Below are 68,747 nucleotides of genomic sequence, written 5' to 3' on the forward strand. Positions count from 1 at the left end.
CCTGCATAGGACGACCCCACAAATCACACGGTATGTCTGAGGGTGTTGTCCAAATGCTTCTTGAATATTGTCAGGCTTGGCGCCGTGACTACCCGCCGCGGGAGCCTGTTCCAGTGCTCCACCACCCGCGGGGTGAAGAACCTTTTCCTAACATCCAACCTAAACCTCCCCTGGATATCTTCCTGCCGTCCCCTCAGGTCCTATCATCGGTCCTCAGGGAGAAGAGATCAGCGCCTGCCCCTCCTCTTCCCCTCGTGAGGAAGCTGTAGACCGCGATGAGGTCTCCCCTCAGTCTCCTCTTCTCCGGGCTGAACAGACCAAGTGACTTCAGCCGCTCCTCCTATGCCTTCCCCTCTAAACCCTTCACCATCTTCGTGGCCCTCCTCTGGACACTCTCTAGTAGCTTCGTATCCTTTTTGTACCGCGGTGCCCAAAACTGCACACAGTGCTCGAGATGAGGCCGCACCAGTGCAGAGCAGAGCGGGACCATCCCCTCGCCCGGCTGGCGATGCAGTGCTTGATGCACCCCAGGGCACGGCTGGCCCTCCTGGCTGCCAGGGCACGCTGTTGGCTCATGGTCAGCTTGCCATCGACCAGAACCCCCCAGATCCCTCTCCGCAGGGCTGCTCTCCAGCCTCTCGTTCCCCAGGCTGTATGATGACCCCACAGCACCCTGCTCTCCCGTGGGGTCCTTATGTTCTTCGGTAACTTGAGCGAAGCCCTGCGCAAGAAAGTCCCGTATGCTTCGGAGAGCGTTCCTCATACACGAAACCACTATCGAGAGCCTCGCAGCAGCCTCCCCTTTCTGGAAAGGCGATGAACGGGTTTAAGCCCGGGGTCTTGCAGCGTTTACAGTGCTACTTTCACCATCAGAGCAGCAGAGAAATCTTTTGATGGACATTAGTATAAGCCAGCAGCCAAGCCATTAACCGAAGAGTAGGGGAGTTTTTCATCAACCCTATTCAGTAGGAAAGTTAGGAAATGGTAAGGGCGCTCTTAAAATCAGCCAAATAAAAGGCAAGACATCCCTCCATATAGATACTTTCTTGCTAAAACTATTAATAAACATTGCGTCAATCTCTGAAGGTCAAAGCAATCTTTTTCCCTAGTGGAAGCTCTCACGGAGATTTTTGAGCTGCATTTTATGCCTAAATGTGCTTCTTTAATGAGTGCAATTTTACATCTGCTCAGGTAAAACACGTTGTTGTACATTTGCTTTCTTCCATGGTTTTATTACACCTATTTGGCTGATGATGCCCAGCCAAAAGAAATGAAAGAAGCCGGGAAATAAAAATGGAGTTCCTGAAAGTATTTGTCTTCATAATAATAGAAAAAAAAGACCCAAAACCAGGCGTATGAAGCAGCATGCTTCAGTACCTGTTTACTGAGATTTAACGGTTGGACTTGATCTTAAAGGTCTTCTCCAACCTAAACGATTCTATGAGTCTATTTCACTGTACACCTTTTCCTAATATAAAGAAGCACTTAAATTAACACAAAAGAACTTAATTCTTCTGCTAGACAAGCCATGCGTTTCCAACTAGAACACGCAAAGGAAAAACAAGATGGCTGTGAGCAGCCCGAAGGGATGCAAAGGCCGCCTGACGCAGACGGCAGAGCCTCTTAATATCAGTACCCCCTGGCTGGGGCACGGAGCAGGGAGGCGAGAGCACAACGCACAGCCCAGGCCTGCAGGCGGGAGCCGCTGGTGCAAACCTCTCTAAAAAACCCCAGTATGCAGTGGATTAAATCATACGGCGTGGCTCCTATCTCTGCTGGCAACGAGAGGGCAGCGGAGAGAGCGACAGAGGAGAAAAATTCAAATGAGTTTGTCTGTGAAAATAATGAGAATTATGAAATGTTATTGCTGCAAAGTGCCAAGAGAGGCCCGACAAGAGCGCGGCCACCACAGTGGGGCCTGCACAGCACTGAGGGGCAGCCTGCCGTGCCCCAAATGCTCATTATTATTATTATTATTGTTATTATCAGGATCATGATAAAGGCCCCGGGGAGCTCAAGGGACCAGCCCAGGAGGCCAGCGGGGTAGGCCAGACCAGGTGAGACCAGAGGGCCCGGCCTCACCCCAGCACCCTCCGCCATCTTCCCCCGCACCGCCGCCATTTCCCCCCCGCCCCTAGCAACCGCCCCCTTAGCAACGCCGAGCCCCGCCCCTTCCTTATAACCACGCCCAGTCACGCCCCTCCGCTCTCCCTCCCGTGGGGCGGCCGCTGTCACGTGGGCGCGTTGCCTAGCAGCGCCGTAGCCATGGCAGCGCCCGTACACAGGCGGCGGGAGCAGGCCGCGGCGGGAGCAGGCCGCGGCGGGTCGCGCAGGCGGGCAGGGGGACGGGTAAGAGCGGCCGTCGGGGACGGGGGGGACCCGGCACCCCCAGCCGGCCTCGGGGGACCGGCCGGCGGGACAGAGGCCACGATGAGGGGCGCAGAGGCCGCCCGGCCCAGCGCGCTGCCGCCCGAGAGGCCTTGAGGCCTCCTTGCACTGCCCTGAAGCAACGGGGCAGAGTGAGGAGGGGAGAGGAGGGAAAACCCTGACAGAAGAGACCCCCTTTGGGGCCGAGGGCACCCCACGTCCTGCTCCGCTGAGCGCTGGGCTGGCCAGGAAGGCGCTAGTGCTGTTACCGTGTCTAGACCTCAAAGGGAACCCCAAATGTGTGTGTGGGGAGGGCAGGGCGAGGGGGGCTGTGGCGGCCGGCTGACGGAGCTCGGCAAGAGCTGCCACCCTGGGCTGCGCAGGTGGGGTGAGGAGGGGTGTTCCATGGTCCGGGGACGCTGCTAATGGGGCGACAGGTCCCGTCCCCGAAAAGGAGCTTCCTTTGTGTCTCTTTTTACATAAATGTATCGTCTACATTGTGGTGGGCAACAGCCTCTGCAGTTAGGCAGCGTTGCAGCCCAGTGCTGGCGGCAGGGAGAGGTCCCCGCGATGCCTTTTCCCAGGACACTGAACTGTGGGATATCAGGATTCAGAAAGTAATTCCCCAACGATTTTGAACCAGGCTGCAGTCCTCATTCTGCGATTTCTCCCGGGCCTTCCTGGGGGAAAAAGATAATTTAAAAAAAAATACATATTTCAGGCCTATTTCTTCAGTGTCCATGGGAAAACGGACTCGTGGTGTTTGAACCCAAACGCCTGCTGTTGGGGGTGTTCTCAGGCAGAGTTAACATCGTCTGAGTCAACAGACGGGCCCGTGAGGTTGCCTGCGGTTGGCTCCAGCAATGTGTTACTTACAGGGGTTTTCTAGAGAGCTTTGCTGGGTTGTTTGGGTTGGGTTTTTTTGAGTCTTATCATGTTTTATTTAGGACATGTGCTTACTATAAAGGATTCCTGAGATAGAAGGGGCTTTTTTCTGTCAAGAGCAACATCACAAAAATTGGATTTCTGCAGCTCTCTTCTCATACCCTATTCCCTCTGTAGTATTGGTAATTACGTAATGTTAAAAGAACCGTAAGCAGAAGATGTAGGAAGACACAATCTCTGCTCCCAAAACCTACGGTTCTGAGTTAGAGAAATAACCGAGGCCGTGACAGGTGGCAAATGACAGGCTGGGAGAAGGCTAAGAGAGATCTCTAATTCTATCAATTTAATGAGTTCTTTCCTTATCAGCTTCAGCCCTTGTCCAGATCTGCTAAGTGGCTTTTCTTAGAGATCGAATGACTATGAATTAGTGTGTGGCAGCTCCTTTTGTTACACAACTGACCAGATTTTCGACAGTTCAATCTCTAAAGAGCTGAGCTGTTTTCAAAGCCTGGCCGCTAAAGCAAGCATGCAGATGGCAGCTGAGCTCTTCTGAAAATCAAGCCTTGTGCAGGGGCCAGATCGTGGGGCCACGGGGGCCCCCACCCACCCAGGCAAAACCCAGGGCCTCACAGGGTGCCTCCAAGAAGTTTTCACCCTGATACTTCCCCGGGGTGGAAAGCCAGAGGTGGGAGCCAAGACAGCCACGATACTCACTCTGGGAGCCTGTGTTGAGATCGAACTTGTGTGGCCGCATCCACACCGCAGCAGCAGCGATCCAGACTGTCTTGGGAAGTACTTTGCCTAGGAAAGGCGATACAGTGTTTTGGGGGGAATCCATCTTTCCTTCCTTTGCAAAAGGCTTTTCCACCTGGGAGCGCAGTGCACTGAAGCAATCCTTGCTCTCCACTCTTCTGCCCAGGGAATGGGCCTAGCTCAGGGAAGGCATCTGGGGGATAACCTCAGCTCCGGGTCTTCCAGCTCCAGGGCTCTTTGATAACTTTGAGAGTGGTGTAGAACGACGACCTCACTTGTCTCATTTCTACCATCATGCAAACCAATGTTGTTTTACCTTGAACCACATGAATACCAGGGGCTGACCTCCTCTTGAGAAACTGGATAAGCGCTAAACCTCAATGTGCAACCAGTTACAGAACTTTAACCCACACGAAGGCCACTTCCATCAGCAAAGAGAAACCTTGAAACTAAAAAGCCAAACTGCGGGTGGACCTTGTTTATTAGGCAAGAGTACTTTTTTTTTTTCAGCAGATTTGAAATTGAGTTGTGTTTTATAAATTGCAAAGGTAAAGCGTGACTATATTTATTCCTATTTTTCCATAATATGTTCTTAGTGATGCAAAAGCTTTTCCCCTCAAAGTTCTTCAGGTGTTTCTTGCTTTGCTGCAGAAGTCAGGAAATGAAGCCACGTTTTGCATGGAAGACAAAGGCAGACAGCACATTTCACGTGCGTGAGGACAGGTAGGGCAAGGGCTGCTGAAGCACAGGACCTTTTGAGCCACACGGCTGAGTGGGGTTTTTTTCCCCTCTGAGACTCATCCCTCTGGTGCTTAGGTGACACTTAGCAGGAAAATATATTTCAGTTTTGTAGCAGGCGTTAACAACATTGAGGCATTACTGTGTTTGGAGAGTTAAGGCACATGAACAGGCAGCTAGATCTGCACTGGCTCTGATTAAATTAAGGACTGTGGAGTCAATCTCCTGAATTTCTGCTCACAAGGAACAAAGAGCACGGAGGTGAAAGCCTGCATTTTGTTACAGGCTCACCAATATAACGTTTTAATGAACCATTTATGAGCGAGCCTTATGAATAACTATTTTACTCTGAGTTTGGATTTATTTAAGGGCACTGGTAGAAATTTAAGATTTTTCAGCTTCCTGTGGCTACTGACCTGAACTTAACTGCTTAAAAGCTATATAGGTTAGCTGAAAATAATCTGAGCTACATTTCCTATACAGTAAAAGAAGCATGGACGTAGACTCCATGCAGAAATACGCAGGCACCTTCACTGAAAGTATGCCAAATATATATATGTATATACACAAATGCGTACACAAATTCTGTAGGTGCATCCGTATGCATTATTTGTGTGCACAGTTATTTTTAAGAGTATCCGAAACGGTAGCAAATGACTAGCTAGAACTGAAACTGTTTTCATTTGCAGTTACAGTAGACGCACACGCTATCACAGCAATCACACAAGGCTGTGCACACGCGGTCTTCTTAGAAACCGCCTCATGCAACTGCTGTTGAGGCAAAGAGGTATTGTGCTGGCGCCTTTGAACCTGTACACCACATCAAGAGTGAAAGGAAAATAACACGCCGAGGACCTCAATAAACATGGATTATCTTGTTTACTGTAACCGCTTAAAAATGGCAAAGGCAGCCTCGAGTTCTGCAGAAGTCAAGTACTTTGCCCTGTTTCTATAATAAGGCCTTCTCATGCGTTGCCTGCTTCCCACATGATGTGTCGTGAGTCAAACAGGACTTGGAGTAGGTGGGGCCTTCACCAGACAGCTCGGTAAGACTTCAAAAGTTTCAGTTCCTGAACAGGTTTTGTAACAACACCACCCTGAAGCAAGAGATTACGAGAGACAGCTTGGCCGTGTGTAGTCATGAGCCACAGAGGCTTCAAATGGAGCTCCCCGAGTTGTTCGTCGCCACGTGCGCGGCTCCTCTGGCAGCAGAGGCAGAGAAAGCAGAAGCAGCTCGTGGCACGTTACCAGGTAGAAAGACGTACGCTTAGGTATGTCTGACATCCCGCTTGCGGAGTCCAATGTCATCCTTAAAACCACTTCCTCCTTCTCGTCAGCAGCATCCTGTGTGATTTCCTGCGTCGTTTTGTAAGAGCAGTACAAATGAGAGGATTCCTCATTTATAGAAAGCCATCTTCTGTCTTCAGCAGCTTTTCTTTTAAACCTACATACAAAACCCCTCTTTAAAGCATTTTTCTAACAGGTTTTCTTTTTTTCTTTGTTTTTTTTTTCTTCTTTTCTTTTTGCTGGAATTCAAATTGTTTCTTTCTACAATCAAAATCCTTTTCCTGGCTTTTTGCTGGTTTCTTGTTTTGTTTTGGTTGTGTGTGGGTTGTTCTTTTTTTTTTTTAAATACAGTTGTTAACGTGGAAACCCCAAAATTCACTATTTCTGTGCAAAATATATTTTATGAGATACGGCACAGCAAAGTTTTTATTGCATGCACAAGAGCTAATTTTTCACTTAAATCACTTACTGATCTTAATAACTACAAACATCTTGGGCTTTATTTCAAAAAGAAATTAATTTCCTTTCCATCCTCACCCAAAATCCACTGCGAAGAGCAAATGTATTCGGAGCAATTTGCATGCACCATGCACCACTCCTACTATTGTTAGGCTATCACTCCCTCCCACAGGCATGTAGAGCTGCTCGCTCAATGCTTAAGGCCAAACTCTAATACCGCTTTGATGGATCCTAAATTGAGGTAAGTTGGCATCTTCTGGCAGCTCCTGAAACTGAGCTTTGGCAGAAATTTAACCTCCTTTACACTCAATTAGATTCTTTTAGTCTCACTTAAACTGCCACCCACCTTCCATTGTGTGTTATAAACCCTCCAAACACCCTAAACTTTCTTCTTTTGTATTAATATGTAAATTAAATCAATTTACCTTCCTGCTAGTCATGTTCATCTGGGTACAAATCAATCTAAGGAGAAGCCAGCTGAGGCAAAGGCAGACTGCTGAGACTCCACCATACCCCTCTGCTCTGAACTGTTATTCTCCGCGCCTTGTTGGCTTGTCTGCTTAAGAGTCAAACCAATTTACTCAATCTCTTTTGTTATTAAGAACGTTGTCAATGAAATAAACCCAAGGATCTGTGTAGCATAGACAAAGTCGAAGGCTTGTTAGCGCTGTGGGGACCGAACGCATTTGTTGCTCCTGACCAACAACATTTCCTGTGATAAGAATAGTTTCTGGTTACCACAGGCTGTCACATATTTATGCACAAATTCCAGTTTCTGAGAACTAAACGAGTATGCCTCCGGCTGCCCTTCGTGTGAAACTTGACAGGTTTGGTTCACACAGCTCGGTGAAAAACAATCTCGGCTCCCATGGTTCGTCCCTGGGTTTGTACTCATTCTCCCCGGGTCTTTCAGCTCCGGCAGGCACCTTGCCACATTTCAGCCATAATATCTGGGTTTAATCCACCTTTAGTATAATTTTCACCTGCAGCCATTGGCAGGTGCTAACCTTGTGTTGATCTGCAGTTAACTATGTTTTACACCGAGGGCTGAAACCAGGAGCTAGACTTCAGGTTTTATTCTAGAATACTGGTATGACTCCAAGGAACCTGTTTCGGTAGCAACAAGCTAAATTCAACAGTAGTTTCTATTTAACACAGACTGTTTTCAGAAGTTGTTGACCTAACCCTGCCTGTCTGGGCTTCTCTGTCATGACGACATCCTAAATATGAGACCCCTGCGTTTGTGTGGCCAGTCCTTTATTCGAGAGCTGTGGTTTCTCAGTGTCGGCATTCTGGCCAGTGCTGCCCAGCTGCCGTGCGCGCTGCAGGTGCACGTCAGCAGCAGCGAGTGATGAGCGTAAGAACTCTCCGAGTCCCAGTCTCAAGACGGGTGCTGATGTTTGCAGTCTTTAGTCAGCTAATTTCCCTTTGTGGCCTCAGTAAAATGAGGATTGTGCTACTTGGGATCTTTCCAGGCCTCTTACCAGGATCAGTTGGTTAATGTATGTGGGAGGTTAGAAGATATATGATGCTTTCTGAACAACAGATGCGTTGGGATTTCTTGATCGCCCGAGTATTTGATGTCCAGTGGCTTGTACCTTCTCCATTGCTTTCAGCCAGAAGTAATCAGCACACACAAGGCAGTATCAAGCATCTTTGTGCTTTTTAAACTTGGCAAGGTCGTGGCAGCCTTTTGTGGCTTTGACTCATGCCCTCAGCTCACGCTGCAGCTGGGACGGCCACTGGTGACCTCGGCGTTTGGACCGAGATTGAACCACACTTCCAGGAACGCTGCCTGGCCCGGCTTCCCCGCTGATGTGAACTGCGGAGCTGCGCTGACTTACCCTGGCCGTCTAGTTCTTTCCTTAGATTTCAGTTTGGTTTAGCTCACAAACTGCCTTGGAATTGAGGAGGGCCGTGAATCTCTCAAGATACACTTGACAAGCTGACATGGTCTGAGCTACTGAAACAAAACGCAAGCCATGGCATGCTTTCCCTGTGATCCCTGAACATTTACAATCTTCCTGTTTTACCGTGCAGGTGAAATTATTCCCTGTTAAGTTGTGTTTCTGCTGCGGGTATTCTGCTTCCATCCAGAGATGGCTTTTCTCAGAACTTGAAAACGTCATTCTTTAATCAACTGAATTGGACTTTGAATCTCATGAAGCGGCAGGGACTAAGTACGCTGTGTCTGTAATGCCCCATCTGTCTTCTGTGAAGCTGTACAGAGCACAGCCAGAGGACCTTTGGGCTCATCTAAAAATGTTACACTCGAATGAAACCTGAACTAAAAATAGTAATTACTGGAAAACAAAGGGGACAACCTGACCCCACTGTTGGCAGTCTGAGTACAACAGCAGTGATATGGAATTGTCTGCATATTTCTAAACTACACTTGAGAACAGCTTCCAGGAGCTTCCAAGTAGAGATGTACGCACAGCTCTGGCAGATGATTTCTCCTTGCAGGAGAGAGGGCTCCTTGGACTATCCAGGCCCCATCCCAAATACAGACTAGGCTGTTTGGCATATTGCAGCTCAGCTACCTGCAAAAGCTCTCAAGTGGACCAGACCTGACTCTTTTCCCTGACAGCAGAGGATTTGAACAAAACAGTGAAGCTCTGAATAACCCTGATAAAATAAGACCGGGTCATTGTAAGAGAGATGCCCTGTGCGGTGGTAGAAATCCCAGTGTCGGTCAGGGTCCTGTATTATCAGGCAGTGAACACATGTCCTGCAATCAAGGTGGAGAAAACAGGCCTAGTATGAGAAATGACAAAGGCTTGAGTTTGCTAGGGTTAAAGGACGGGTCAGCATCAAAGCCACGAGCAAGCTGCATATCTTCTGAGCCTGAAAGCAATAATTTTATTCACTGGCCATGCTAAAGAAACTATTGGTACCACAAAGTAGTACTAATGTCAGTGAGATCTCTTCTAGCCACTCCCTTGGCCCGATGGCCTTTATGTTTTTTCACGTAAAGTATACCAGGTAACTCAAGAAACCTCTGTCCTCATACATAAATGTAATTCTCCTGTCATCTTCCTTTTTTCCCCCTTTAGGTTACTTTGCAATTCACAGCCGAAATAAAGATGACTTCAAGACAGAGAGATTCACACACACAAAGGACTATTCCCAAACCAAAAGCATCCCCCCATTTACCGCAGCCCGATGGAGGGCAAGGTGTCTGGTGTTCACTGAGTCCGCTGCTGAGAAAATGAAAACCATGCTGGCCTCCCACATTTTCATGATGGATAACAGTTACTTCAAAGAAGCCAAACCTAGCATAGGCAAAGAGGAAAAGAAAGAGGCCAGGGTATGCGGGCTGCTCAGAGCTGCAGAAGCCCGTGGTCGCCTGGAAACCTGAGCCTCTGCTCTCAGGAGCTGGGGTAAGTTCGCCACCAGAGGATCTCTCAGCAGGGATCAGGCTGTAGCAGTGAGAGGCAGGGCTAATGAATGCAGTGTATCAATCAGACTTGTTCAGCCTATCCTGAAATGTCACTTTTCAGATGTTCTCTGTATGATTAGAACCAGGAAGAGCAGAAATAAAAAGTACATTTCTTTTTTTCTCCGTGTGTTCAAGTTTCTCCACTGCTTTTCATGGGGGGCACCCTCTAATCTGTGCTGTGAAATGGCATTAAACTGGGGGAAAACTTTTCAACAATTATCATAGACGTTTGCACGTGGCAAAATTGCCTTGCCTTCCATTAGAGAAGACATGAAATTTGCAACAGAAGTTTGTACCACAATTCTATGGTCCTTTATACCAGGTTTGAGCACTATTGGATCATTCAGCAGGACAAATTCAATCCAGATCATGCCTGGGCACACAATTACGTTTCTGTTGAATTAGCCAGAGTACATAATACAGCGTTTATGCTGGCTTTATGCCGGCAGCAGGAAGAAAGACAATATCTAATCTGGCGTAAGGCCTACCAATACAGACTTAATGTCATAACTTTTTGAACAATTTTGAATGGGATCAGTGCTTTGGGTTGTGTGGTGTAGCGTTTTGTATCCAGGAGCCCTAGAGCCAGATTTCCTGTATCATCAACCTATGACCAGTTTTGCAGTGTTCAAAGTGTCTGTTTCTCCGTAAAATTTTCTGTTGTGCTCACACGAGCCCCTTGTCCCATTTGAGGTTCTTGTTGTAGTCCATTATAGCGCTGTCCTATATGGAGCACATATTCAGGATCTCTCTCCCAACAGCCTTTCACTGTTGCTCCCAAGGTCCTGCAGAATTGCACGTGCATGTAATTGTGCGTAAATTCTGTAACATAAATATCGCAGTTGTTTGTTTGTTCGACTGGACCAACGGATGCACGCTAGCTGTCATGTGCTTGCGCAATTCATATAATGCTGCCCATGCAGCCATGGGAACTGTCCATGCCGTTCTCAATCCATCTTTCTAATGGCATTAGTGGCATCTGATTTCGGAAGGGACCTATGCTTCTGCACGTCTCCATAAGGCAGAACTGGAGTGGGAAAAGCCTGCGCTTGCACTCCATGGAAGGTGCTGTTTTCTAAGAAAACCGACGGAGCGCCAGGCTGTCATTCACCAGGGAACTTGGTCGAATCTACCCTCTCGGCTGTTTTACCTGCTGACACTTCTCATCCAGTCAGTTTTACCAAAGTAATCCTTCTAATTTACAGCTACAGGCTAGAGTTTCTCTGTGTAGTCTTTGCGAGAAAACCCATTCTGGAAAAGTTGCTTATTTTAGAACCCACAGCCTCAAGGAAGATATTTTTCCCTAATCCTAAACTAAATGATATCATACTTGGCTAGCGCTGTAACCATGGTACTGAAGTTATTTATGACTCTGAAATTGCTATAGTTAGCAACACTGGAACAAGGTTTCTTCTATGCTACTGTCCAACTGCCGCCCTCCCCCAGCCCGAGGCTACGCTGGAAATCAAGACAGAGTGTCTCCAGAGGGTCTTTAATTTGCAGTAAACAATGTCAGCCTTTGCTGATTTCCAAAACTTGGCAGCACACAAGTGGATATGCACAAAGATGCATCTTCTAAGCAAAACAAAGCACTTGGCTATGTTTTTATTGATCTTATTTTGTTAGATTTATTTGGTTTTGTTTATTTTAGTTGTTAAAGTAAATGTTAATTTCCGCGAAAGGACCTGGAACTCCCGCGCGCAGAGGCAGGACTGGCAGGAGGAGGGAGAGCTCGGTTGTACGCTACGCGGCAGCTCTAACATCGGGGAATCACCGCGAGGGCAAAGAGGAAAGGTCAGCTTTTATGCCTGGGCCGCTCTGCAAAAGTCACCTCATAGAAACGGATAGCCTGTGTATACAAGATATCTGGGGACCAAACCAAAATTATCCCAGTCTGATCCCTCCGCAAAGATCCCAGAGAAGGCTGGGAAGAATCCAGCAAAGTAGAGAACAGAAAAAAACACAGAAAACCACACAATGCTGAATCCCTCCCGGTCAAAGATCAGGCAGCTCCCTGCTTCCAGGGTGCGGATCGCTGAGAGCAGAGCTGACGGCCGCATCCTGAGGCTCAGCCGGCAGCTGGTGACCCAGGCACCTCGCTGCTCTTCTAGGGGACTCGCGCCAGCAGCAGTAGCTTCTGCGTGCCTTGCACAGCAGATCACCTCTCAGGTCAGGGAATGAAGAGAATCGTAAAACGAGACTGCAATAAAAGCATTGCAAATATAGAAAAACAAAGGGCAAAACGCAAAAAAGAAGAAAGAGGAGAAAGGAGAGACCAGAGAGAGCCAAGAAGAATGAAGAAGTGATGGGATGCTGCGCCGGGATGCAGGGGTACAAGGGCAGCCCATCCGCTGATCCACGACAAAGGGCAGGTTGAGTGAATTTAGACAGCTCGTGCCACAGCGTGGGCAAGCCTGTCTCCATCCTCGGTGCCTGCTTTCGGATAGCAGGCTGGCAGATACAGCATAGCGTTTTTGGTCGCTCGTGCCACTACCATGCTTCCATTTGATGTAACGGTCTGACGTAATGTCAGTTCTGCTTCCTGAATTAACCCTTTTATGCTGCCTTTGAACACCAGTTGACACAGCGGTCTAATTCTGCTCACCCCAAGAATAATGAGGAGCCAAATCGTTACCCCCTGGTTTAGGGCTTTTCAGATACTCTGCCCTTGGGCCCAGTCTGATTTACAACTCAAGCTGATGGAAGAAAGTCTCAAGGCCTTCTCTGAGAGGTAGATAAGGCATTCTGGGAAAATTCACTGGGGGAGAATGCAGCATTTATTTGGAGTTTCAGTTTTATTTTGGTTTACAGTCAAAACTTCTAATTCGCAGAGCCATGATTCTCCCATTGCCTTCATGGGATTTATATCGGACTCACATGACCGGGTTTTGCCATCTCTAACATGATTGCCATCTTTATTTTTTGCTTTTTTTATTTTTTCTCCTTTTGACCACAGGCGAAGGAAATAAATCATCTGATATCCTGCCAGCAAACTGCCATAGGCGCTTTGAGACTGGAGGCGTTTCTCCTGCCCCAAAAGAGCATTAAAAAAAAACCCCGGCTGATAACTTGGACAGGGTTCAGGTATGTTTGTGCACATACCAGCAGTTAAACTGATTTCTTCTACTATCTTATCTGTCCATTTCTGGTTTTAAAGGGGAGGAAGTCTGGCAGGCAAGTTACTCTTGGAATGCACTCAGTAAACCATAGGCAAGAGAAGTGAAGAGCATAAATAGAAATAAGCATAGGTACAGCAGCTGGGAGCCTGACTGCTGGCTTCTATTCCTAGCTTTACCCGTGACTCACTGGGTGACCTCAGAAAGCCGCTTCACCTCTCCATGTTCCAGCTTTCTCCCAGGGAAAACCGCCCATTTCACAGGTCACCCCAGGGAGAGGGACCCGGCGTCTCCCAGCTGGGCGTCTTTGGAGGAAAAGCCTCATCCTCCTCCCTCTGCCGCTCCACCGCGCAGGGTGCGGGCATCGCAGACGTGGCGCCTCTCTCCCCGAGGGGAGCTGGCAACTTTAACCGACTGCATTTTGTGAGGCTTTTTGGGATCCTTCAAGGAAAGGAAAAGCACTATAACAAAATGTTGCTAATTATAGCGTGACAGCGTACAACACATTCCTGCTCTGGACAGAACTCTGCTATCAGCCAACTTAATTATACGTTACCTTTGCCCAGTTCCCTCCTTATTAATTGTGGCCAAAGCACTGAGCAAAGCCAATTTTCTGCTTCCTCTCCCTTTCTCCTTATCCAAGACCAATTCCTTGACAGCGACAGCTAGACCGTGAGACTGCTAACGCTGGGCTGTGCCTGCTCCCCGGCTGGCGCTCCCCCTGCTTCCCCCAGCAGTTGTAAACATGTCTCTCCACTTTATTCCTGCCCGCCTGGAGCGGATTCCTGGGATGCTAATGCCAGATACAGCCCTGGCCTTGGACGGGCAGTCCCGTAGCTGGAGCAGGATGGAGCTGCACTGCTGTGTCGGGAGCCGGCAAACACCCTGGAATGGGCCACTGGGAAAAGAGAGCCTGTTTTTGCAGGAAAGGCTTGTTAGCGGTGCTTGGGAGCCTCCTGCGCCCGTCGCAGGGCTGGGCCTCCACGCGCCCCAACGCCGAGGCTGCAGCCGTGGTGCGGCGCCGGGAGGGTCAAAGCCTTGCTGCCGGCGGCGAGCAGGAAAGCCGCAGTGAAAGCCCCAGAGCCCAGGCGCGCTGTCAGCCCCTCCGCGCGCATCAGGAGCAGCAGCAGCACGAAGGCATCCTGGATCAATTCTCATTTCTGTATAAAAACAGGAAACTGCCCCTCCCTTCGCCAAAACAGAGGAAGAGCTGCATGGGCTGTATCTGTGTCACCGAGAAAGGGGCAGGGGAAGGAGCAAACCGCTCCCTTCATCTTAGCCAGGAGCGTGTCAGAAAGAGGACGCCTCGGTCGATTTGTTCTAGGGAGACTTTTAAGTCTGTCCTCAGCACAGGTCTCGGAAAACAGACAGAGAGATCTCTGCTCCAGGAGGGCTCAGACCTCTCCCAACGCCCATTTCCAGCAGCAGAAGCAGATGGGGGGTTTGCTACCAGCAGCAGGACGGAGGTGCCTCCCCGAGACGCCCTGGGCTGCTGGCATTTCACACGGGGCCTCTGGTTCAAATTCAGTTTGGGCTCGTGGCAGCTGAAGCCCGGTGCTATCTGATGGTTGTTCGGGGACCTGGAGGACATGAATCCTCACCCACAAGTCCGCCAGCCCTCCCCTCCTCCAGCAGCCACAGCAGGGACAGCCGAGATTGATTCAAGACTGAGAAAAAAGAAACCCTTTCCCTTCAGAAGCAGTGCCTCCCACACTGGACCGAGCATTTTAAGGCGGGGGGGGAAGTTCTTATTGTCAACACTTTTAGTTGTGTAATGAAAAACATCTTAAGAGTGCAGGAATGTCAAATAATACCTTCCCTCTATCCCACATCCACTACAGAAAGAAGAGGGGAAAGTGAGAAAACATCTATATTCCTACTTCTTGTCTTTATTGCCCTGAACTGAGGCGAATCTACCACCAACAGAGATAACTTGGGAAGTAGGATCTGAGCCCACGTTTCCTCGGTGCACAGCACCCTGCTCTCCTTTACTCCATCATCTCACACCGCTTTTGTGCTACAGAGGAGTCACATAGAGGCAATACTAGAAGATGAAAGAGGTGAAATATTTATTAGAAGACCCTGAAAATTTGAGGAATTTTTTAGAATAATTCAAGACACCTGAGGGATTGGGACAGGGGACCAGGAATAGCCAGATGTTTCAGCTACCGAGTTAAATGAATTGTTTCCCAACCTGTGTAATGGCTTCAGCTGCAGTAGATGGGCCTTCAGGGCTTGCAGTGTGGACGAGCCAGAGGAACAGGCACGCTGGCCACATCAGTTAGCCCAGGCTCTCACGAACGTAAGTCCTGCGACTTGATTGTGTTTGCACTGGAATTGCACGCACATAAATCAGGCCATAATCAAAGCTTTACCCATTTCAGTATCACCTGGTCAATTAGAAATAGGGATTGTATGGTGTTAAACCAAAAACCGCATACAAAAATTGATGTTCTGCACATAGAAGTTGTTCTCAGGTTAGCATATAAGTGAGAAACCTCAAAGTCATGAGCAGTTTTTCCTGACAATGAGTCCTGGACCTTGCTATGTTAAAACAGAAATATCAGAATGATATTTGTTCACACAGTCATAACCATCGTTTTCTTTATCTGCTGTCTTGCAGCCAGCAGGTCATGTACATTTGTGTTTAGATGGGTCCACAGAGGAATCCAACCTGCAAATAAAGAACTGCAACAGAAGTTGTGGTTTTGTTATTACTGCTCAAGACGGAGATCGTGTGAGAAAAACACTTTCCAGTTCAGATGGAGGAAATGGAAAGCACAAAGATTCATTACTTTGCTATTCAACAGAGCAGATTTCTAATGAACTGCGTCTACCGAACAATTTAGAGACGAAGTGACAAAGAGATGCTTTTCATGCCAGCAGAATAAAAATCAGAGAATGTCGTTCTCGGGCTAGATTACGCAACCGAGAATATCTTTACCTTCCCCTCCTGTGCAAAGTATTTTCATTGTAGACACTTGACCTTGACTTCTCAAACCTTCCCCTCAAGTGCACTCTTCCCATCTCTAACCGTCCACGTCACCTTCCCCCTGCAGCCAAAGAGCGGAGCCTTCCCAGTAGCTCTCCCGCGTACCAGCAGGAGCTCTTCCACCCGCCTGTGGGCTTTTGTACAGAGACCAGACCAAACTCTGCTCTTTTGTACAGGCAGAAGGTCTCCCAAGTGTCTTTCAACTCCTACATTTCAAAAAGTCAGAGATGCTTTTGAACTCTCACAGCAGACATAGGTTGGAACAGACTGGATTTGGTCCAGCTTTTTCCACCGTCCATCTCGTGGCCAAGGAAAGGGCACAGCTGTCCAGATCTTCTCTGCCTGCCTTGATTTCAGCCAAAAGAGTAAAGAGAAGAGCCCAGTCACCTCGGTTTTGTCCTTATTGTCACCACTTTCAACTTCTTTCTGACATACTTCCTAACAACTGTTCAGCCATCTCTCAAACAGCGATCAGAGCTTGAGAGAAAGTCTGTAGATCACTGAGAGGTTCAGATGAAAACTATCGTGGTAAGATGGATTATTCCCACGATAATATTACCAAGGTCGTAGGGATTATTACCAAGGGCCCTGACAGCTTGTACCACTGGCAGCAGAGTTGATAATTTGCGGTGATTCCTTCAAGGAGGGCACCTCTACAATACCAAAGGCAGGCTTTGGGGCTGCAGCGCCTGTACTGCCCTTAGTCCCGTCCTCAAATGCCAGCACTAGCCCTTTTGGCTAAGACTTCTGCTAAGCTCCTTCTCCCTGCCCGCAGCCCCCAGCTTGGCACTAAAAAGCAAACAAACGGCTCTGCGAGCTGCAGAATTTGCAGAGTCTGGCCGTCAGCAGGCTGGCGTCTCTTGGGGGACTGACCTGGGTGCCTGAGAGCGCGCAAACCCTGACTGAAGCTTTTCCCACGGTTTGGGCATCAATCAAATGTCAGATCCGTGCGGATTCTCTAGTGTCTAATAAGGTCTGGCAGCCTGTGTTGGTCTTTCTCACAGTTGCAGCCCTGGCAGGGTCATTCTTTACCCAGCCGTTTGTAATGCAGGAACTGAGCTCTAGACCTCTGTCAGTTTTGGATAAAACTGGCCAAAGGGTTAAAAAGTTTTTAAAAGAGAGGAATCTGGAAGAATATGAGTGCGCTGATATACAATGTGATTGCATAAGCTCTGTTACATTAGGAAATCAAAATAATCGACCCTTTTCCCTCTAAATGTGATAGAATTTATAGTTGTGTTGCTCCTGGTGGTGCAAAAGCCCCTTTTCAACTTTGCTCTACAACCTGCAGAGAGCCACGCTCCAGAACTTCAAGTTGTTGCTTTACCTTCAAGCTTGAGTACAGGCGAGACAATCTTTACACTTCAGGCCCCCGGGGGGAAAAAACGTGACCCCAACCAGAATGACTCTTGAGTCAGCATGTCAGCAGCGACGGGGAGCCCTGGAGAGAGGCGGGTTTGTAGCACAGCTGATGGCTGAGGTAGAGATCAGTATGGGAAACGCGGCTCTGACATTCCCTGGGAAGCTCTGCGGCCTTAAAAGAGCAAAAAAGGCTATAAAGGGTGCCCGGGTGTTTCTCGAAAGGGAATAAATTAGCTGTGATGGGACTGCAGAGCCCAAACCAGGGATTCTGCAAAGACTGAGATGCACAGGGTGGATTTACGGCCCGGAGCAGGGCTGCTCCCCAGGGCAGCTCTGCCTCCTGCCAGCTCTTTGCGCGCACGGCCGGGGCGGTGAGCCTCACCTCGCCGCGTCCTCGGGCTGCCCTCAGCAGACAGGAGATGCATATTCAGAGAGAGGACGAACACGTCCTTTGCAATCTCAGCTCTGACAAGCAGGGCGACAGCCGAGAGCTGCTTCTCCTGTAACTTCCACTTTGGGCTGCAGTAGCTTCCCTCGAGCTCCAGGCCCAGGTGCATCTTTTTTGGTCGCTCCAGTCAAACTACCCTCTGCTGCTTGGAAAGCCTGAAAAGGCCCAGGTAGCTGGTGGGAGAAGGAGGCAAAACATCTCAACAGCCTCCATACATCCCGTTTCGCTACCTGCCAGCCTCTCAAGGAACGCACAAACTGGCAACTCCCTGGGAAGGATCAGCTCGCTCTGCCGCACCAGCGAGGCTGATCCCACCCAGTGCTTTGGAGATGGGTTTGAGCAGCCGCTGACAGGATTTCTCCATCAAATGGTGCTTTGCAGACCCATCGGGAGCCTTGCTGTGTCTCAGTCCTGACACAGGCTGCCTCCTCTCAGGTGTTCATCAAAAGAGGCTTGCTGCTCCCTAGCATCCTGCCTGGAGTTCTTGAGGAGGAAAACAAGCTTGGCAGGTGCTTGCTTTCTGTTTTGCCTCTCCAGGTGGAGGTCACCTCTGCTCACTCAGCACTGTCTTACGGCAACACCAGCAGAAAATCAGAGAAAACGCCCATCGAAGGCCCTGCTCCGTGCTTTCGCTCTCCCTTCGCAAACGCCCATCGGGTACCAAACGGAGGCGGCATCAGCACCTTCCAGGACGGTGCCCCGGCTGCCCAAGCGCCCCCGGGCCGGAGCCGCTCGGCCGCAGGCAGCGCAGTCCCCGCTGCGGCCCCGCCGGTGATCGGGCCCCGCCGACGATCGGGCCCCGCCGGTGATCGGGCCCCGCCGAGCCGCTGCCGGCGGAGTCGGGCGGCCCCTGCGGGCGGGCCCCGCTGCTGCAGCCGGGCACCGGGGGCTGGCGACCGGCGGGAGGCGGCCGAAAAGGCCGGGGGGGGGGCCCGGGGCTGCTCGGGGGGCGCAGCCGGCGAGGCCGCTGCCGGACCGGGCCCAGGGCGGCGGCGGGCGGGCGGCGCCTCGGCCACCGGCTGTCAGCGTTGAGCGCAGGAACGGCTCAAGCCAGGCTGCCGCTGCCCGCCCTCCCCAGCGGCTGCCGCTCCCGTCCCCGCTGCCCAAGCTGGCTGCGGGGGAGAGCCGCCCCCAGACTCACAGCCGAACGGGAGCGGCGTTCCCGGCTCCTTACCGGAGCGTTTGCGATTGCCGGGAAAGGCTTCCCTGCCCGCGGCGCGTGTATTTAACGGGGTGCCCAGGCCCCGCTGTGGCACTGCGAGCACAAACTGCCCGAGCTGGGCTGTTCATCCACAGCGCTGCTTTGCAGGTGATTCGGGACCTCCGAGCGTTTTCTCCCAATCCACGCTTTTTAAAAAGGCTTTTAAACCCAACACTCGCGGTCTTTTCGCCATCCACAGGGACAGACTGGCTCCAGAATCACAAGGAATCCCAAGCCCGAATAACCATGGGGATTTCTAAAAATCCCAAACACACGCTACAAAGCAGCTCCTGAAGATGTGGGAGCCTTCCCGGGCATTTGTGAGCTTCCAGCTAAATGAACCGCTAAAGCAAATCCCAGGGCTGGTGGCCCGGTCGCACGGCAGGAGGGAGCAGCCTGGCAGCCGCGGCCCCGCGCTGGAGCAGCTCCAGAGGTTTGGAAAAGTCGCAATGGGAAGAAGGACCCTGCTTCGTCCGCAGAGGTCCTTGGGCTGGTCCCCCCTGGGCCAGCGCTTTGTAGCTCCCGCTGGACTGAGCCGGATGGGAACGGGCGAGAGCGGGTTGCGATGGCGGGAGGCGCGGTGGGTGCCCTGCCGTGCCCCCGCGCCGGGCTGGGGCTCTCGGCCCGCGGGGGCCGGGGTCGGTGCTTTCGGCGGAGCAGTCGCACGCAGCGGCCTGTTTTAAACATGTTCCCCGCGTCGCAGAGCGCACGTCTCGAGGATTGAAATAGGCGGTGGTTTGATCAGTGTCTCTCCCAGGGAAATGGTTTTTAATGAGGTTTTAAATAATAAAGTGGGATAATTTTCCTGGCTGGCGAGATCATGAAATTTTTATGCCTCCTTTCTCTCCCAAAGTTTTATCACCCTTTATTTTTAGCAATGCATAATCCCCCCTTTTAGAAAAAAAAAAAAAAACCACAGAGAAACCACTGATTTAGGGGAAGCCGCTCCGCGGCAGGGACTCTCGGCCGGGGAGCTCCGCAGGCAGCCCTGCCCCGCGCTCCGGGGGTGGGCGAGGAGCCCCAGGGGCGGAGGGGACCTCGGGTGCTGTGCAGGGTCCCAGTATTGGGCACTGGGTGCTGATGGAGGGTGCCAGTATTGGGTGCAAGGTGCTGGTACGACGTGCTGATGCACGGTGCCAGTACTGAGTGCATGGTGCTGGTGCAGAGTGCCAGTACTGGGTGCAGGGTGCTGGTGCTGGGTGCCCATACTGGGCGCTGGTGCAGAGTGCCAGTATTGGGTGCAGGGTGCCAGTACTGGGTGCGTAGCACTGGTACTGGATGCCAGTATTGGGTGCCTAGTTCTGATGCAGGGTGCCAGTACTGCGTGCGTGTTGCTGGTGCAGGGTGCCGGTGCCGGGTGCCCATACTGGGTGCTGGTGCAGGGTGCCAGTACTGGGTGCATGGTGCTGGTGCTAGGCGCATGTAGTAGGTGCTGGTGCAGAGTGCTGGTGCTGGGTGCCCATGCTGGGTGCTGGTGCAGGGTGCCAGCACTGGGTGCATGGTGCTGGTGCCTGGTGCTCGTGCTGGGTGTCAGCATTGGGTGCCCATACTGGGCACTGGTGCAGCATGCCAGTATGGGGTGCCCATACTGGGTGCTGGTGCAGGGTGCCAGTACTGGGTGCATGGTGCCGGTGCCTGGTGCTGGGTGTCAGTATTGGGTGCCCACACTAGGCACTGGTGCAGGGTGCCAGTACTGGGTGCCCATACTGGGCACCGGTGCCAGGTGCATGTTGCTGGGTGCATGCAGTGGGTGCTGGTGCAGGGTGCCAGTACTGGGTGCCCATACTGGGCAGGGTGCCAGTACTGGGTGCATGTAGTGGGTGCTGGTGCAGGGTGCCAGTACTGGGAGCCCATACTGGCCACCGATGCAAGGTGCCGGTGCTGGGTGTGTGTTGCTGGGTGCATGCAGCGGGTGCCGGCGCAGGGTGCCGGTGCTGGGTGCATGTTGCTGGGTGCATGTTGCTGGGTGCACGCAGTGGGTGCTGGCGCAGGGTGCCGATGCTGGGTGCATGTTGCTGGGTACACGTTGCTGGGTGCACGCAGCGGGTGCTGGCGCAGGGTGCCGGTGCTGGGTGCATGTTGCCGGGTGCCCACTCGGGTGCCGGCGCTGGGCGCCGGGTGCCCGTGCCCGTGTGCGTGTGCGGGTGTGTTTTGACGTGAGGAAGTGCCGGAGCTGCAATTGCTTTAGGAAGTCAATCGCAGGGGCCGGGGGACGCGTGCGCAGTGCAGCCGCTCCGCTCCGCTCCGCTCCCGCTGCCTCTCCCTCTCCCTCCGGTGCCGAGCCCGGAGGCAGCGCAGAGGCGGCGGCCGGGGGGCGGCGGGGCGGCGGCGGCCGCGGACGGCGCTGCGCGGCGGCGGCGGCGCGGATGCCCGGCCCGTGAGTACCCCGAGCCCCGGCCCGGGGCCGCCGCCGCCCGCGGGATGCCGGGGGGGGGGGGGGGGCAGGACGCGGGCCCGTCGCCCCCTCCCTCGCCCCTCCGCCCCCTCCCTCGCCCCTCCGCCCAGCGCAGCCTCCCTCCCCGCTCCCCCTCCCCGGGCGGCCCCCGCTCCGCACGCCCCCCCCCCGCCCCCCTTTGCACCCTCCCCTCCGCCTGCCCCCCCCCCCGCCCCGGGCATCCTCCCTTTCGCACGCTCCCCCCCCCCCCCCCCCCGCCCCCGGACACGCACCGAGCACCGCGGAGCGCCGGGGTTGATGGAGAGGTCGGGCTGTGTCTGTCTGTCTGTCTGTCTGTGCGTCCGTGTGTCCGGCTGCTGCCGGTCGCCAGCCCCATGTGCGAGGGTTTGATGGGGGGGGGGCAGCGGGATGCTCCGTGGGAGCGGCCGGCGGGGCGGGGGGACCCCGAGCGGGGAGGGGGCCCTCCCCGCCGCATCGCCCCGGGGGAGGGCAGGGCTCCTGCGAGGAGGAGGCGGGAGGGGGGCACCCTCCAGCCGCAGGGCCGGCTGCACGGGGGTTGCCCAGCCCGGGGGGGGAGCTTGCAGGGAGGATCTCCCCCCCCGGAGGCCGCCCCGGCGCTCCCTGCACCCACAGGTGGGTGCCAGGGCGGTGCTGGGGCATCCACGCCCCGGCTCGGCCAGGCGGGCTCCCCGTGCCCCCCGCTGCGAAGGGGTGCCGTGCCTCGTCGCGGAGAGCAGCAGGGATGGGGAGCCCTGACCTGGCCGCCCAGGGCAGCGGGGAGCGCCGGGGCTCGGGGAGGTTGGCTGAGGTCAGGGCGACCGCGGGCTCCGGTCCCCACCGGCTCCTCCGGCAGCGGCACGGCCAAAGGGTGGAGCGGGGGACCTGGCTCGGTGGTGTCCGGGACGCGGTTCTCCCCCGTAGGGACGTGACATCCAGCCCTCGCCCAACACGAGCCCATCACGTGGGCAGCGTCGTGGGATGCCGCGACTTGGCGCCGCGTCCCCGCGGCCGAGGGATGGAGAGGGCCAGGCGTGGCCGCCGGAGCTGCTCCGCGCGTGGGTCGCGGTGCGTCTCTGGGCACGGAGAGGATCCCCCAGGACGCTCCCTCTCCCCGCCGCTTCCGTGAGGCTGCTCTGGCGCGGATCCATGGCCTTATTTAAGAAACTAAACAAAAAGTGTTAAGTGAGTGGGAGGGATTTCCCCGCTGCGAGGGGAGTTCATTCCCCTCTGGATGCGTCTCCACCATCCCCGTCGATAGAGACGCTCGTCCCGTGTCACGCTGGATGAGCGGAGCCCGTGGCGTTTGCCGACCTGGTGGATATCGTTTTCTTTGGGAAAACGGGTTGCCCCAGTGGGCACATATTTCAGAATATCTCCCAAGGGAGAGCGCCACATCAGATTTCCCTACAAGGATTTTAGCTCCTCCGCGTCAGCCCTTCCCCACAAATGACTCAAGCCGCTGATCAAAATACAGTCGTGTTCTTCAGCAATTAAACAAACTCCACCTCATAAGATTATAGTGGAGAAGCAGGAATTTAGTGACATGAGTATATCTCAATCCGGGTGTGGGTGCCCATTTTGATATTGTTATTAAAAAGAAGAAGGAACCACAGGCAGATAATCAGACAATGCAACCCAAACCCCGAGAGGGTAAGGGAAAAAAATACCTTGGCGGAGGGATTAATGCTGAGTCTGCCCAAGGTCCGGGAGCAGCACATCTCTGCCACCTCCCGAAGTGCATCCTCCCCTGCCTTTGCTTATCTTTGGTTGTAATCTCACTTTTAGGCTGGACTTGGGCTACAGCGTCTTGCGTTTCCCCTGGGCTTGTGCAAAGGGGGCTGGTGAGCTCGGGGCCCTTCCCCGCGAGCAACAGGGCCGGAGTGGCAAAGCAGCCGCCGTGTCGCTCCTCGACCTCTGCAGAGCGTGGGCTGAAGCTGCCGTGGCTTTTCCTCTTTCTTTCCAAATTTTTATCCCCTGGATAAAATTATTTCGGAAAGTCAGCTCAAGAAGAGGTAGGAGCCACGCTCGGTGCTGGTGCCGCTCCTGAGCCATCCCGTGGGGTGCCCTGCCTTTCCCTTCCAGCTCCTCAGGCCGGTTTCTCGCGGCAGCCCCCCGGCCGTGCCTGAGCAGCCGCGGCAGAGCGAGGCCGGCAGGCATCGCCGCCTTCATGCCGCCGCGCCACGCGCTCGCGGGGTTCGGCGCTTCGGGCTCTTGCCTGGAATAACAGCGGCTTCCGGGCGAGCCGGTGCCCACGGCCTTCGCTGAGGCTTCCTATTACTCAGTTCCTTATTCGGCTCCGCACATCTCTATGCATTTCCATTACAAAAGCTGTTCAGAGAGGCGTGGATCTAAAGCCGGTTGTTTATATACATTATTTCATAGCTACCTCGTAATTTGGGGGGAAGAAAAGATACCGGACCTTATCACCGGGTATTTTTATCCCCCAACGTGTTACAATATGTTTTTCGCCCGTGGGGAGGACAGGATGGGGGAAGAGTGTCCGACATCTTCTGTGGTGTAAGAAGGGAAGAAACCAAACTCGCCGGCTTGCGGGGCCTCCAGCAGCGCCGTCGCAGACCGGGAAGCTGCTCTGCGGCGGCCATCGCCACCCCCTGCTCCAGCCGGCTCAGGGAGCGGGCATCCAGCGCCGCGAGCATCTCCCTTCTCACACCGTCCTGCGCCCAGGGCCACGCCAGCCTCCTCCAGCTCATTTCCACCAGTACTGGGCTCGGCCAGCCCATTTCTTTCCCCAGCTGCTTCGCCACGGGTTGCCCTGTGCGGCACAGGGAGGGTGACCCGCAGAAGGTCCCGAATCCTTATTGCCGCGGCCGTGCAACGGTGGCCTTGAGCCGCGGCGCTGTTCGTGGCAAATAACTCCACCGGCCGGCTCTCCCCACCGCGCCCACCCATGACGTTTCGCAGGGATCGAACATCTTAAATCCAGCTCTGCGTGCTCCGCAGGAGCCGCCGGCCCGCTGCCTTGCTCCGGCCAAGCTGGGGCCGTGCTGGCCCACCAGCCGTGGGGGGAGTCCCCAGCCTGCCCAGGTGCTGCGTGGGACCTGGGGACACGGGAACCGGTGGCTTTGGGGTAAAACTATAGAGAAGTCAAAATCCTGGCTCTTGCTGGATCCGGAGCGCCGTGTAAAGCAAACCAGCAACCCCGGGATTTTGATCGAGCCTTCGCCCTTCTGCGAAAGCGCTCTCTGGGAGCACAGAGACTTATTTTATTTCTATTATTTTTGACTGTAAATGCACTGGGTTCCTTCTTGGGGAGGGACCGGTGACAGAGACCTCCCGCCTGTGACTTCCCCCCTCCCCAGCCGCTGGGGTGGGCGCGGAGGGTGATGCCCCAGCCCAGCCCATCGGCTCCTCCGGGTCCGTGGGACCTCGGCCATCCCGGGTGAGTTTAGCGGGAGAGGCGGGGAGCGCTCTGCCGCTCCCCCGTCCCGCAAAACCTCCTACCTTTGGCCACTCCGTGGAAGCAGAGATTTAACCGGGGGGAGGGTGGAGCAGCAACAGCAATGAAAACAACAACGAAGTCCTTCGGGGTTCAGCTCTAACATTCGTCTTAGACATGGAAAAAAGGGGGTTTCCTGACAGCGGGAAAATGTATGGTAGAGTTTTACAGCAAGCCGCTCTTCCAGTTCTCGAACAGCTTGGGAACAGCCTCAGTTGACCTTTTGAGGGCTCTTTGCTCAGGCTGTGAAGATCCGCTGGGTTTGGGGGCCCCGCTTTGCCACTCTCCAGACTTGCTTGTCAGCACTTGCCCGCTCTGGAGGCAGGAACGCTGCGGAGGCTCCGGGGCAGCAGCAGGACGGGCACAAGGGGAGCGGAGCCCCCGACGTCCCCGCCTGTGGCCGTGGCTCTGGGTGCACGGGGACGGGCTGTGGGTGCGCTGGCAGCCCGCTCCCGGGGACGGATTTACTGCTGGCTCGGTATGGAGCGGGTCAGGGAGCCAGCAGAGGGGTTTGGGGTTAAGGGTTTGGGTTTTCCCATTGCTCCCCCCCTGCAGGCACGAACCCAGCCGGGGCTTAAGTAGTTTCTTCTGACAGAAGGCAAATGCCCAAGCAGCGTTGCAGTGCAAAGGGCAGGAGAAGAGCAAACAGGTACATATTGGCATTAGCAGGCAGGAACCCCGGAAAAGGAAGGGAAAGCTTCAATCTAGCCTTGAAAAACAAGAAGAAACAAGGAAAGATGCTGCCTGTGAGTCTGGTGCGGGTTTCAGCGTGAGGAGAGAGCTTGCAAAGGGGATTTGGGGCTGGGGAAGTGTATTGCCGTGACAGCGGTGGCAGGAGAGCTCCTGTGTCCTCCGATGGTACAGCCGAGCCCTGCAGCATCCCGGGGGCTCGGTGAAGGGCATCGCCGTGGCCGGTCACATCGGGGTTCTCGCTGAGATCCCCCGCGAGGGCCGCTACCGCGATCTGAGCCCAGAATGCGATGGGCATCCACCCACGGCCAGGCTCCTGCTGCCCCGGCCACCTCCCGCAGCCCTGCCTGGCAGCAGCGTGCCCGGCCGCAGCGGGACGCGGCGGCTGCGGCTGCCTGGCACTGCCCCGGGGCGGGGGCCACCTCTGTGGCACAGGGGCCATGCAGGGTGACAGCGCTTCCTTCCTCCCCGCGCTGCCAGCCCCTCCCCGGGGATGGCCGAGCTGAACCCCGCTGTCTTTCTTCCCCTTTGGTCAGGTTTTAAATAACCGGCGCGGCCGGTCTCGGAGGACACGGGTTGCTCGCAGAGCTGCCCGTTGCTTGTCGTGGCTGGAGCAGGGCAGAGCATCGCTGCTGCCCCGGCGCCGGGGAGGCTGCGGTGACCGCGGCACAGGGGTCATGTATGTCCCTTGGGATGCTCCGGAGCTGGGACAGGGTGTCGGCTCACCCAATCTCCCTTGCCCTGCGTATTTGCCTGTAGGTCCTGGGGGACTCCTTCCTCAGTCCCTCACTGTTTTAACGTAGGACCAAAGTCTGACGTGGGAGGAAGTTTTCTTACTGGTGCAAGCGAAAGCTCAGCTCTGCAAGCTCTGGTCCCGGGACCCGCGGTGGCATTGGATCTGGGGCCGGGGGGACATCCCAGCCCTGGGTGCTCACCGGTGAGGCGTGACACCTGCCCGATGCCAGACCCCAAAAGGCATCTCTCAGGGCTGGCAGCGTGCGGGCAGCGGGGCCCGCAGCTGCCCAGGTGAATAAACCACGGTGGGCAAACGTCCCTGGGGTGCAGCGTTTGGGGGGTGGTCCCCCTTCTTCCCAGCCACCGTGCTGGCGTGGCCCCGGCCTGGCCGGTCTCACCGCTGGTTGAGCCGTCTGCCGGGCTCAGCCCTGCCCTGACCACATCAATGCCGCGTGGGGCCGCGCTTTGGGCAGGGAGCGTGGCTGGAGAGCAGGGCCAGACCTGTCCTTGGCGCGGCCGGACGCACCTCCCGCCCGTGCCGGCGCAGGCTCCCAAACCTCCGCCCTGTGCCCGGCCGGCGGCTCCCATGCTGGCATGGGTCTCCGGATGCGCCTGGCAGGGTTTGGTCTCGTGCCGGGGCTGGGGAGAAAATCACCCCTCGGCTGCATCGGGGAGCGCTCGGAGCCACGGTAAGCAGCCCCGTTGATCCAGCGTTTCCCTGTGATGCAGGATCCCTCCTTTTCATCCTGATCCAGGGTTGATTCTCTGCCTGGTTCCTCATTTCCTCGGAAAGGGCAGTTCCTCATTGTCTTATCCTCGGTCCTCCTAGCATCCCTATCCCCCAAATCACCGCTAATGCCCCCTCCTCTGCCCCGTGGTCCCCGGGGGACACGGTGCTGCCAGCACTGGCATACGCTGGGATAGGGATGAGCGGTCCTGGGCTGGCAGCACCCTGTGGATGAGGAGCACCCTGCCACCCACCCGCCCCAGCTCTCACCCCGGCCATGCCAATGCCGTATCCCTCCCTTCCTCTTCCTTTCCCTCCCGTCAGCTGCCGGGCTCCGTCCGTGCGGTTTAGCCCCTGCTGAGTATTGATTACCGTGATCTTTCTTCTCCTTTCGCATGGATCATTACCAAATGCTTAACAGGAGTCTGCCTTAACAATGCCACGATACCTCTACTAATAGAAACGTAATTGTCAGGGCTTGCCTTATTAAATCCCCCAGCTGATTGTCGTGGGTGCTATTTTTACGCTATGAAATAATTAACTCTGTTTCTGTGCAAGAGCCGGGGCCGGAGGGGCAGGTGAGCAGCCCTGAGCCCATCGTGCCGCCCGGCAGCCGTGGTGGCCGTCTCGGCCATGGCGGCCGCGACAGGTTAGAGCTGTGGGTCTGCTCGCCTCTTTCCAGCGGGGGCTGGAGAGGTTCACGTGGTCCTTTTGGGAGGTCTCGCGGTGGGGTTTGGCTCAGAGGATGCTCGGTGCAGAAATACACCCCGGCTGCAGGCGAGAGGGACAGGGAGCAGAGGAGGCGGCCGGTCCGGAGAAGGAGCCCAGCATCATCCTCTTCCTGGCAGGAGAGGTGCCCACAGGGCCATCGGCCCTCCCGGTGCGAAGGATCAGGGAGGTGCTGGGACACGCTACAGCATCTCCCAGTTCCCATCGCCAGGACCTGCCTTTCCACTCTCAGGGGATGGCAGAAAAATCACTGCCGGGCAGAGGAGCTCCCCCAAAGGCATCTGCCTGCCGCCGCCGCCTCCTTCGCCACGTGCGCAGGCACATCTGCCGGCGTTATCAGCCACACGCAGGGCGGCGGGGACACGGCCGGGGCACAGCCACGTGAGCATCGCCACCCCCTCATCCCGGCGGGACCAGGGGAGCCCGACCTGCCTGGTGCCCGGGACCCCCGGCACCTCCGTGCCGGTAGCATCGGGGTCAGCCCAGCCCCGTTCCCGCAGAGCGGGGGGGCTTGAGCCTCACCTCTTCAGTCTTTTTCTAATAGATTGCTAAAAGGGGGGGGGGAAAAATGCTGGGTCTAAAAATAGCTCCTAAAACTTCCTGTGCCGCTGGCAGGTGGCTGGGGCAGGCTGCGGGGGCGGGCGGCAGCTGTGGGGCTCGGCAGCGGTGCCTGCCCGCGGGGTAACCCCGGCAGAGGGGGGCCCGGGGGGTGCCGGCCCCCCGTTGCCCGCAGGGCCTGCCTGCGGGGCTGGCCCGCGGCTGGTTGCACTCAGTGGCTGGTTTCAGCCAAATTTGGCAGAGGTTGGAGGTGCTGGGTCCCTCCCGAGAGAAAGGCAGGGAAGCTGCAGGCTGGGCTGAGCCCTTATTAGACACTGGAGAATCCAGCAACAGCCAGGGCTGCTGAGCTCTGCTTGCAGTGATCCAGCGTGGCCGGTCCTGCAGCTGATGGGCATTTTGCAGCTCCCCCGAGGCACGGAGAGGGGCCGGATCCGGAGCTGCTCGCCGCCGAGGCATTGCTGGCGTGCGGCAGGGCTCAGCCGTGCCGGCAGCTTGGCCTGGGCACGGTCTCTCCGCCGGCACCGGCGGGGTTTGTGCATTGCCCCCGGCCAAGCGATCCCCACGGGGGTCTGTGATGAGCAGCAAAGCTGCTCTCGTGGTTTTGACCCATAAAATGTGAAGGGAAGGTCCCTCCTGGGGCAGAGAGCTCATACCGTGGCCGGAGGCGGCCAGAGAATAAAAATACCCTCGGTGCCAGTGGGTGCCCCAAGGCCGCAAGCTGGGGGTGCTCGGTGCTCCCTTGTGGGAGCACGGCCGCATCCCGGCATCCCACAGCTCTCGGAGCTGGCCCTGCCTGGCAGCGGCAGAGGGAACCCTGGAAAACCAGCTGGAAAAGAAATGAGGTTCAGGTGACCAGAGAAACAGGGCTGGGCGCCTGTGGGGCTGGCAGCGATGGCGGGGTGGGTGCTGGCAGAAAAAGGAGCTGCTGAAGCAGAGAGTGACTTTTGGGTGACGGGGGCGGTTTCCATCCGGATGGGGTGGGGTTGGGGACAGCGGCAGCGTGACTGCGTTGGTTTTTGGGTGCCAGGGTATGTGGTGTTGGGAGGAGAGGAGATAACAGCTCGGCGTCCCCAGGGAAGGCGAGGGAAGCGGCTGTGCCGAGCGCGGCGCTGGGCCGGGCTGATAACAGGCACGTGCTGCGGCCGGGCGCCTGGCCCAGCCCCGCGGCCCCGCGGGAGCGAGCAGGGGGTGCTGACGTCCCCCCCTCCCTCTTTCTCCCCTTTCTCCCTTTTCCACCTGCGGCGAGCCCACGCGAGCGAGGGGGCAGCCGCCAGCAGAAACCGCACACTGGTTTTGGTCACTGGTGCGGTGCCGGGGCTGGAGCCCTCTCCACCCACAGCGGTGCTGAGGGCAAATTTAATCAAGGAAACGGAGCATCTGATTTCTCTCTCTTCTTTCCTTTTTTTTTTTTTCTCTTCTGAAGAGGAAAAAAACCAAACAACTTTGTTTGTGAGTCACTCTTGGCCGAGGGAGCGGGGCTGCGCTCTGCGTGGCAGGCAGGCTGGCACATCCCCGCGTCGCAGGGACGATGCTGGCGGGAGGCGCGGCGGGCGGCTCTGAGTCAGCCCACCCTCGGGGACGGGCCCCCTTCCCTCGCTGCCCGCCTCGCTGCCGGCGTCCTCGCCCCGCGGGCAGCGCCGGAGCCCCGGGGACGCCTGGCGGAAAGCACCATCGCCTCGAAGCGGCCTGGGCTGGGTGCTGGGGACTGGCCCGTGCCCACCCTGGGGACGTATCCTGCCCATCACTCCTCGGGGAAGCCGTGCTGGCCGATTCCTTGGCTGCGGAGCCATTCCTGCGCCGGTGTGCCCAGGCTAACTCCTAGATGCCCGGCCATAGCTGGCACTGCAGCCGGTGCCCATCCTGCGGTGGGAGCTGGGTCCGTCTGAGGGGTGGGAAGCAGCAGCACGACCCGGCTCAGCCGCCGGCGGAGCTCGCTCTGCCCCGCTCCTGCCCCGTCGGGGTGGCCAGCCCCGCGGCGGAGCAGCGAGGAGAGCAGCCGGGCCCTGCCGGGGCTTTCCCAAAAAAGGTCTGAACTCTTCGGTTGAGTTTGCCACTTCCCTTACCACTCCCTTTCCTGTGAGAGGATGTGTTCGGCAGCTTTTCTTTTCTCTTTCTCTCCTCTTTTCTCTCCCATCTCCCTGCCCTCCGACCCGGCGGTCCTGGTGATGCCGTGCACCCCCTGAGCCAGCCGGGGTCACCCTGGCTGGCACCCACCGCCGCCGCGCGATGGCCAGGCTGCAGGTACGGGCGCGCCGCCGGCGGCTCCCCCCGTGCCCCCCCAGGCCCTCCCACCAGCCACGGCACGGGGTCGGGTGGGCGCGCCGGGGGCTCGGCGCGGGCTGTGCTGGGGTTGCCCCCGCACCGGGGCGGGCGCTGGTTTGTGCCCCACTTTGCAGAGGCGGGGGTGGCCGGAGGGGGGTGCCACGCTGCTCAGGGCATCATCCCCATCCAGGGCGCTCGGGGAGAGTGGGGTGCATGGAGGGGTGTCATCCCCGTGGCCAGTATTTGCCGTCACCTTGGTTTGGCCTGCGTGGGCACCCTGATGCCACGGCTCCCACTGGAGCTGGCACAGGGCGATTTTGGCGACTGCTTTGCCCGGGATGAGCAGGGCACAGGGCGCTTCGTGTGCGGCTGCGTGGGACAGGGCTGACCCAGCGCCCCGGCAAGGAGCAGCCCAGTGGAAGGGGAGATTTCTCTTGAAATTTTGGGGAGCGCTCATCTTGTTCGGTTGCGTGGGGGGTCCCCTCTCCATTCGGGGAGAGGACGGGGCGGTGCCAGGCTCAGTGGGGACGTCACGGGCGCGTGAGCTGCCACGGCCCGGGGACACCCAGCACACGGGGACTCCCAGGCCGCAGCCACCGGGCAGCGGGCAGTGATGGCAGAGGCTGACGGGGGGCTCGGGCAGCTCACGGGCTTTGGGCGAGGGCGGCTTTTGGGGCATCTCTTCTCTCTGCTGGGGAAACGTCCCCTTTCTGTCATCCTTCCTCTTTTCAGAGCCTCGCGCGCGTCCCTTCGGCGCTCATAGGCTCCACCGCCTGCCGGGACTTCCTTATCCGCCAGCCCCGGCAGCCCCGCAGCGGTGCCCGGCCCCGGGGCAGCCGGAAACAGCCCCGCGGCACGCGGCGCCCGCCGGCGTGGCAGGGTGGGGTGCTACGGGGGCGTTAAGGGGTGCACAGAGCTGGGAAACCCACCCTGCAAATCCAGGGCACACCGGCATTGCCTTTCGGTGCCACGCGCCGGGGGCCCTTTGCAGCCCCACACCTCCCTTCTCCTCCCTGTCCCCCTTGGTGCAGCCCACGCAGCCGAGATGGCCCTGGGTAGGTGCCACAGCGCCCGGGATGGGCGGCGAGCTGATCCTGCCTCCTGGCTGGATGCTGAGTGCACCCCATGGGCGTGGGGAGGGGATGCTCCTTGCTGGGGGATGCTGCTCCATCCCGCTGCCTCTCCGGGGTGTTTTGGCTCAGCCGCTTGCGGGTCAGCTCTGGCCAAGGTCGAGCACCAGCTGCAGAAGCGAAGTGCCTGGGAGTCCCCCGGGAGCAATGCCACCCGCTGTCCCCACGTCCCTGTCCCTTGGCCACCCCCCATCCGCCTGCTCTGCACCCCAGGGCCGCGGCAGAGCCGGGGCTGCCTTTGCTTCGGGGCGGGCTGGGAAGAAGCAGGGTTTTCCCAGCCTTCAAGTTTTCCTCCTGCTTGCCCCGTTCCCACAGCCTCGTCACCGCTTGCTGTAATTAGTGCCGCAGCCCCGCTGGGAGCCGTGCCCAGAGCCTGGCTCTCCCCGTCCCGCCATGGGGCTGCAGGCCCCCAGCAGCACCGGGCACGGCGGCACGGCCGTGGCACCGCGGGGCGAGCGGGCTCGGCAGCGGGATGTCGCCGCGGGTGGGCAGGGGGAAGCGTGGCCGCTGGGAGTGGATGACGGTCGGTCTGGGGGAAGCAAAGGAGAGGGAAAAAAGAGGGGGTTAAATGGACCTGAGGGCAGCGCAGTGCGAGAGGGAGCGGAGCCTGCTGCTGAGCCGGGTGACAAGGTCACAGCCGTCCTGCCAGCACTCGGGGCTATAAATAGGGACAATTGGGACCGAAACACAGACTTTCTCCTTTTTCGTTCCTGCGGGAGCGATGGGAGCCAGCGGGAGGGTTTGCAAGGGCCCAGGCGAGGAGCTCACAGAAAGCGCTGCTGGGTGATGGCCGTGCCGGGGACAGGGGGCTGCACCCTCAGGGGCGGCCATGGGCTCGGGGGAGGCTCTGGGGACAGCCCTGTCCCCAGCTGGGACCCGCACCCCGGCTCCATCCCCCTTGCTGAGTCCGCGGCAGGACTCACCCAAGGTGCTGAGACCTGGGGCAGCTCGAGACAGGGATGTTGGGGCTGAGGCAGCCAGGGGCTCTCCCTGCCCGCTGCCCCCCGCTCCCCTTCCTTCTCTCTGGCAGAGGAAGGACCGTGATTGCCACCCGCCGCCGTCGGCGGGGCACAGGGAGGCAGAGCCGGCCATGACCACATCCTTACCACCACCCTGCGCGGAGGTGGGCGCTGAGCCCTGGCACCGCTCCTGCCCAGGAGCATCCCTGCTCCAGGCTGGGCCAACGGTGCAGGCAGGCAGGCAGGGGCAGGCAGGCAGGCAGGGGCAGGCAGGCCTGCAGGCGCAGGGGGGACCGTTCTACAGCAGCGGTGCAGAGCGCTGGACTTGGCCAACACTTGGCATGGGGCGAGTTTTGGTTTAGTGCCGGGAGCTGTGAAAACTCCCCCCCACCCCGTTTCCTTCCACTCACATGATGCCGTGGAGCGGCTCCGACTTCCCCATCCCGGGCCCAAACACGCCGGGGGGGTCCGGCCGCGCTTCCCCACGGCACGGGGCACGGCCAGGGGTGCAGGAGGCCGGCGCTGAGCCCCGCGCCCTGCCCGGCCCCGCTGCTCCCTGCCGGGGCTCGGCAGCACCGACAAAGCGTGGGAGGGGGTCCTAGGCGAAGCGCGGGGCTGGCAGAGCATCTGCCGCCGCCTTCCCCCTCCTCCTTTCCTTCTCACTTCCTTTTCTTGCACCCTTTCTGTTTGCCTGCCGTGCCCCAGCTCACCGCCTGCAAAGGGCTTTCCCCAGCCTGGAGCAGCCCCCCGGGAGCTGCTCGAAGCTGGGGGTCCCTCTGCGAAGGTAACGTGGTGCCGCTCCTCTCCCTCCCCGCAGGCTCCGTCCAGGAGGCGGCAGGGACATTAGCCGGGGGGTCTCGGCGGCACGGCTCACCCACGGGCTGGGAGGAGCGGAGAGCAGCAGAAGAGCCCCCAAAGCACGACCCAACCCCGTCCACCGTGTATGAGGCTGGGACACAGGTGAGGTGGTGACCATCTCGGGGCTGGCTGGTGGCCGGGATGGCAAGCGGGAGCCAAAACTAAATCCCAGCAAGTCACTGCACGGGGTTCCCTCGTTCACCCCCGGGTGCTTGCACGTGGGGGAGGGCAATCGTCAGCAGCTCGCTCACCCGCTCCCTGCCCTCCTGCCTTTCAGTACGCAGGACCCGCGTCCGCAGAGACACCCCTTCCGATGTCCCGGCATGAGACTTCTCCGACAACGGTGCAACCCGCCAGCAACCACCGCCCCAACGCCTGCTGCTTCTGCTGGTGCTGCTGCTGCAGTTGCTCATGGTACGTCCCACCGCCCGCCCCGGCCCGAGGCTCCCGCGGGGCCGGCGAGCATCACCCGCCCGCCGCATCGTCCCATGTTCAAGGGTCCCATAAAGAGGGGAGATGCGAGGGTCACCCGCGTGTTGCTGGTCCTCTGTGCTCCGTGCAGCACCAAGCACTTGGAGCCGGCCGCTGCCCAAGCAGGCGTCTGGGTTCAAGGGAGACGGGCTCCTGCAGCGGCCCCCACCCCTGGGTGCTCTGCAGCCCTTTGGTGCAGATCCTGGCACCCACGCGGCACCACGGGCAGCTCTGGGCTGCTTGTCTACTTGCGTTGTGTTGGCGTTCAAAAGCCAAATGGGTGCTGTGATTAGAAAGAGTTTAAACGGTGTTTTGGAGCAGATGGGCATCAGTGGTGCCATGGCACCTTGCTCTCCTCTGCACAGAGCCTAGGGAGCTTGCGAGCCCGAGCCTCGCCTCGCCTCGGTGCACCGTGGCTCCTGCCTGTCGGCCAAATCTTTTAAAATATACAGAGCAGAAAGCGGCACCGGGAGACCCCGCTCTGGCGCTGCACTGGTGGCTGCCTGGGGCTGGGCGTCCCCGGCCCGGCTGCGCGGGGGAAGCTGCGGGCAGCGCCGGCGGCACAGCGCGGTGCTCAGCCGAGCCGCCCGACCTCTGCCTCCCCAGCCCGCCCTCCCCGGGCACCAGGGCCGGGCAGCGGGGCCCCTGGACGCAGCGCTGTGCAGGCAGGAGGATTTTGCTGCCTGTTTCAGGCAGGTGAGGGCGGGAGGAGAGCTGGGTTTCCCTGCCCAGCGTCACGGCTGCCTTCTCGCAGCTGCAGTGCGCTGCCCGAGGTGGGTGGCCCTCGTCCGTGGGAGCCCTCCCGGGCAGCTCTGCCTTGGGGCGGTGGGTGCAGAGTCCGGCCCTGGGCTCCCGGCGCTGCCCAAAGCCAAGGACATAACCAGCCGCTTGCCTGCAGCTGCATCTCCCGTCCTCTCCGAGGAACCCCAGCTCCTTATTCTCTGGATAACGCAGATTTTGAAGAGCCCATCTGCTCTTCTCCACCCTCAGCATCAGCCCGCTCTGAGGCTGCTGATGGCTTCGGGCTTTGCAGCAGCTTTGGGCTTTACGGCCACTGACAGCTCCGGGCTTGGAGGAGCAGCAAACCCTGGAGCTGAGCCCCGTGCAAGCCCCCGCTGCATCCCCAGCACTGATGGCAGCCCCGTGCAAGCCCCCGCCCCATCCTTGGGGCCCCATCTCGCCTGATCCCATCTCGGTTCCTCACATCTGCAAGGCAGCGAGTGCGGTGAGCGGCTCTGCTCGCAGCCTGCCCCAAACATCTCCCTCCCGGACGCTGCCCTGGGCCCCTGGCATTCGGCTGTGGGCAGGGTGACCCTTCCCCGTGTCCCTCCTCTGTCTCTGCAAGAGCTTGTGAGCAGAGATGGGACAGAAATCCCTCCTGTACCCCGCTCCCGGAGCAAGCAGTGACCGGTGCCAACCATTTTGGGGCTCAGGCGTGGCGGGCAGCGAGCCCCGGGGGCGGCGTGGGCAGGGACGAGCCCGCAGCTTCGCCCACCCCAGCCGTCGGCGCCGCCGGGGGAGAAGTTTGCACATTGAATCCTGCGCGAGCGGCGAGGGACAGTGTCGCAAGCAGGAAGCGCTGCGGTCGGCCCCGGGCGCCGAAATCCGCGGGCCTGAGGGAAGTTGGCTGGAGGCTGCTCCCCCCTTGTGCCACCGGCACCCCCGGGGGCGAGGGACGGGGGGACAGGGGACGCCGGCACCCCCGAGCCCCGGCACATCCATCCCGCGCTCGGCCTCCGGGCTGGACCGGTGCTGGGGTGTCCTGGGGGTGCAGGGTCCGGCCCTTCGCATTTCTCCATCGACCCCGGCTACCGGCTTCCTGAGCGAGCCACCGCCTGCGCCCACCCCCATTTATTTATTTATTGGTGTTTATTTGTGGCGGTTCGCAACGGCTTTGCCGGGGGCCGAGCTGGCACTGACCTCTGCGGGCTGCTGCTGCCCGGCCCTGCGGCCGCACCGGCTCGGCCCTGGCACACGGCCCGGGCGGTGGAGCGGGGCCGGGGCCACGGCGGTGCCCGAGCGCAGGAAGCACCCTTGCACGATGACACCAGAATTGCACAAGGGCGCGGGGTGCCGCTGGGGCAGCGGAGGCTGGGTGCTGGGGAGGAGCCGGGTGGGGGGTGCTGGTGCCCGTGGAAGAGATTCGGTGGCCAGGGCCAGTCCAAGGGTCAAGATGGGGGTCTGGGTGTGTCCCCAACGCCCCTGACTACCTTTCTGTCTCCCTGTTAGGAACGAGGACCGGGAGCGAGCGTGGAGGGCGTCCCGGGAGACCAAACTGGAGACCATCCCAAACTGTGAAGCGTGGTGAGTGCAGGGGCAGTGCCGCAGGGGTGGGGCGGGGGGACCGGCACGGCACGGCACAGCATGGCACCCACTGCCACCCTCCGTGGCACCCAGCCCCGCATCCTGCCCGCTGGTGCACCCACAGGGAGCAGGACTGAGGTGCCAGGACTCGGGGGTTCCTTGTGCTGCTTCCAGCGGCGCATCCCTGGTTCCCACTGAGAAATGGGGAGCCCGGAGCCACGGGCTGCAGCCCTCTGCCGTTCTGGCCCTTGAGCCCCTTGCAAAGGGAGACTGAGGCAGGCAAGGATCTCGGCAGCTTTCAGGCCATGTCCCAAGGGCAGAGCCTCATCCTGCAGCCACCCTGCTCTGGGGATGCCCTGCACCGAGCACCCGCTCCCTGGGGGACGGGGACGACCCCCTGCATGCAGCCCAGCCATGGGTGCTCTCTGCAGCACCTGGTGCAGCAGGGTTTGGGGTCAGATGTGCTAATTAGCCACTGCTAATGATTGCTCCTGCCTGCTTTAGCAGGTAACGAGTATTTGCTGGGGAGCAGCCTCCCTCCCTCCCTCCCTCCCCAGGTGTTGGCGACGATGGACCCAGTCAGGCTCTCCCAGCCAGGGCCGCTCAGAGCTGCTGCTCTGCAAGGGAAGGGCTTTTGCTCCCTTTTGGGTTTATGCAAAGCGCCAAAATACATCTCAGCTTGGAAAATTCAGCTGAAAGCAAGCCCACGCTCCAGCCCGGCTGAGCGGAGCCGGGACAGACCCCATGCGCGACCTCCGAAAGCCTCCGTAATACCTAGAGCCCGAGCGGGACCGGCCTCGGCGCGAGCACGGGGATGCGTTCGGGCACGGTCCCTCTGGGATGGGACCGGGGATGAGCACGGCCGAGCCACGCGGGGAGGGACACGGCGGGGGCCCGCGGCCCCCCCGGCCTGGCCGTAACGCTGTCCCCTTGCCTTCCCCGCCGGGACCCGGCAGCGCCAAACCCACGCCGGAGGAGGTGCGGGGCTGGGCACAGTCCTTCGACAAGCTGATGAAGAGCCCGGCGGGTCGCAACGTCTTCCGGGAGTTCTTGCGGACTGAGTACAGCGAGGAGAACATGCTCTTCTGGCTAGCGTGCGAGGAGCTGAAAAACGAGTGCAACAAGCACACCATCGACGAGAAGGCCAGGATGATCTACGAGGACTACATCTCCATCCTCTCGCCCAAGGAGGTACGGGGCAGAGCCCTTCCTGCGCCTCTCGGGGGGTGGCTCACGCTAAAATGGAGCTGGGGTTTCATAGAATCCATTTCATAGAAATGGTTTGGGTCGGGAGGGACCTTAAAGATCATCTGGTTCCAGCCCCCTGCCATGGGCAGGGACACCTTCCACCAGACCAGGCTGCTCAAAGCCCCATCCAACCTGGCCTTGGGCACTTCCAGGGATGGGGCATCCACAGCTCCTCTGGTGCCAGTGCCTCACCGCCCTCATGGTGAAGAACTTCTTCCTTAGATCCAATCTAAGGGATTCCTTAGGGAAAGGGCTCTGTGCGGGTGCCGCTGCAGCCCTGCAGCAGTTTGGGGATGGGGTGGGCGGGCGGGGATGAGTTTGGCAGGGTCGCGGGTTTGCTTCATGTGCGTGGCGGTGGGGAAGGCGGCCCCGGCCCCCAGCAGCCCCGGGGCGCAGTCGGCAGCGGGCCCACGGGCTGGGTTGTGCTGCGGGGCCGAAACCTCGGGAGGGCACCAGTGGGCTGAGGAGCTGCTGCAGCCCGGCTCCAGCATCCCCAGGGTGGGAGCACCCCAACCCGCCTCCCTCTCCCCAGCCAGGGGAAACGGGGGGACCCGGAGACCCCCCCGCTCCTCCCCGCAGCCCTCGCCAAAACACCCTGGCTCCGGTGCAGACATCCTCCGGGGTGGAGCACACCGTGGTCGCCCCGCGTCGGGCCACGTGCATCCCCAATTTCCCGTGAGAGCTCGTACAGGGGTGCAGGGGTGGGTGCTGGGGCTGGGGGCTCAGCCTCGGGGTCCCTCAATCCCCCCCGTTTCTCTCCCTGCCGCCCAGGTGAGCCTGGACTCGCGGGTGCGGGAGGTGATCAACCGCAAGATGCAGGAGCCGTCCTCGCACACCTTCGACGACGCGCAGCTCCAGATCTACACGCTCATGCACAGAGACTCCTACCCTCGCTTCCTGAACTCTGCCATATACAAATCGCTGCTCCAGAGCGTTTCCCGCTCCTCCTCGGAGTCCTAAGGGCGCCCGCCGGCCACGGGGCCGCCGGCGGGGACACGGTGGCCGGGGGGGTTCGGTGCCTCCTCCCCTCCGCCGCCCTCCCCGCCAGCCCCCCCAGGTTTTTAGCTTTTTACCTATGAACCGTCACCCCGATTTCTGGGCCACCCTCCAGGACTGTCCCCGGGGCTGGTGCCGCTGCGGCAGCGCAGCCCGGGCCGGCTCGTACTACTGAACCCCTGCCCCGTCCCCGCCGCTGGCCGGAGCGAGCCGGGGGAGCGCGCGGGAGAGCGCCCGGGGCCTGGCTCCCCCTCCCCGGCTCCACCCGCACCCCGTTTTGAAGAGGTCACTTTATCCCCTCTCCGCCACGCCTGGGGACACGGCACGTCCCCGTTTCCCACCGGAGACCCCGTTGGGGATTGGGTTGGGGTTTTTTTTGGGGTGGGGGGAGAGGTCAATTGATGTTAGGGTTTTTTGTGTTGGTTTTTTTTATTATTTTAAATGCTTTTTTGTTGGCTTTTATTGGGGGACTCGAGGGGCGGGAGGGGGGGTTGACAACCGTCTCCGTACATATAAAAACGTGCCAGGTTTACATTGCTCCGTCTGTTTGAAGTGGCCCGCGGGGCGGGGGGCAGCGCTGCAGCCCCCTTTGCATTCCCGGCGGATCCGGGGGGCAGCGCCGGGGCCGGATGGAGGCAGGGGGCCGGCAGCATTCCGGGCCCGCGGCCCCCCCATCTCCGAAGCCACCTAAGGGGCTCCGGAGGGGCCAGAGGGGACCCCAGCAGCGGTGGTGCCGCGAGGAGGGTGGGCAGGGGTTGCCCAGCCGCTGCCCGCTCCCAGCGTGCCCAGTCCCCATCGCACGGCACCGGTCCGGTCACCACACGCCTGTCACCCCAAACCCGGAGCCTCCGGCATCCTCGGCTCACAGACCTCAGCGAAGGGGAAAATGCACCTGCAGGTATTAATTTGTCCTCCTGAGAAGCCCACGGGGAGCAGGAGCCCCGAAAGCGAAGGCTCCCGGCTGCCCCACGCCTGCCCCGGCAGCGGGGGCTCTGCCCGCGTCCCTCGGGAGCCGCTTGGCACCAAGCAGCGGGCAGGGCTCCGCACGGGACGGGAAACGGCGCAGGGAAGGTCTGTAACACCTCTGTATTTCGGTACGGCGTGAGGAAGGGTTTACCGGAGCCCCCGCGCCCAGAATTCACACATTTCTGCCAGCAGCCCCTGCCCTCCGCGCTGAAACGAAGCCAACGCCGGGGTCCAGCGCCTCAGCCCTGCTGCAGAGGACCAACACTAGGCTTTGCTTTTCCTGACTCCAAACAACCCCCGGTTTCCTATTTATCTGCCCCTTTCCCTCCTTCTTCTCTCTCTCTCTATCCCTTTCAAAGAAAAAAGAAGGAGCACTGGTTCTTTTTATTGAAGATATTTTTTAAACAAACAAACAAAAAAATTCTCTCAGCTTTTTTGTTTATTCGTTTCCTTCTTAGTGGCACAACTGTGTGGAAATTCATGTCAGTAAATTTAGTTTTGTTTGCCAAGCTGGAAATACAGTTCAAGAAAATGTATTTTTGAGAGAGAGCAGGGATTGTTTGTTTGTTCAGGAATGTCGGTATTGTTATTATTTGGTTGTTATTGGCAGGTTTTCCCCTGCACCGCTACAGCCCCGAGCATCCCCCCCTCCTTTGGTTCTGGGTGCGGGCTTTGCTCTGTGAGTAAAGGAAACCTCTCGGGTGGCCTCAGCGCGAGGTTTGGAGGCTGAGCATCCCTGAAGCCGTCGGGGATGCTGGCAGGCGGGTCAGAGCCTCTGCACGCCCTGGAGCTGCTGCCACCAGGTAACCTCGCCTCTTGCGCCCACGCCTCGCCCTTTTAAACACCTTTAAGTGAATCTTTACTTCCGAGACACCTCTTTATCCCGTGGCTTTCCCCTCACTGGCTCTCCTTGGTGTTATCCCAGAAAACAGCCCTGAGACAGCCTACTTCTCCCTCCGTTTGAGGGGTTCCTTCTGCTCGGGACTCTCCCGTCCTCACTCGGGATTGCCAACAAACCGTGCCCAAGCTCAGCTCCCCTCCGTGCAGGAGCGCAAGCGGAAAGGCAAGAGCAGCTCAGTATCTGCTGCCTCCTGTTCGCAGCGCACGAGCCCGAGCGCCTCGGCCAGCTTCGGTTTCAGATCCTGAAGCTTTTTTTAGGCATTACTGCGAGGAGACTGTTCCCTCCCAAGCCTGGCTTGAATAATCCCATTTGCCACAAGACTCACGAGGCTTAAAGGAGTTGTCAGCATCTTTGAATCTTTTCCTTCTTGGGAGACTTGGCTGCACCCCGTGAAGTGAAAGCCCTGAGCGGAGGATCCTGTTGGGATCCCTGTCTCCAGAGGAGCACAGCCCTCGAAGGGGCTGCGAGCACATTTTCCATTGCTTTCATGTGGCTGCTGACTCCTCTCTAAACATCTCCAAGGTCTCTGTTGAATGTCCGCTGGCTGGCATGCCGAAACGCCAGTGGAAATACTTGTTTTTCACTCTGGAACAGGGGAGCAACGCCATAAGAGATGTGACTGCAAGTGCTCCTGCACCGCTTGTCAGCCCAGGACTGCTCCTGAGCAGCCTCAAGCCGAGAGGCCTTACCGGGGTCCCCTGAATGCTGCATCACCCCCGTTAAAGGCTGGGAAAAGGAGAGAAGAGGGATTTTGTCTCAGGCTGAAAGCCGTTGTGAGGACAGACAGAATTTCCCCACCAGGTTCATGTTACCTCCCAGAAAGAGCCTGACCCTGCAGGTCCCCCTCACAGGGTCCTGTTTGCAGACGTGGCACCCGAAGCTTGCTTTGCTACCAGCTCCTTTCTTGATCTCACCCCTTCCAAGCTCCAATCTCACCACCTCCGAGCTCACTTCAAACCTCACCCGCTTCTAGAGCTATGTGCTAACAGCTCCCACTGATACCTGTAATCCCTGCCTCCTCCAGGTCCAAGCCTCTGGAAAAATGTCCTGTATTTGCAGCATTTCAGCTTCTCCCGAGCCTCTCCAGCAAATCCCTCTGAAAATTCAGGCTGCCTTTCCGCCATCCAGCCAAGAGCAGAGCATACATGAGCAGGGAAGTGCCTGGGACTCCCTTTTAACACCCCCACCGGCCAGTGGATTCCTTCCACCTCCTTTATTGATGGCTTCTCCCTGTATCAAGATTAACCTCACCCAGGCCTAGCCCACCTTCCTCCCTGGCCTGTCCGAATCAACTGTTTGGGCTGGGTTTTTGTCGCTGGTGTCACCCTGCTTTCAGCCTGTTACAACCTGGGCAGCACACTCCCACCTTGCAGCAGCGCACGCTGTTGGCATTTAAAGGCCTGAGCTGACAAGGTGTGCATCACTGCGCAAAATCAAATGCTGTCGAGATGGAAAGCGGCATCTGATCTGCGCCCCAAAAGCTGTGTTCCATCAACAGGTCTCCTCAGTCAGATGAAGACCAGTACTGCCCACCCAGCCACCCCAGGACTAACCCCAGCCCCAGTGTTTTAGGGTTCATGAGTTGACTAGGAACCAGCCGTCCCACGCCGAGGGTGTACCTACAAGCGGCTTCTCGCTTTCTGGTGGTCCGGGCAGTGTTCAGTCCTCATCCATCTGGACACTGACCATCTGTCAAGCTCCCGTGCGGTTCCACGCCGCGAAAGCCAAGTGCTGCACCCACAGTTCAAATAAAAGTCAGAAACTGACAAAAATGTTTAATATTAGTTTTGAAGAAAAAGTGACCATACTCGCTTAGATGAGAAAATAAGGACTAAGTGTGTTTAGTGAGCTCTCCTGCCAACCTGTCCGCCCACAGCTGGGGCTCTCCCCGGAGGCCCAAGCGGAGAGGCCTCTCCGCGCGTGACAATGCGAACTCACTCGGGACACAATACACAATTGCCGTGGGAGCTGGCGGAGGGAGGCTGCGCTCTGATCTGCGTTTGGCTGCCGCTCTCGGGCCATGGCACATATCAGCAGAACTGCAAGAGAAGGGAGTTTAAACCCCGATTAGAAAAACCTCACTGCCAAGGGGAGTTGCGGGTCATGTGTGTGTGCAAGAAGACAGGGATCCAGGTGATGGTCTTGTTTCTGACGCTGGCAAGGGCTTGGGGCTCTGCAGAGGCAGGGCTCGGCCCCGGGAGCAGGGGCAAACAGAGCTCCCGTTTGAATCTCTCGGCCGTGGCTCTTTGGCACTTGGTAGCGGTGCCATTTCTGCTTGCCATAGACTGGGAGATTTCTGCTCGCCCCCGAGCTCTGTGCGCAGTGTAAAAGAGCAGTTTTAAAATCCCGACTGTCATCGCCACCATCTCTCAGGGGGCAGAGGGAGCACGGAAAGCACCGGGAAGCTGGTCATGGCAGAAGAGGGGACGTGAGGAGGGAGGCAGGGAATGCAAAAGTGAGACTTGACCCCAGCTGGTCTGCAGAGATGGGATGAACCCAGGAGCTCTTGCCTCTGTGCTGGGAGGAAAGATCACTTGCTAGAGCCAGTCAGCGTTTGGCAAGCACCTCTGAGGGCAGCAGCTAAGCGTCTGCAGCATCGTGGGTGCAGCTACCCTAACACCCCTCAGTGCCAGTAATATCCTTGGTGCGCTACCTTCCAGCGATTCCCACACTCGTTGCACACGACGAAGGTGGTCATGGGCTCATCGGAGCTGCGGGTCTGCACCTGGGGGAGGACACGAGGGAAATGAGAGCCAGGCATCATCAGACATGGCCCCGTGGGGGCCACGGGGAGCTCCCTGTCCCCCCTGGCCACCAGGGATTCGTGCTGGGGCCACATTGTCAGAAATCAATGAGAGACCGAGGCTTGGGAGGGCAAAAGGAGCTTCCCTGGAAAATGAGTCTGGTTGTTGTTTCACACACAGATACACACCTCTACGCACATCTCGTGACCCTTCTCTAGCCTGACGCTACCAGACCGACATGTTTTGGGGCAGATGTCCCTCCTCACCCCTCTCTGCCGCCCATTCCTTGCGGGTGGCTCCGGAGGTGGCCATACCCACGGGCGCTCCCTCCCCGTACTGTCCCCTGGGAAGGGATGCAGCCGGCGGCGAGAGGACAAAACCCTCGGCCCATCAAGCTCCACAGCAACACATAAAAAAGCACTCAAGCCATTCCCATTTACAGACCAGTCCTCCGTCCTGGCCTCACAGGAACACACTTTGGGTTACCAGGTTCTGCACATTTCCAGTCTGGTTTGTATTTGAGCCATTAAGGAACACTGATATTTAACCCAGATGTGACTGCTGCCTCTGACTGGCTCTTGCCAGAAACACATACTTCGCTAAAAATCAGATTTTCATGGCATTGGAATACCACAAGGCAGATTTACACCAAAAATACCAGGACTCCCTGTGCAAGTCAGACAGCAGAACTACGTCAGGGGGTAATTATGGTGATCTACACGTGTAATTACCCAATATGCAAGAGTCACAGTATTTGCACGATGCAAATTAAGTGTGTTTTGCAAGCACGCTGGAGAGCTAAATTCTGTAATTCTCACCCGACATTACTGCCTGGTTTCGAACACTTTCATAAATGCCAGTTCATCTACTCGGAACTTACAACATCTCAGTCACCAAACAGCAATTTCACTGGAAAACTAATAAAAATACAGAAAACCTTCTGATACTTGTATTTAGAAGACACTGTCGTCACCTGCCCCAATTCCAGGCAGTCGGACTCCAGTCCACTCCAGGTGGAGACGGAGTCCCACGTGCTGCCGAGGCGAGCGACAGCGCTTCCAGCTGCCTTACTGGGACGCGCTCGCAGAGCGAGGCCTCCCGCCTGAGCCAGCCCGCGGGATGCAAGGCTGCTGCTGAGCCAAAGGAAAACCCCCGGCCAGCTGCCTGGCTCTCAGCTGCATTTGCACGTCACGTCCAAGCGTACAAAGGCGTTTCACTCCACACTTGCACACACAGTTTGTGCGCACCCACTCAGTAGCAATCGCGTGGCTGTTGGTGCATTTTTGGGTATCTGCACATTCTAAAACACTGACTCACAGCAAAGGCACATTTATCTCCAGATGCCTGGCGCAAACATGGGAAATAAAAAGCACTGGTAATGCGCAAGGCTTCCAGCAGCTGTCCATCGAGGAGAAAAATCCCCTCTGCCTGCTCACATCACTGCTTTGTTATTCCTTATGTTTCACCTGTTTCATGCTGTTTGATTTTAAATAAGTTGGGATTTGACCAGCCACAGCTTATCTACGTTCTTAATTTGCAATTTTAATACCATCAACGTGCCTGCCTCGGTTTCTGCAGTCTCTCTGCTCTACACTACCCACTCCTTTCTTGTCTGAATCTCCACATTCCCAGCACCTGCTTTCAATGTGCAGCTCTCCCGACCTGCACAGCAAGCAGCACGGCTGTACTTCTCAAAGCTTCCTTGGTGCCGCACAACCCCTGCTCTTGTACAAATGAGCCAAAAAAAAGTTACACAAGCTCCAAGGAAATGTGTGCAAAATCCTTGTGCAAAAGCCGCACATTTTAGAGAGCCTCAAGTGTACAAAAAGGTTCTCTCCACCAGTGGCAAGATTTGTGCCGTGCTGCAGGGCCTGTCAGAGAGCAGTAAGAGCTCGTGACCGTGATGGACCATGTCCCGTGCAGACGTCACCGGTGTGGAGGCTGTAGGAGCAGGAAGACCAACCTGGGTGTAGGTGCAGTTCTTCTTCTTGCATTTCCCACAGGTGAAGAGGTCAGTCTGCGTCCCTCCTGTCTTGGCCATCTGATGCTCCCGGATTGCTTCTTTTGTCATGGCTTTCCTGATCTCTTTCAGCTCGTTGCTGGCCATTTCCTTTCAAAAAAAAGCAATAAAAATCACATCTGTCCAGTTTTACCACCACACCCACTACAGCAGAAAGAGTCAACAGGACAGGGTGGCCTAGCAGATGAGTATTAAGACAGAAAGCCTTTCATTCCCGGCTTCTGGTTCATACCTAGGCCCCCATGATGATCTGAAGGCCCAGCAGACTACTCTCCACATTGCAGACCCCTTTGCTAGCTCGCTCCCCGTGCGCTCCGGCAGCGGCTGCTGAGAAATCGGCAACGCTGGCAGCAGACCAGCGCTTTGCTTCAAGCTAAACCACAAGACACATCCCCTGTAAGAAGCAAACCCTGCTCCTCAGGCATCCTCACCTCCGAGGTCATCACCGCAATCTGCTCGGGGGTAATCGCCCCACACAGCACATTCTTTTTCAGCTCAGGATTTTTGGAGTCCTTCAGATTCGAGATGCGGCTCCTCACTCGGTTTTTGTATTTCATGTCAGTGTTCTTGACATCTTGGTATATGCGTACATGGCAGTCAAGGAGTCTGCAATCAACCCAGAGGGCTCCAAGCACTTTCTACACCACTCGTGAATAGCAGGCGGTGTTACTCCCTGCCAGGACACAGACTGGTGCTGGGACCCAACAGAGTGTCTGCTCTGGGAGGTTAATGCTGGATTTGAGAGTAGGCTTATACAATCCCAGAGTTCAGGCTTTCAGTTCTGGCTTTTTCACTGTGCCAGAAATAATCTTTATTTTTGGTTATGCTCAGGTTCTTCAACCTGCTCTTTCTCTCAGCAAGGTAGCCACAAAACCCTCCACTAAGAGCCCAGCTGCACCTCCTACCCCACAGCCCCCAACCCAAACTCCTGGTTTATCTCAAATCGACATGCAACTTGATCCTCACTGCTCCATCCTTCCCATTGCTTTCGTCTGTATCAGCACACTCTCCTCACCAGGGAGGCACAGGGGAGTTGCCTGTATTTGGAAGCAGAGCCGAGAGCAGGAAATAGCATTTTTATGGGAAGGACAAACTGGGGATTACGGTCCATTATGGTGCGAACAGGAAGGAAATAACCGTGTCCATCACACCAGCAAGGGGTCTGCCCTGAGCTCCACCGCCACACTGGTGGTTCCTTAGTGACCCAGGACTCAACCAAGCAGAGCTGGAACCAGATGCAGAGCCCTGACAAGCAAAGCTGCAGCAGAACATTTATGCAAAGACAGACTGTCCCATTTTTCCTCCGAGCACATTAATTTCACGGCCTGAGGCATGCAGGCCCTTGAGGAAGCGCCATACTGTAAGGATATATTCTTCAATCTGGGCTGCTATGTGCTCACAGTCAGCGCCAATGGCAATGTAGTCGTCTGTAAGACAAGAGAAACACGAGGTCCATGACTTCCAACCAGGCAAGGGGGCCCCAGGCTCAGTATTTCTGAGATACAAATCTAGATAATTTGCTATTTTGATTTACATGCTCTTTCCATCAAACGGCATCTTGGTCTTTGCTCTAGCTACCCTTTGGCCCTTTTGAAGAGGGCAGTGATGAGAACAGACCAATCCAGCCAGTCTATGTCCTCGCCTCTCTAGGAGATGGACCGCACTAGACAAAGCTAACAAGAACCTGGCCCCCAAAAGATACATTTTCCAGTATATTCTTGGAATAGTTAAAATCAAACATACACAGGCGGGAATTGAGTCTCAGATACCAATGTCAGTGAGAAGTAGCTCTACTCAGACCAACAATCTGGCAGGGCCCAAAAGCGTGCAGCATCGGAGTCAAGCCTTCATTGCTCTTCTCAGCTCAGGACCCTGCCTGCCCCTCCCCTCCTCTTCCACACACTTCTTGCCAATTAAACAGCATCGTATAGAGTGCAATAACTGCTATGAGCTTGGACATTAGGTATGGTAACCAACGCCATAAAGCGGGAAGAGGGATGAGCTTAGCAAAAGACTTGAGGGGACCATTTCCCAAACTTCATGTGGAAAGGGTTTTTCTAAGTTATACAAAGTATTTAATGCAGCATATATATAAACTCATGCACGCGTACAAGAAGGCTAGAAATAAAGACTTTGTGAACTTCTCCATCTGCCATCTACGTTCCTTGGCTCCAAATTAATAAAACTCTGCAGTGCTTAGATCCCAATTTGCTAAAGGGATCTGCAATTTGGATGTAAGCACGTGTTCAGCTTGAGGTGTTTAAAATCTGACTTTTGGAGATGCTGAGCACCTGCAGTTGCCTCTCATTTCAGATGGCACAGCCTGAGTGCAAGAGAGACCTATTCCACCCCAGATCCACAGAGGACCGCAGTATTTAAGGGGCTCTGGTTTGCATGGGCAGGGGAGTCTAAGAGCAGATGGCGACTGGCATAAGCACCATTACCAACAAATTCCATGTATTGAGTTACAGCTTCATTTTGTGCCCCAAGGGTCAGCAGAGATGACAGCTTTGCTTTACAGCAATCAGACAAAACTGAGACCTAGAAAGGGAAGCAAATACCTGCACACCTGAAGATGAAACTTCTGGCCAGACCACCCCAGGCTGCAGAGCAGCAGACCCCACGTTCTTCGCAGCCGTTGCCTGACATATTGCCCTGCCTCTGGTTCAAACCAGGTTTATAGACACTTTATAGCAAGTGCATAAACGCTGCAATGCCAGCCAGTCTGACAAAGGGGTGGCCAGCGGCTAGACCAAGGCGATGGCAATAATCCATTGACAAGGCTGCTCCAGAAGAGCGTATCTAAGAGGAGCTGGCGCTGACCTCCGTGCAGAGATCTGTCAGAATACCCCAGGAGCTGCGAAGCACTTCAGGCAAGGCAGGGTTTCCCCCAGCACTTACCATCAGCCTGTAGAGCCGTTGTCAGCATTTCTCTGCATTTGTTGCGGACAGCATCGCAGGTGACGGGCGCCGGAGGGAAGGTGGTGATTTTAGGGGTGGTCGGAGTCTTCGGAGGCTCCTGCCTTTTGTTGGAGCTAAAAGAGAAACTTCACCTGTCAGAATGTCTCAGTTCGGGTCACTGAGAGCAGAGAAGGGATCAGCAGGTATGTGGCCAAGCATCCTGTTAATCATAATACAAAACCAGTCAGAGGAAAACAGTGCAAAGGCATGCCCCCATCAGCATATAGCGCAATACAGCAACCAACACCATCAACCCTGATACGAGCTCTCCTGTGGACTCTGCTGGCTGTAAACGGAGGGTTTAACCCACAAAGCAGGCCCGCCAACCGACTTGTTATTGAACACAACTGCTGCACCACTGGGCATCCCGTGAAAATGTTACGCAGCCGTCGGACACCATCAGTAACTCAAATATACTCAGGATTTCCCCAGACCATCAGCACTCTCTCAGTCTGGTAGCGCAGTGCGCAGATGCACAGTACTTTATTCCTCTCCCACTTCACAGGACGCAAAGTCCATAACTGCTTTCAGCAGAAAGGGAGCAGAAGGCACCAGTAAGGTTAATCTCAGCAGGTGCTGGAGCTGGCTCCTCATCTCACATCCTTTACTACCAAGATGTCAACAGCAGGAAAGAACAGCTAAACAAAAAAAGAGAAAAGTGCTTTAGCTCTCTGTAGCCAGCAAGGAGTGCAGCACGCTGCCTTCTGGGGCAGAAATCCAGCACTAGCCCCTCCAGAAGAAGGAGCTGGCATGTTAAGGAAAAGAAAGAAAATGGCTCCTTCAGCTCTGATATTAAAAAAAAACAAAGTGTAAAACATAAGAGGATCTTCCTTTTTCCTGTAATCTGGACAAGATTCTTCGATTACTCATCTCACAGACAAGCACCCCTACACAACCACACATGGTTTGCACAGGTGCCAGGCTGGCACAGGACTAATAAATACTGCTTCACTCACAAAAATCACTTCATTTCTACCTGCAAGCAATCATGGGCACAAGCAAGGGAATGCAAACACCTGCCTGCTGTGGCTGCCTCAGGTCGTCTGCCAGGGGAGCTGGCTGGAGGGACGGAAGGCACAGAATCACCGCCCGGACCCGCCTGTGCCATCCCTGCACGATGTGGGCAGGCAGAATCGCTGCACAGGAATCGCTGCACAGGAATCGCTTGCACGCACCGCCGCGAGGTTTGCATGCCGGAGAAGCAACTTCACTGAGCAGTTCAGCTGGGTGTACAACCACAGCATTGAGACATCTTGCCCATAAAGCCCAACATCTGCGTGTAGGAGTTAGTTAGCCCTGCAAATACTGCTGGTAAAAGATTTGGGCTATTATGATTCCCAGATGATTTTATAGAGCTTCCCTCCCACCCCCTTAAACCTAGGCAGCAGAACAGCAAATTTTTCAGCAAAGATTGCTCTGACTTTGGTGTTCGGGCCATTAAATGCACTGTATTTATGGCCAATGCCTGGTAACATTAATGCAGTAAGAGACGGGGGGGGGGAAGAGAAACCCTGATATTTCACCCATGCCATACTGGCAACATCTCCTTGAAGATCCAAGTGGCTTGACAATTGCTGCTAAGCTGGGTCACTACTGCCAGTTCTTTGCCATCAAAAATAAATCTGTTATGAACAGGCACTTCCACTACACTGTCCTGGAAGGGATTAGTCAGCCCACAGCAAAGCGGCGCTAAGCTGGAAACCTTCGGAATCTGCTGCCGCACAGAGCCAGACAACTTCAGGGACTTGTCCGGGGAGACCCTGCTGCTGCTAAGTTCAAATCCAGTCTGGCTCTGCAGTGCCTCAAAGCCTGTAGATCATCGTTAGGGCTACTGGATTTCTGCAGTTCAAAACCTCGCCAGGCCCTTTTAAGAAGCATCCACCAGCGCACCTTCAGCAAATTGTTCAGCTCAAACCATAGCAGGAGATGAATTTCTTGCTCAGATGAAATAGATGCACTCTGTGAGGGAGATTATATTGGGAGCTTAATGTGTTTCTCTTTGACCAGTAGCTGAATAAAAACACTTTTACCAGCTAGTTTTACTGGTCAGCACTGCGAGAGGCTATTAAGGAAGAGATTTGTGTCCAAACAGCTCAAAACATTCAATAGGATTTACACTGCACATATTACAAAAAAGAGACAACTTAGCTTGCAAATAATCAATTAGATTATGATCTTCTCCCATCTGGGATTTACAAATCGCCATCAGGTACTTTTGTGCTTAAGCAGCTATGCACAGATCACAGGCAGCACGCATGGGGGTGCACACAGCAAAGCATACACGACTCGGGAATAACTCATCTAAAAGTCACAGCTGATCATGTTGCATAAAACAGTCGGGAAAAATGAGACTTCCCAAAGGACAAAGGCAAAAAGCCTAGAAAACATACCTACAATAAAAGGAAAGACTGAAGGAATTGGAGTGGTTTCGGGCAGGGAAGACTTAGAGGAGACAAGTCCTGAAATACCAGAAAACTGGTTACAAAGGAAGACAGCAGGAAAAATCCTCCATACTTGCTAAAGACAAAAGCATGAAGAAACGGTCGTAGCAAGACAGGGTTTGATTGAGAGTAAGTTTCGGATTGTAAAGGTGAGTTATGAATTAGAAGATACTGCCAAGGGCAGCTGTGGAAATGCCTTACCCTGAGGGTTTTTAGGATTGTTCAAGAGCAGCTTAGAGAAAGGCCTGTCGGGGACGGCCTGGGCAGAGGTTGTGCTGTCCTGGGACGGGGTGGCAGGAGAAGCTTTCCTGAGAGCTCTTCTAGCTTTAACTTTTGTCTCATTTTGCAAGCAGCAGTGATGCTAAGGACTCCCAGAGCAAAACACCGCGTGTGAACTCTCACCACTGACCTTCACCACATTCAATACTTAAAGTCAAGCCTTTAATGTTCGCACAGGTAATACCTGATTTTCAGGAAGGTTCTATCTGCAAATGCTATCGTCTTAAATATTTAGATGTTTATTCCCTGGAGGTGGAAAAAAGCCAGACAAGATGCATGGTTATCCCACTTCTGTTAGCTGATGAGTAAAGACATATTTGCCTACATACACATACATGTCATACATGCCCTGAGACGACAACTGATCACTCACAAATTGGATGAAACAGACTTCTCAGCCATTCCAAAGACTGCACAGAAAGTTCTTTATTAAGCTTTAGAAGTTAGTTTATAATCTGAATAGTTAGGAAATAGACCTCAAACACACCTAGGAGACTTATTTCAGGAAATCATTGTGGTTCATACTGTTCCTGTTAAACAGGAGAAAGAACTTGTAAATCTATCCAGGCAACAAAAGTTTATACATAAAAAAGGCTATGCTGGAACTAAACGGTAACAAAGCAACAGCTAGGGACTGCAAGCAGAACTCAGGGCTGCACTGGAAGAAAATCCCACAGAAGAGCTGAACGCAGGCCACAGATCCAAAACCTCCTAATAAAGGCAGTTTAGAGAATCCTGGAAAAGAAAAAGCTCATGCTGCCAGAGATAGAGAAACATTAGACATAGCCCATTAAAATGTACTACACTAATGGTCTAAAATACTACAGCACAACAGAATATGCTTTGGATTACAGTAATGCAGCATATAACTTCACAGGTGCCAGCTCCACACTGGCTGGCTCGGAGCCTTCAGGTCTCGCTCTCTAGTCGCTACAGAGGGATTTCTACATCTGTGCTCCAGAAAGCAAGACAAGTTTCAGGCCAAGAGCTATTCAAGTATTTCTCCCTGACAGAAGAGGAAGGCCCAGCCAAAATCTATCAGACTAAGTGGCTGAAATATCTGAATACAAGCTGATCTCTTTGGTGTCTTGATAGCAGCCTCATCTGAACCAGCTATCACACACTGAGCAACTAGTCAGACTCCCTTCATCACAGCCTGTGCTTCAAAGAACAAAGACTCTTCACTGCTAATAAATCTTTTTTTTTTTGCCAAGGCAGATTAGTAGTATATTTTGCAGCACTGGAGAATAAGATTTCTGTCTCTGTAAAGAGAGCCTCGTTCAACAGACTGACACCAGGAGCTAGCCACTTCTGCCTGCCTATGCTAAGCTAATCCATTTGCTTCTGTTTATCCCGCAAAACCAAGGGGATGCTTTGCCATTCAGAAGATGGAGGCTGGAAAAAAAAAAAAAGAAAGCAAGCATCAAGGGAAAAAAAAAACCTGCAGTAGCTGCAGCACATCCTCAAGGCACAGGGGAGGGTTAGCAGCACAAGCCAGAAAGCTCCACTCCACATACCCCACAGTAACTGTCCAAAAAAGCATAGAGACAGTGAGGTTTTGCCTCTCTACCTACAGCCAGGATCCTATTCCAAGTGAAATTACTACAGGCCTCAGCCTCCAAGCCAGATGTCCTAGCAGGCCCATTCATTTTGCTCACCAAGTGCCTACTGCCACTGTGCCCGGGGAATGCCTCACGCTCCTTTCCCTCCAGGCTCCGCATTCCCCAAGGTTAATTTCCCCGAGGTTAAATCAGAAGCTTCCCTTTCTTTGAATGGCAATACTAGTTCCTGGCTCGAGCAGTACCAGCCAAGTCAGTAATGCTTGCCCTCTCCTCTCCCCATCAGGAACAGCCAACAAGTCCTTCCATGCAGGCTTCTCCCCTTGCCCTGGAGGGAAATCTGCCTCCCTTTGCCAGTAAGGGCATGCAGAAAGGCTCTTACCGTGACTCAGTTCCTACCCTCATCAGCCCTACAACAGATCCTTCCTGTGTCCACACCCTGGGGAAGGCAGGACCAGTCTGCACTTTAGAGTACCAGGATCATGAAGAGAAGGTATTTGCATCACAAGGCCGGTGATACTGCTCAGACCAAGTCTCTCAGCTTACAAAGCAACCCCTTCTCCCCTACGCTGACTGCTCTTTGGCCTCCAACCCTCATCTCCTCTCAATGGGACAAAAGGGAACAGCAACTGGGAGACTCTGTCCTACTGCTCTTACCTGCGTACCACTGTCACACACCAGGCTGCTGCTGGATGTGTCAAACACACGGATCTAGAGATCACTATGAGACTCAATTCTGGCTGTGAAGTCTCCCCAGTACTTTCATTGCAATACTCAGCAAATCCTTTTTCACATTTTATGCAAGTGAGATAACCAAAGATGCAAGTCAAAGTCATGTAGCTCAGCATCAGCAACCTTCTCCATCAGCAGCTCTGTGTAGAGCTGCAAAGGCTCACACCAAAGCGTCAAGCCTTGAGAGATCTGAGCAAAAATGGAAAAGCAAAGGGTAGAGTGACAAGAAAGTGACCAACAGAGACAGGCTGCAAACGTGGAAGGGCCTGCAAACCAGTAGGACTATAGCCTTAATTCTCTAAATCTTCTGGCAAGCTTGGGAAATTGGCTACATCACTTAGGGGTCAAACCTATGAAGCACACACCCTCCTGGGATCTGAGGCCGAGAGAAGTCTCTCGCCTCTGAAACAAAGCTTTAAATCGCATTTGCCCCCTCCTCTTTGATCGCTGCCTCCACTCAACGCCTTGGAAAGCACGGTCACAGACAGCGGGAACGGGATGCAACATCCGAGGCATGGCAAGGAGCAAGCACGCAGCAGACCTGCCAGGTGGGTGGACTTCAGCCTAGAGTGAAAAGAGGACTTCTGCTGGGACTTGTCGAGAAGAGGAGAAAGAAATGGAAGTTTTACTGTAGTGATGTATGAATCAACCCCATCCATCACTTGAAATTGCAAAGGCCAAAAATAACCTTCATTCTAAGGAGTTCAAAGTTAGAAATAAGCAAAAATATATAAAAACGCAACACACAAGAACAGAGAAATGTCTTACTAATAGAAAAATCAACACATAACCAAGAGTAGAAAAACATGAAATAAGATGTTAATAAAACCAAAAAACTCACTAAAGCCACTGTATTTTGTAGATGTTTATTTCTGTGTTCCTATTTATTAAAAACACCACACAGATCATCTCTGAAGAAGTCTAGACTCCTGGCGTTTCTGACCAGGAATTTGACTATGCAAAATTCCCAGCTCAGACACTTAAAAATAAAAATTAATGTAAGGCACCATAAAAAAAAAATTCAAATTCTGTAACAGTATCATCTTTGCTAAAGGGAAACGTTACCTTTGGTCTCTTGAGTTACCAGTCTCCTTCGAGGAAGATGTTGGCAAGGACAGGCTTTTCTTTTTCTCCTCACTTTTTTCCTCAGAAGCATCTATATTCAAAAGAAGAGAAATGGATGCTAAAGGGTTCAGAACTGGTCTTCACGCTACAACCCTGCAGGCACTAATCAATGTCTTAACACTACAGAGTGTTGGCCTAAGGCAAGTTATTATTCTCCAAAAAGAATCAGAAGAAAGAACGCCTTTATGGCCTTCCTCGCTTTCCAACAGACCTTTTGCTTGCCTCTAAGTAGAAACTAATTCAAACAAAAGCTTTCCTCACCAAACTAAAGAGCAATCGCCTTCCCTGCCTAGCAGATAAGCTTCCTCACAAGACATGCCTCATCACAAAAGTTCCTTTCAGAGACACCCTGGCTGCTGAGTACAGATTAGATCAAGTTCTCTAAAGCACCAGTAAAAGCAGCATTTCCAGCCAACACCACCTGAAGGGCCAGTACGGGCTAGTCCTTCTGGGAATACAATTTCTAGTGTTTCCTGAGTGCTGTGGAAAGCCAAGAGCACAACCCTGGAGAGGACTGTCATTACATTACAGAACAAATTTGACCCAGAGGTAAACTGTCTCAGCCTAGCCAATACACATCAGCCCTAACGTGGAAGTGACAGTCCCAGCCAGGACAGGAAAACAGGGCCGCGAACACCCGTTTAGAAATGGGGAGCCCTGGGGTGCAGACTAGAGCCAGCTGCACATTTCACTTTGCCTCAAACACCACGTCCCTCTCGTTCTTTTTACACACAGCTGCCCAAAAGATCCGTTTAAAAAATAAGGAGTGTTTGAATTTCACATTGCGGTACTTTGCCACAAGCATAGAGTGGGAGACACGTGGTCTTGCTAGCAGGACACAGAGCTGCCCTTCCAATCCCAGCGCTGCAGACGCCTCATTCTTTTACCCCAAAGGTAAATATGGTTTTAGTGGTTGTAATCCCTCCATCTGTAATTTTGACATTAGCCTGTGCTACATCAGCATCAAGATTTCTCAGACAGAATTACGAGCTTCTGCTTATCAGCATCCATCACCATGAAAGGCTCACCAGCAGGAGACAGCCCATGTGAATTTGTCTACAAGGTGTTAAACTACGGTCCTTCTCCAACTCATCACCCAAAACGCATTCCAGCATTTCTCTTTACAAGCCGTTGCACAAGGTTGACAGCACACGCTGTATTAATGCCACAGAGCACACAAGTGGGGGCGAGGGTTCAGAGTGCAGATACTGTTTCTACAAATAATGCTGCTTATTAGTATACAGACAGGTACGCATTAAGAACAGCCCTGAAGCTTTCAATGCTCTTTCAAGGGTGAGCTAGCTAAACAGGAGCTAAATCTAGAGGAATGCATGGTAGGAGACAAAACTTGAAAGACAGAGGGTGCAATTGTAAAGGCCGATTTGCTAGAATATTCTATTCAGATCAATAGATAAGCTCTCCTGAGCAACCCAGCCTCCCGCTGAAGCCAGCTCCTTCACAAGTTGAATGTGACAGGAACATGCCGATTTTCTTACCTAGAAGTTTTTTCCAAGATTTGATGAGGGATTTGGCAAGCGATATCACTTCTTCATCTGTGCTCTGCTTTCTCAGTGCATTTACTGACATCCCAATGCGGGTGGACTGCAAGTGAACATTCAAATGAATCATTCAAGAACGGATTCGTTACTTGTTACTAACTGAAATCAGAAATAAGCACGACAAAGTCAAAGCAATGACCAAGATATGAAGCACCCAAAGACTTGCAGTGATTATCTCCTTACAACTTTGGAAGAGCAAGATGACACCCTCCAGCTTACTCAAACCGCTCAGAAGCTAGACATCCAACCGCCCACAAATACCCTCCCTACACACCTATTAGTGACACTCAAGCTTAGAGCGGAAAAATCCAAGATGCATATCTTAATCTCTAAACTGTAATTCTGTTCACACCTCCCCAGTGTCCTGAATATCACCATTACAAAGACTTAAATAACTTCTCCCATGACTGCCCTTTGTGTTTGCTACTTTAACCTGGTCTTTCCTCTCTTTGAAGCCTAAGAAAGGATGTGAGCAGTTACCCACATTTGCCTCATGAGCTGTGCACAAGTTTCAGGCAGCACATGGTGGCCCAGAGCTATTTAATTCCCAGTCTAAAACCCAGGTCCAGTACTATTTTCTGGATTTAATGTTTATTTTGATGCTTTAAGTGAGGCAAGAAGTAAGAGGAAATCTATTAAGTTTACTTAAACAATATTTTGAACTTATCCAGATGCAGACTTCAACTTTTTACCCTAACTCTGCATCTCACCTGCAGTAAGTCCAAAGTCATAGGCATACTTTTCAGTTCTTTCAGTAAATCCATTGCACCATCCTGGAGAGGAAAAGAGAAACAGAATGAGTGCCTCAGCTTTTAGCAAAGAAATGCAGCAGCTTGGGAATAAATTCAGAAAGTTGAGTTCAAAGGGAAAAACACCAACAAGCCTTCCCTAAAACACCAGCAAGATTACTGCTGGGATGGCTGTTCCGGCCAGACAGTAGATCTTACAGTCTGGAGGCACTCGAAATATTGGAATGGGCAAAACAGAAGAGTGCTGGAGCACTACAGATCTTTGCTGGTGTATGGCACAACTGCAGCATTAGCTTATTAACCTTACCCGGCAAGCTTAACATTATTAACACCTGAAAAATACACTCCAAATCACAACTGTCCCCTCAGCACACCACTTGGCTTGCAGGAGCAATCCTACTATCAAACTCACTATTTTGGGGGCCCTGATTAATGATATTAGCTCACAAGAACAATTTAGCACAGCTGCAAGAACTTCAGTCACCCACCTAAAGCTCAGAATCACTGTCCAGAGCCAGAGCTAAAAGTATCCTCTTTCTACAGCATGAAAATTAATGTAGCTGTTTCCTAGTTTTCATATTAATACTCTACTCTGCTCAGGACAAGAGCTGATACCAGGAGCAAAGCCATCAAGCAGTGAAGCTGAAGAGCTGGTCACTGGAAACTCGTTATACAAAGTTTCGTAGCATCAGCTCTGCATCCCAGAACCCAGATCCAGAAAAAAAAAAATCTGACTAGGCAATCTGTAGATACCTAAAATTGGTAGTCACTGAGAGAAACGGCAGGGACAGCAACACTCGTCTCCCTTCAGCAGCACTCAGCAGATCACAGCCTGGAGTACGCCTGTCTCCATTCTGCTGGCTCTTTCCTCCCATCCCCCTTCTATCAAACAAGGCCTTCTACTGTTCACATTTAACAGCTCATTTAAAACACCAACCACTCCAAGCCCACTTGCGGCACAAGACCTACAGAGCCTACGATTGTAGAGAAGCAAAGCAGCCTGCACTGACAGACCCTGTCCTCGCATCCCGTCCTCCCGATGCAGAAGGGCCGTTTCCGAGGCACTGGAGGAAGCAATCCAGCTGCCAGTGCCACCCTACAGAACAGATGCTGAGAAAGCCAAATCAAAGCAGAGTCAAAGCTTTCAGCGTGCACACAAGCAACTCACACCAGCATAAACCACGCATTACCGTATCCGGAACGAGTGACTTCCCACTCAGGCAGTTTCACACCTTTCCGTTCCTCCAACAGCCAAACAGACTCCATTAAATCCAGCCCTTAACATAGAAAATGACTGGGTGATTCCTGTCTCCGTTACCAGGAATGGAGCCACTTGGCACAATGGCAGTAAATGGGGATCCATGCAAAAACTAGAGCAACAAACAGGTACTCCAGGCAACCATCCTGCAGGAAGAGTTCGCAAATTAGCCGATGTACAATAAACATACTACAGTTCAGGACCATATAAAATGCCAACCAAGAGGAAACATTGCATACCGCTCATTTAAGAAGCTGCCTCTTTCTCAATGAAGCTTGGAAGCAAATTCTGCAAAGTTGCTCCTTTCCTATTTCAACAATGGCGTTGAAAACCTGCCATCAACAGGAACAGACATGACAGGCTGCGGTTGAGCCCAAACACACTTTCCTGGGTTGTTACAACAGCTATACCAGCGCCAGCACTCACCCCTACCTGCAGCTGGCAGAGCCGGTCCAGCATCCAAAAGTTCAGGTGGCAACAGGACCCAGCATCCCCACACCCAAATACCGCATTCCCCTAACCCCTTCCCCTCCTCACCCATCGCCTCCCAACCCCACAGCCCCCCACAGCCCCAAAAGCCCTCTCCCCCACCCCAAACACAGACGGACAGCCTACCTCCGTCACAAACCCTTGTCACCCAGCCTGCTGCCTTGGCGCTTGCGTGACGCTGCTTGTACTGCTACGAGCCCCAGCGGACACGTCCCATTAGGCAGAGAAATACTCGCTGCTGTCCCCCCCAGACAGTCCCACCCTGCGAGACCCCCGGTGTGCAGACAGCAGCAAGGCCAGCCCTCCAGGCTCCAAAGGCCCCGCGAGAGTTAGCAGAAGCGCTCCTTGCATGGGATGGGGATGCAGGAGGCAAATACAGAAGCACTGGGTTTGGAACGACAGGGCCCCAGGCCAGCGCTGGGGGGGATGCACAGGGATCCCCCTTCCCCAGGGCTCCCCACCGGACAGGGGACAAGGGCTGAGGATGCTCCCCGGGGGGGAACACCCCAGTGGGCAGCACAGGGTGAGCCCCAGGGTGCTGAGCTGTGGGGCTGGGAGTGCTTGAGGCCTGGGGTGGGGAGGAGGGGGTCCCACAGCACCATGGGGGGGGACATGGAGCCCCCCCCCTCCCAAACGGGCAGCGGGATGGAGCAGGGTGGATCCCACAGCACCGCAACGGATGGGGAACGGCGAGGGAGAGCACCCCGCTGCGGCCAGGGCCGGGGAGGGAACCCCGCCGTGACGGGGGTTCTGCACCGCCACCATGACGGCGGGGGCTGCACAGGGAGGGAGGCCCCCAAAATGGGGCCGGGGAAGGGGGAGGCCCCTCACAACGGGCACGGAGGGAGAAGCGGGGGGCCCCACAGCACGGCAGCGAGGAGGGGGGCCCCGCTGAGAGGGAGGCCCCGGCTGCCAGACCAGAAACCGGGGACGGCGGGGAGGCTCCCTCACCCCAACCGGGCTGCGGGGTGCCCGGCCGCCGCCACTCACCGCGCTCTTCTTGGCCACCATCTTGTCCAGCCGCCTGGCGATGCGTACGATCTCCTCCTCCCCGCCCATCGCGCCGCTCCCCGCGGCTGCCGGGGCCGGGGGCTGGCGGCGGCGGCGGTTGCCCGGTGCCCACCACAGCCCCCGGTACCGCAGTCCGGGCGGGCGGCGCGCGGGGCACGCTGGGACTCGTAGTCCTCCAGGCGCCCGCCCGCCTCTTCCCGGCTCTCGGCGGGACTACAACTCCCAGCGTGCTCCGCGCCCGCCCTGCCCCGCCGCGGGGCACTGTGGGGGCTGTAGTCCGTCCCCGCAGCAGCCGCAGGCCGCCGCCCTGAGGGGCCGGCAACGGAGCGTGGAGGGGGAGCCCCGCGGTCCGTCGCCCCCCGGTGTCCCCCGCGGTGCCGTTTCGGGGTCTCCCCGAGCCAGCACAGACTACACGCGTGTCCCAATGCGTTGTCGTGGGGCACCGGCGGCTGAGCCGGGGCCGCCGCCTGCCCCTCAGCCTGGCACAGCATCCCCCAGGCGGAGGCTGCCCTCACCGAGCTGGGCCCCGGGTGGCTCCCCACCAGGGAGGCCTGGGCACCGCTGCATCCCACACACAGCCCAGCCTGGCTGGGAGCAGGGAGCCCTGCCCTTTATAACCTGCCCAGCCCCTGCCACAGGTGGGCCCCGCTTTGCCCCCTCCACCAGCCCCAGGTGAGCCCATCCCGATGGAGCCGCCGCAGCCCAGGCAGCAGCACCAGCACCACCTGAAAGACAACTCGAGCCAGCGGCCCTGCGGTGCTCTGGGCCGGGGAAGCAGCTCCAGCAGCGACCGAGCACAGCAGGGATATCGCCCGTGGCTGCGATCCGGCGGCGGGTCGCCCTCAGCGCCGCGGTTAGCCCTGCTGCCTGGCTAAACCCCGATGTGGGGCCATGCAGCCAGGCCCGTGCAGCCTTAGGGACATCAGACTAATTAACAGAAGGGTGGAGAGGGTAGGGATGATTTGGGGGTGCCCAGGCCGGAGTGTGGAGCCCCCCTGTAGGTGGCACTCGTACACTGTGCGAGGGCGGCGTGTCCCCCGGGAGCTGCGCAATGTCTGCTCCTGGGACTCTGCTGAATATTGTTGCTCTCTCCAGCTGGTTCCTGGCAGGGAGAGGACTTCGATGCCTCCTGCACAGCCGGCTTCGCAGCCCTCGCCAAGCACGGATGTTTCGGAGAGGGCCCTGACTGTGCTGGTAAAGAGCGGCCGTGTCCTGCCCCGGCGGGGCCGCAGATCAGGCGAAAGCCTGGAGATGCGCTGTGTATGGCCTCAGGCTGCAGAATTCGGTGTGGGGAACCAGGGCAAGTGAGTCACCGAGGGCAGAGTTTAGCTTTACCAGCACACGAAGGTGGGGAGTACTGAACAGATCCTGGGTGGCTGTCCCCCAAACTGCCTGTTAGGTACGTAAAGCTGCCAGCTTGCTCTTCTTTATGGCAGCTCACACGGAGTTGGACAGAACTCTGGGATCCCCTCGAGCAAGAGCTGCTCCCCAGATGTGCGAGACACATTTTGATTCATCCCCAAACCAGCAGAGGTGGCCCCAGACCAAACCTGAGCTCCAGACCCTCTCCCTGGCATGACACTTGGAGCTACCTTGAAACTTCTTGGCTTGGCCCCATGTTTGCGAACGCAAGTTCCCTCCATCCCGCCGTCTGGAGCCTCCGCAGCATCTGGAAAGCCTCCATCCCTTGGCAGGGTCTGGCTGTGAAGCGAGGGGGTGCCATTTTGGAGAGGCCCACCTCTGCGAGGGGAGGAGGAAACAAGTCCCAACAAGGGGACCTTCTGGAGGTCCTTGGAAGCGGGCAGCTGCCTGTCCCGTGTGTGGGGTCGGGTCACGCCAGTCCTTGGCGTCAGAGGCGTGCTCGAGCGGCACTGCTGCCACTGTGAATGTGGTTTGTATCGCTGCAACGCGAAGATGGTTCCTGACCACAACTATGGCCGGGGACGTGTCTCAGATTCCAGAGCGCACAGTCACCGATGCCGAGCGCCGTCACCCCGTCGCTCCCTGCCTCCGAGCGAGAAACCCGTCATCCCGCCAACGCCGGCCTCCCGCCGCGGCGGACCGTTCTCGCCCAGGCCCCACGACTGCCTGGTTGGCAGCGGGTTCCCGAGGAACATAACGGCGTGAAATCCTCACGCCTGCAGCCCCATCCACTGCCTGCTGGGCAGGAGAAGAAAATGCCCCCTGGCCCTGCACGCCTGCGGGCACGGGCCAGCTCTGCAGCCTGACCCTGCCCGCCTGCTGCTCCGCTCTTCCCAAGGGTTAACAGGACAGGCGTTTGCAGAGCGGGGAGGGTTTCTGGCTGACCTTGGCTGGGAAGCAGCGGTGGCGTCGCTCAGCCCAGCCCCCCGAGCGTGGAGCCGGTGGCCAGAGCGCTCCCCAAGCCTGGGTGGAGGTAGATCCAGAGGAAACTCCACCTCCGCGGGAGCCAACCTGCTATTGCAGGAATTCCCAGAGAAATTCCCGCTTGGGCTGATCTGTCAACGGATCCATGAACTTTCTTTTACCTCTTGTGAAAGCAGCTACTTGAATGTGCTAAAAACAGAGCAGGGGCGAGTCTGTCCCGGGAGCTGGGCTGGGGGAGAGGTTGGGAGGGGGCTTTAGCTGACCCTGCACACTGAGAGGCACCGTCAAAGTCTCTGGACGTGGTGCCTTGCTGGCAGCTCCCCTCGGCAGGCAGAGCTGGGGGAGCCAGGAGAATTTTGCTGCAAAATAAAAACCCAGAAAAATCTCACCTGGTTTTCCCACTGGGCTACTGTGTTCCCCTCAGCTGACTCGGACCCGGCGGATGGGCTGGATCAAGTCGGGTGAGCTTTCCTTGCTTCCAGTATCCCCAACAGATTCAAGACGCCATCATTCATTTGGAGATCGGCCACCAAACCCCACCCTTTCTCTTGCTCCCGGCCACCGGAGGCTCAGTCTGGTCCACTTCTGGAGAAGGCAGAGACAAGAGGCCCTCCTGGGCCCAGCTTTGCCCACCCTACCCACCACGAGACCCCCAGGGAAGCCCTGTCCTGAGACACCCCCTAACTTCAGGTGTGCCCAGGTCTCCAGGACCTCAGGCTTGGGGTCACGGCTGGTAGGGACAGGTTGGCTGTCCCTGGGTGACACGCTGGGCTCTGAGCCGGTAGCGAGAGACCCCATCCAGGGAACCACAGACGGCAAATAGCTGCTGGACCCCGAGCCCTCATCCAGCACCGCAAACGCCAGCCAGGAGATGGGAGCAGCTGCTGTAGGATTTGCCAGAGCAGCACGGATTTTGGGGAGGGGTTTTGATGCGTCTCCCCTCCTTTTCACCCTCGTGAGCCTGCCTTGGCGGCGGCGGAGGGCTCCTGGCTCTGCTGGGTGGTTCGCTTTCGGCTCTCGGCCGTCTCCACCTGGCACGGCAGCCAGCGCAGCAGGGCTCCTGCGGCCTCCACGCGTCGCTGGCGAGGATGCCCGCAGCCAGCCACCCTCCTGCACTGATGGCCAAGCCATTGCCAGCACTGACCTCCTGAGGATGGTTACTTTACTGTTCCTCCCTGAGCCCAGGGCAGCTCAAATCTGGGACAGGAGGAAGAGAGAGACAGCAGAACCGATCCCCTAGACATGAGCTAGTGCCAGCCCCAGAATAGAGGCGCGGATCAGCCTTTTGTCCCCCTCCTTGCTGCAGTTGTCCCATGTCCTTAGGCTCCTAGCCGTGGCACCAGGGACATTTGACCCTGGAGGTCAAAATGCTCCATCCAAACACTTAAGAAACCTGGCGAATTTGGCCCAAATTGTGACTTGCGTTTCTCTCTTGCAGACCGTCCTGTTTTCTGCTCTGAGGAGCCAAGGGACCGCTCCACACCTCGTCTCATGGCACAGGCCCTCCTACCACAACAGAAGCCAGCATGGCTCCCAGGAGATGTCGCAGGCTCCATCCGCGCTGCTCCGGCAGAGCAGCCTGCAGAGGCTCCGTGTCCTCTGCTCCCCACAACCTCCCACCGCATCTGTCCCAGAGGTGCTGGTGAGCAGCCCGTGCCTGGGGACGCTGCCATCTGGACCTCCTGGGACAAGTCCTGCGCCAGGAAGGGCTGCAGGATTTGGCTGCAGCGGGCAGCAGCCGCGGAGGGGAACATGGCCAGGACCACCCTGCGTGGTAGCCCAGCCTCTGCCACCCTGCGAACGCGGAGCGTGGAAGGGAGGATGCGGAGGAGATGACGGTTCCCCTGGGCCCTGCTCATTGCGAGTGCCAGGGTGGAGTTTGGACCTCCAGCTTTGCAGATGCTCTTCCGAGACACTTTGGATGTTCCCTAAATCTCCTCCTTCTAACAATTTTAATTATCCTGGCTGCTGTTCAAAATAATAATGACAGGGGGAGGAATAAGTACTAAGCAGCAGCCTGTCATGCTTCATGAGGTGTTCTCGGGGGACGCTGGGCCAGACAAGCAGCTGGCCCAGAGCCATGCCAGCCAAGGCTGCCGTGCCACGCTGGCCACCAAGGGGCTCTGGGCTGGTCCGTGTGTGCGTGAGAGCGTGTGCAAGCGCTCAGGTCTCCTTGCTCTCCCCCTCTCTGTCTCCTTTTATTCGCCTTCATAAAACATAGGAAGTTCAAGCCATTCATTTTGCTATTTGTGTCTCCCTCCCCACGCCCCGGTTCCCTCCCTTGCCCCCTGCAGCCTCTCGGCTCGCTGCTTGCCCAGCATCCTTGACCCCGAGGAGTCTGGTGTGTATGCACTTCCCTTTTGGCCCATGGAAAGCGCCACTCTGAACTGGTGCCTTGATAAGTCTGCTGTGGGAAGGCAGGGGCTCCTGGGCTCTCACACAGGGCTTTCCCATGTAGCGTTTCCTATGCTGTCCCTGCTCGCCAGCGCGATCTCCAGACCAGGGCGGTGGGGAAGCTCTCCGGATGGCGGTGCCCCTCCGTGGCAGCAGGTCTGTCCTCCTCGGGCTCTCGTGACTTGCTCTGTCTCAAAAGCCGTGGCACCTGGAGGGAAGCATCCTCCCAAGGAGGAGGAGGAGGATGGTTAGCTTCTCATGGGCTAACGTGGCACCTCCCAGCTCACCCACAGCAAAGGATTGCAAAGGGCTTTGACCCCCCAGCCCCTTCCTCGCAGTGGTTTTGCAAACAGAGCTCTGATATTGTCTCCCACGGAGTTTGGGATCGACAGGACCTGTTGTCTGCCTGCAAAGGAGCAAGAACATGGCAGGGCAGCCAGGGCTGGGACCGAGACCTCCGAGAGGAGCTGGAGACAGGGATCGACTGGCAGAGAGGGAGGAAGGAGGGGCTCAGCGGGGAGGGCTGGGGCAGCACAGAGGGGCCTTTTCTCAGAAATACCCTCCCCTGAGCTGCCCTGCCAAAGCACAAGGCCCTCAGCCTTTCAGCCGTGGGCTGGCAGCCGCGGCAGTCCCTCCATCACCACCATCACGGGGACACAAGGACGGTGCCCACGCAGTGGCTGCGCGGACAGACGCCTCCCGCCGCCCACCAGCCAGGCAGAGGGCGAAAGCCAGGCAGCGAACAGGCAGCGTTCGGCCTCCTCCGGCCGTGGCTGGAGCGAAAGCTGCTTCGGCACGGCTGCGGGGAGCTCTGCGGGGCAGGTTCCCCCCACGGCAAGGGCGCCCATGATCTAAAAGCCATTGGGACTCCCAGGCCCGGGGCTGGATTCATGTACCTGAGGGGGCTGCTGGGTGAACTGGGAGGACTGGGAGGATGAGTCTGCACAGACGAAGTCAGCAGGGTGGGCGGCTGCACCGCGGCGTGCCGGAGGGCGAAGGCAGCGTGCTCCCTGCCTCACTGCCTTCCTCACGCCCTTTGAAACCCCCTGGACACCCCTTTGCCCCGTGCTAACGGCACGGCGAGGCCGAGCAGGGCCAGGTCACCAGGGTTTTGCCATGCCCTCTGCTCTCCAGCTCTCCCCGCAGCGATGGGACCGCAGATAAGAGCCTTCTCCTTCTTATCGCGCCATCAGCGGTGCTGCAGACGGCTCAGCTGCCCCACCGCCGAGCACCGAGCCCTGATCTCATCAGCACGCCGCACACTTGCAGCTCGAACAATAACCTCCTTCCCTGCCTGACACAATTCCCAGAAATGCACAGCCTCCTGCTAAAGCCTCCCTGGGGGAAAACATGCCAGCCGGCCTGTCGGCACCAGCACGGACATCGCTGCCAGCCGCTGGCAAACGCAGCCCGCTGCGTCCCCGGCGCGGAGGCACCTCTGCGAAAACAAGGGTGTGCTGGGTGGGGTGGAGGGAGCGGAGGGAGAGGCCGAGCTGGAGTCCTTGAGGCCATCCTTTAGCTGGATGTGCTCAGGAAGTCCCTCTCCCTCCGGGCGTTCGCGACCAGGCGCCTTGCCCCGTCCCAGCCACCCCCTTCGCAGCCCCTTGGCTTGGCTGCCGTCACCCTGCCGGCTCCGAATGCCCGCTGGGCTCACGGAGGCTGCTCATGGGGCCAGGAGGCAAAATCAAGCCCCAGCTGCCCGGACTGGGAGGGTGGAGGCAGGGCTCGCGGCTCCCCTTGCCCCAGCGGACCCCCAGCCCGGAGAGGCTCTTCTGCATCTCACAGCATCACTGAGCGCTTCAATCTGCCGGAGCTTTCCCTTGGCACATTTGAGTAATCGCGGTTGCCACTTCCAGATGGAATACTTGGACACCCGGGCAGGCACGGCTGGATGCTCGAGGCGGGTATTTACCCTGCCCTAGCTGAGCTGGGAGTGGGAGAGGGCCAGGCCAGCAGCTGGCACGGCCGTCCTTTCTCCGTGAGCTTGCTCTGGGGCTCCTCAGCCTGTCTGCCCCACACATGTGCCTTGCCAGGGCCAGATGTGCCATCTCGGGAGGTGCAGCGGCAGCCCTGCCTGCGCAGGCAGGGCCACGACAGCACAGCCGTGCCGGAGCGGTGCAGGCTGCGGCCAATGCACGCCGGGGTTTTCCTCCCTCCAGATCTCACGGCGATGCAGCAGACACACCAAATCCCCACGGAAAAGGTGCAACGCTGGCACCGTCCCGCAGCCCACATGGATGGGGAGCAGCCCTCGGCACAGAGTAGCGGCCGGGATGCCAGCGCGGGTGCAAGGCAGCGACGCGGTGCTGCTGGCGGTGCGGGAGGGCCAGCTTCGCGGTGTCGCCGACACGGGAGGGCCAGCCTCACGGCGTCCCTGCCGCGGGGTGCATTGTTCACAAAAACACATGGGGAAGGCTGAGGAGGACAGACTCGCCGGCTGCGTCGGGCTTCCTGCCTCCCGGCCGTGGCCGCCGCCTGACATCATTGCTCCCGGTGGGAATGGCCGCCCCGGCCCCACTCGGCCCCTGACAGCAGCCGATAAGTTCCTGACCTCCTGCCCGGCTTTCCAGCCCCATCGCACCCTGCCATGGTTTTGTGCTCACTGTCCCCCTACCACCACGGCACGACGGCTGGCAAACCTGCATCCTCTTCCTCACCACCGTGGGCACAGCCGAGGCGATGCTCCCTGTCACCTCGCCATCCACCTCCGAGGGTGCGGCACCGTGCCTCGGTCCCGCTGCCCCATCTGCTGACCCTGCCCTCTGCGAGCCGGCTGGCTGGAGACCCTCCGCCTTGCCCTTTGGGTCCTGCATCACTGGAGCACCCTCTCTGTGCCCTCGCCGGTGTGTGGCATCACGGATCAGGACCTTGCCTGGGTCCCAGGGGCATGGCACAGCACCGGGGCTGGGGCAGGCAGAGCCGCGGGCATGGGGCAACCCCGTGGGCGCCGCTTCGCGGGTGGCCGCTGCCCTGGGCAGGACGGTGCCCCCGTCCCACTCATCCTCCCATCCTACTCATCCACCAACCCTGCCCAGGAGCGTGTGTTCTCCAAAAATCCCCGGTTTGGATTGACAGGGGCCCAGGAAGGCTGAGGAGGAAGAGCGTGGGGCGATGCGACACGGGTGTTGGAAGGATGCTTCCCCCTGCGAAACGCACGGGTGCGGCATGGCCCCCGTGCACCAGACCCGGCCGGTGCGGAGGCACCGATCGCCCCACCATCCTCGTATCTGCCCGAATGACAGCAGGGATTTAGTGCAGCACGTGCTGGATCACCCATCCGCCCCGCACACACCAGCGTGGGCTTTTTCAGATATACAGGCTTTGTAGTGAGAGGGTGTAGAGGGATCCCGCAAGCCGGTGGTTGTCACTGCGGCAGCCTCCCTCGCCCCGCAACCCCTGCTCCCTCATTTACAGCCACGAGTTTTTCTCCCTGGGCAACTTCTCGGGAGCTGGCAGAGCACGACCTGGGGCTGACGCGCTGCAAACCTGCCTCCTGCCCTTGCCCAAACCCACTGCCATCAGCACTTTGCTGCAGCTGCTCCCAGCGCTGCTCTGAGTTTTCCCTCGCAGCCAACCCCCCCCCCCGGCTCCATCCTTCTGGCTCCAGCCCACTGGGGATGGAAGGTTTCTCCTTCCCGAATACAAATATAACTGTAATCTGCTAAACCCCGCTGTTGATCCCGACTGCATCCTCCTGTCCTGAGCTTTCCTACAGTGCGCCTTTTATACCGGTAATAGCACCAGGCTCCTTCTCCCATCATTGTTGACTCGACAATGAAAACTGTTTGTATTATTGTGTCCCCGAAGCTTTGCCAATAGCACATGTGTCCCGAGCTGATAGCAACAGGCTTTGGCAAGGCTGCAGCTCCATCAGATAAGAGCCTTTAACCTTATTTCTCCAGCTCGAGCGCGCCACGAAGGGCTGTTCTGTCGTGAGCCTTTGCTTATCCTTCCCGAGCACTTTCAGACCCGAGCAAGGCTGAACGGGACGAGCAAGCGGGGTCGTTAGGAGGAGGGCAGAGGTGGAGGTGTTCAGGGCGAGCAGCCTGGGAAACAGCCTCAGCTTGGGCGAGAGAAGAGCCCTGGAGGGAGATGGAAAGATAGAGCCGCTTTCCCAGGCAATTTAAGGGCTAAATGCATGGCGGTCCCCTGCCTTCCTCGGGGACCCGCTCCACCCCGCCGTGCTCCACCTTGGCCCGGCTCCCGCGCACAGCAGGAGCTAAGTGGAGGAGAAATGCTGGAACCCGGAGGCCCTCGCACGCTCCCGGCTGGCCCACGAACAAAGCCTTTCCCTTAGAGCCCTTCCCCACCGCCTCCCTCCAGCCCCCTGCACCCCGCCAGCCACGGGGATCCCCAGCCTTGGCGCAGCCTTCATTCCTGGGGGTCCACGCCATCCTCCTCCTCCCACCCTGCATCCCTGCATCCAACTCCCCAGCGGCCGCTCGCAGCATCCCACCAAGCCCCAGCTCCGCTGCTGGGGGATTTTGCTGCCGTTTTCCCTGAGCTGCAGCACAAAGGCTGCTCTGAAATCAGAAAGTGAAGGAAAAGATGCTGCCTGTGGCAAGCTTTTAAATCTCGTTTTTAGGCCAATTTATGGGGGGGATGTCACAGTTCTTGGGGTTTTGAGCTGCAGATGCAGTGCGT

At 56.5% G+C, this 68,747-nt stretch overlaps 2 protein-coding genes across 10 annotated transcripts; one reads left to right on the top strand and one right to left on the bottom strand.

The window, feature by feature from the left end:
• Positions 1-21,366: 21,366 nt before the first annotated feature.
• Positions 21,367-39,026, top strand: RGS19 (regulator of G protein signaling 19). 4 transcript variants are annotated; one of them, XM_082326291.1, is made up of 6 exons: positions 21,367-21,427; positions 33,510-33,652; positions 33,828-33,964; positions 36,251-36,325; positions 37,282-37,516; positions 38,345-39,026. In XM_082326291.1, the coding sequence occupies exons 3-6, from the start codon at positions 33,864-33,866 to the stop codon at positions 38,531-38,533; spliced, it is 600 nt and encodes a 199-aa protein (XP_082182417.1). In that variant the 5' UTR covers positions 21,367-21,427; positions 33,510-33,652; positions 33,828-33,863; the 3' UTR covers positions 38,534-39,026. The 4 variants fall into 4 exon arrangements, with proteins under 4 accessions (XP_082182417.1, XP_082182414.1, XP_082182416.1 ...); XM_082326288.1 differs by lacking the exon at positions 21,367-21,427 and adding an exon at positions 29,580-30,582; XM_082326290.1 differs by lacking the exon at positions 21,367-21,427 and adding an exon at positions 30,184-30,367.
• Positions 39,027-39,059: 33 nt separating this feature from the next.
• On the bottom strand, positions 39,060-59,504 carry TCEA2 (transcription elongation factor A2). 6 transcript variants are annotated; one of them, XR_014229659.1, is made up of 11 exons: positions 59,343-59,504; positions 56,567-56,629; positions 55,794-55,899; positions 54,238-54,328; positions 48,102-48,235; positions 46,571-46,627; positions 45,632-45,786; positions 45,144-45,290; positions 43,090-43,161; positions 42,060-42,475; positions 39,060-41,162 (listed from the first exon to the last, which is right to left on the bottom strand). XR_014229659.1 is itself a non-coding variant. In XM_082326011.1 (10 exons), the coding sequence occupies exons 1-10, from the start codon at positions 59,409-59,411 to the stop codon at positions 42,467-42,469; spliced, it is 903 nt and encodes a 300-aa protein (XP_082182137.1). In that variant the 5' UTR covers positions 59,412-59,504; the 3' UTR covers positions 39,060-42,466. The 6 variants fall into 6 exon arrangements, 4 of the variants coding, with proteins under 4 accessions (XP_082182137.1, XP_082182138.1, XP_082182139.1 ...); XR_014229660.1 differs by having other exon boundaries at positions 41,990-42,475; XM_082326011.1 differs by having other exon boundaries at positions 39,060-42,475.
• Between the last annotated feature and the right edge of the window lie 9,243 nt (positions 59,505-68,747).

The sequence above is a fragment of the Platalea leucorodia genome (genome assembly GCF_965183815.1).
Source record: "Platalea leucorodia genome assembly, chromosome: 13".
NCBI lineage: Eukaryota > Metazoa > Chordata > Aves > Pelecaniformes > Threskiornithidae > Platalea > Platalea leucorodia.

Coding starts and splice junctions, on each gene's coding strand:
- RGS19 (XM_082326291.1), top strand. CDS start 33,864: ATGTCCCGGCATGAGACTTCTCCGACAACGGTGCAACCCGCCAGCAAC. Junction 33,965..36,250: donor TGCTGCTGCAGTTGCTCATG/GTACGTCCCACC, acceptor TCTCCCTGTTAG/GAACGAGGACCGGGAGCGAG. Junction 37,517..38,344: donor CCATCCTCTCGCCCAAGGAG/GTACGGGGCAGA, acceptor CCTGCCGCCCAG/GTGAGCCTGGACTCGCGGGT.
- TCEA2 (XM_082326010.1), bottom strand. CDS start 59,411: ATGGGCGGGGAGGAGGAGATCGTACGCATCGCCAGGCGGCTGGACAAG. Junction 54,329..55,793: donor ATCTTGGAAAAAACTTCTAG/GTAAGAAAATCG, acceptor TTTTGAATATAG/ATGCTTCTGAGGAAAAAAGT. Junction 46,628..48,101: donor AACGGCTCTACAGGCTGATG/GTAAGTGCTGGG, acceptor CTTGTCTTACAG/ACGACTACATTGCCATTGGC.